The sequence below is a fragment of the Mus caroli genome, unplaced genomic scaffold (assembly GCF_978045245.1).
Source record: "Mus caroli unplaced genomic scaffold, Mus_caroli_1 scaffold_15, whole genome shotgun sequence".
In the NCBI taxonomy this organism is placed as follows: Eukaryota; Metazoa; Chordata; class Mammalia; order Rodentia; family Muridae; genus Mus; species Mus caroli.
Window position 1 is genome coordinate 79,504,787 of NW_028227270.1, and position 63,352 is coordinate 79,568,138.

General features: G+C 43.6%; 1 protein-coding gene across 2 annotated transcripts; it reads right to left on the minus strand.

Annotated features, from left to right (window-relative positions):
- Window positions 1–21,359: 21,359 nt before the first annotated feature.
- Tmem170b (transmembrane protein 170B) lies at window positions 21,360–54,306 on the minus strand. Of its 2 annotated transcripts, XR_015045437.1 has the most exons (4): window positions 53,866–54,306; window positions 31,764–31,934; window positions 27,730–28,262; window positions 21,360–26,601 (listed from the first exon to the last, which is right to left on the minus strand). XR_015045437.1 is itself a non-coding variant. In XM_021180635.3 (3 exons), exons 1-3 carry the CDS (start codon window positions 53,960–53,962, stop codon window positions 28,132–28,134), a joined length of 399 nt encoding a protein of 132 aa, XP_021036294.1. In that variant the 5' UTR covers window positions 53,963–54,306; the 3' UTR covers window positions 21,360–28,131. The 2 variants fall into 2 exon arrangements, 1 of the variants encoding a protein (XP_021036294.1); XM_021180635.3 differs by having other exon boundaries at window positions 21,360–28,262.
- Between the last annotated feature and the right edge of the window lie 9,046 nt (window positions 54,307–63,352).

Below are 63,352 nucleotides of genomic sequence, written 5' to 3' on the forward strand. Positions count from 1 at the left end.
CCCGAGGAAGTTATTCACGAGCCTGCTGCTGTTTGATAAACAGCGAAGCAAAGCCTTCTTGAACAGCTAAACTAACAATGCGCGAAATTCCAGAAACTCTGCAAACAATGACTGGACATTCCTTGTCTCTTATTTGCTTATTTGTGCATTAAAACCTTTCAGAGACAACAGAAACCAGGACGCTGACTTGGGAGTGGTGTATGTAGCGTGATGCGCTAGCCGCGCCCTGCACCAACAGCCTCCCCTCCTTCAGGTATCAGCCGCATCCCAGGAACCCTCGCTGCTACCGGTACCTTCTCACCTCAAACTAAAGTCTACCCGCAGTAGTACGAATCCTGATCAAAGTAACAGGTCAAAAGCACAGACTTCCACGGCTCACATTACTGAGAGATGTAACTGGGTCATGTTAGGAGGGGATCTAGAAATTTCTCACGTAGCTGCCTGGCTTGGATGAGATATTCAAATGTCTGAGGGCACATACTTCCTTTTAGAGACGTTATTAAAATTATGAAATGTATACGTACACACATAAAGCATACATAATTATGTAGGCATCTAATTACAAAATAAATAATATTAATATTATTACATACATAAATATCTTTAGATTATTAACCTACAAATACTGGCATGATGGATATGTGCGTATATATACACATTGGTATGGACATATATATGAATATATATGTCCTACATTTGTCCATGACTGATAATATCAATTCTTCATGACAAGAAATAAAAACCCTCTCTTGTTCCTGTTCTCCCTGCTTCATTAAAATTACACTTGAAGCTCCTATGGCGATGCTCCCTCTTCTGTCACAAACCACCCTCTGTACCCTTCCTTCCTGCTCTGGTTTTTTCCAGTTGCATTCATAACTTTCAGTGCCCATGCAATATATCTGCTCTTTGTTATTGATTTTTTTTTGTCCCTTCCTCCCCTTTCTCCTTTGTGAAGTAAGTTTATAACATAGGATAGCTGATTTTGTAAACATCAAAATGAATGGATTAAGAAACAAATCAGGCCGTTAGTGAGGTATGCCTTTGGCTGTGTGTGCGCATGTACAGGTGCAACAGTGCTTCTAGAAATGATTGGCCTGAGGTCGCTCTGGATGTCAGTGACACTGTCCCATGGGCTGGGGTTCAGACAGAATAAAATTATATTTCCACAGAACAAACAAAGGAACTTGAACCATCTGCAACAAAACAGAGCCATGAACCTCTGTCTAAGTCAGAGCCCTCCATGCTCAGAGATTTCTGAAAGTACCCATCTCCACAGTGCCGGCTGAAAGAGGCCCGCTGCAAAGAGCCCTTCGGAGGCCCTGGCGACTTCTGAAGCTCCTGTGTTTGTCTCTGTCCATCCTTTTGGGGCAGGAGTTCCCATACTCTAACCTCCTGATAAAGCTCACCACATACTGGTATGAAAAAGACTTCAATCCTGGTGGGATGGAGGAGAAAGAGATGAGGGTCCCAAGGCACCCAGAGAGTCCTTTCATGCACAATTACATGGGCTTCTATCAGGACCCCTGTGCTTCTGTGGTTACCTACAGAAAAGCACATGTTCAGATGACCCCACCCCCACCCCATCCCCAATAAACACAACTCATCTTGCGGTTCCCTTCCAAATCTGAGGTGAACAAAGGGTCCTTGGATAGCTGGAGCTGCTTTGGAGATAACTTTCATCTTGAAATCTAATATAAGGCAGAAGCAGCTGACTATGACAAAGTGTCTAACATTGAAACCTATTGGTTTGTGACCAGTGCTGATCTTGAACACCCCAGTGGTGATGTTCTGGGCTGGATGGAGTCTGTAGTTGAAGATTTTTATTTGGAAAGCTAAGGAGCCAGCCCAAAGACCGTCCAAACAGACATAATGGCTTAATTATTACTTTAATCAGAAGGTCAAAGCTTCTAAAGGGCAGCTTCCTTCCCTTAAGGTTTTTCCACACCCCCTGGCTTTATCCACAGCTGACCCAATCTTCCCACAGTTCAGCGGGCTCCGGGTTACAAAAGGGAAAATGGCCAGCTGGATCTCCAACAAGCTTGGTGCCCTGTAAACAAGATGTACCCAGATGAAGTGAGGCGCACAGAAGAGCCTGCGCAGGGGCGGGGGTGTGGGTGGGGGGCGAGGGGGAGGAACTGAACCTAGATTCTGAAACGGTTGACTCACAGGTTAACTACCCATTAAAGTGGAATCTAAAACAAGAAATAACCTTTCCCTGGCATGGTCTGTATTAGCTGCTTATTGTGCACAGGAAGAGATACTGCACAAGATAAAGCCCGCTCCCGGCTAACCGGTGGGCTGGACTTGCTTGATTGGGTCTTAGCAAGCTTGCCAAAAACCCTCCGAAGGACTTAGGGAGAACACCTGCTTTGGAAGAAGATGCTTAAGTGTAATATGAATGTCCCAGGCCACCTCTTAGAAACACACAGCCTCTCCAGCATTCCCTCCTGCGGTCTTTCTCTTGAAAAGGTCAGAGTAGCTTATTCCAGCACAATTCCTGACTCCCACCCTGTCCCAGCAACACAGCAATACACCATTAAATTAAAAGCAGTTCTTTGGAGAGGAAAAAAATATATATTCCAGGTTTAAATGCCTTCTTAATAATGGGTTCTTTTCAGTGATCTTAGAGATGAAAAAAGTAAAGAAAAAAAAAGCAAACAAATAAACATTGTAGGGAAGAAAGCCCACTGTGCTAAGCCAGTTTTGTGGTTTACAAATTGCTCTAATTAGACTACCCCTAAGAACCTGGGCACTGGTGGCTGCCAGCCTCTTGGCCCGATAGCAGTTTCCCAAAATGGATTTTTTGAGATGCAATTTCACCAGGCTGAACTCTGCTTGTTTTCCTGGGAGGTTGGGGTTTACTTTAGAGCTGGTTTCTGGGAGTCTGTCCCTGTCTACCCCAGCTCTGCTAGCTTCTGGGTGCTATTTTCAACTTCTACCCAACATAACCCCCTTTGTTGTCACCATGGCCTCCCGCTGACATGGCGTCCTTCCTCCTTTATGTTCCAGAGTTTCTTTCTGTATATTTATCTCTTAGGGATGGGGCGCCTAAGAAAGGCTAATCAGCTGTAGAGTTCGTGTTTGCAGCAACCCCAGACTGCTTGTTTCTATTAGACATTTGCCCCAGAAAAGAAAAGGAAAGAAGAGGAAAGAAAAGAAAGGAAACATACAAACAACAACAACAACAAAACCCCATACAGCAAAGCAGCCCATATCAGGTCCCCAAGGCAAGCGAGGAGGGAACTCATAACAGATATATTTTTTCCTTTGTTTTAGAACAAATGGTGCTCATGAGTGTCCAAGCTAGAGCTGAGGGCAAGGAGGGTACCAGGACAAATCAAGTAGTGTTATAGTCCTTTTTCTTCCTTTCCCAGAGTTCCCAGGGCTTCCCTGTACCCCACCCTGGGCCAGCCAGGTCAAGGGCAGGAGCTGACTCCTGACTGGAAAGGTTGCCAATAGCTTCTGTTTTGTTCAGATATGGGTTTCCCTGGTTGGGCTGGGCCAGTGTAATTCCACGTGTAACTTCCCTGTGGCATTCTTTGTCTTCTATCACTGCTTCCAAGACCCTAAAATCAGGTGGTGACTGGCATTGTAAAATATACATACCATGGAAGGTTCTGGAAACTGACAAATGGTTCATGTTAGCCTCAAAGGCAGAACAGGACTCAAAACTACGATATTCTTCCAAGTATCCTTTTGCAGTCATGTGAGAGAAACTGTCAAAGTATGGCAAGCCCTGCTAGAGAGCATACAGTGAACAGAGGTGTGGAATGCTGCTTTCTGACTGTGGTGACAGGGATCAAGTGGAACATCCAAAGTGCACATGCCAAGCCACCTGTCCTCCCTTGTCACCATCTCCCGAATCCCCCTCCTGACTTGGACCCATCCTGGGACTCTTGTTCCCCTCAGGAGGTTCAGTGTCTCACCACAGATAAAAACCTCCATGGCTTCCTCAATGAAATCACCTGCCTCACCTGTATGGGTCAACTCTTATCATGGACGAATGTTCCAGAGTACAGTCCCTCACTACCCCATCCCTGACTACACCTTGTTGAGAGCTTTGCTATGTATACACAGATGCCCCTCCAATTCCCCACACTGTAAATTCCCCCTCCACACTCCACAGATCATTTGGCTAGTCCCTGCTTCGATACTAGAGGGCAACTGCCTGATTGAGGGAGGAGGAGGAGAGGGCGTGGTAAATAGGATGATATCAAAAAAAGAAGATGAGCACAGAATGCCACCGACATTTAGGAAACAGGAAGCTTCTAGAAGGGGGAACAGGACTATACTCCAGAGAACGGATTTTGGAGAGCATGAAAAAAGGCTTGGAAAGCAGTTTCTGGTTCAGCAGGAAAGACATTGCTATACACAGGACATTTGGGAGACTTGCTATACATGGGATGCCTGGACCCTTGCAGGACTCTTAAGCCCTGGAGGCTTCCTAGCCTTGAGTGTCCAGGGTTCAGTGAGCTCAACAGGACCCCCCAAGACAGGCAAGGTTTATATGTCCACTATAAACATTGGGCCATCAGTTTGTTCCCTGCAAGGGACAGCCATTTACTTCCTCACCTCTCCTTTGTGACCTAACAGACCTGCTTCTATCTGGCTCTTAATACTTTAGTGAACCCACCCTACATTGTATTAGGCAAAGTTCTCTAGTGGAGCAGAACTAGATAGGCAGGTAAGTAGATAGATGAGATAGATAGATGATAGATAGATAGATAGATAGATAGATAGATAGATAGATAGATGAATGGATGATAAGTATAGATAATAGATAGATAGATAATAAATATAGATGATGGATGGATAGACAGACAGACAGATGGATAGACAGATGATACAATGTAGATGACATAGGTAATAAAGGTGCTTGTTAGGTTGGTTTACATCATAAGGGCTAGATAATCCAACAATGGCTATCTGCATGTAGGAGAAGCAAAGGACCCAATAGTTTTGGAGTCCAAGAAGCTGGATGTTTTAATAGTTCCAGTCTAGCACCGAGAACCTGGAAATTCCTTGTCTCAGGTATGGAGCTCACCTTGAAAGGCTGAAGAACTTGGAGTATAATGTGAATGAGCTGTGGCTGCAGCAGGGGTAGATACGCATGCTCAAAAAGAAGTGAAGTCAGGTGTGTGCACACTGATCTTACCTTGAACTTCTTTTCTAGCAACTCCCAACCCTAGAAGATGTCACCTCTATTGAGGACAGGTCTTTCCATCCCAGTCCCGGTTTAACAAGTCAGTCCTCTCTAGAAATGGCCCCACAGACACACAGGAGCAAATAATGTCCTGAGTATCTCTCAGTGCAGTCAACTTGACAGCCAGGACCAAGCATTCATACCTTCTAGCCAAGAGTCTCCTAGGGGTTGTCTTAGTTAGGGTTTACTGCTGTGAACAGACACCATGACCAAGGCAACTCTTATGAAGGACAACATTTAATTCTGGCTGGCTTACAGGTTCAGAGTCTCAGTCCATTATCATCAAGGCAGGAGCATGGGAGCATCTAGGCAGGCAGGGTGCAGGAGGAGCTGAGAGTTCTCCATCTTCATCTGAAGGCTGCTAATGAAAGACTGGCTTCCAGACAGCTAGGGTGAGTGTCGTAAGTCCTACACCACAGTGACACACCTACTCCAATAAAGGCCATACCTCCTAATAGTGCCACTCCCTGAGCCAAGTATATACAGGCCATCACAGGGGTCACTAGCCTGAGCATGGCTGGAGCCAGTCCGATGAAAGGGACAGTGAGTTGGATGTGATAGCAGCCAGAAGCTTAACAACCAAAGAGCTAGTGATTCTTTATTATAACTGTGCCTTTAAAATCAAAATGGGAGGAAATGAATGGCAGATAGATGAAACCATTACTTCACAGTACGTTTGTATTTATAACTTCGTTACATTCAGATTCCACTCGATCTCTCCTGTGTGTGTCTGTTTTTCATTCATCCACGCTTTGCCCACCCGCGTTGAGAGACCGGTTCCACGCAGACACAGGGACCCAGAGGGTCTGCGGCAAACCTTTATTTGCTGATCATTCCTCAGACATGCTTGCAGAGGAATAGGAAAGTGGAATCAGCTATCGAGGTCATTCGTGAACTGGCTTCACCTCTGCTCCTTCCTAAGAAAAGAGCCAGTAGCAGCCACGCCAAGAATGAGAGCCAGGAAAGGTCCCTGGAAAATGGGACCTTCATTTCGGAAAATGAAGAGAGCAAAGCCACAAGAACTACGTTTTGACAATATGAACCCGCAGGTCATGGAACCTTTTAGTTCTTGGGATTTTAGGACGCAGGGGAGAAGAGATAGAACTGAGAAGTCTACAAAAACAAACAAACAAACAAACAATGAATGTAGAGAGAGTGCAAACCAGAGCCAAGCCTTGTCCACCCCATAATGTTACTGGGAATTGACTTGATGTGGGAGACAGCAGAGAATTTTGAAAACAAACTTATTATCAATGAACTTAGCAGAACACAGTATGCAGACAATTCAGAAAGTATCGTGGCAAAGCAAACCACCCAAGTCCAACAGAGCCAGGCTAGAGAGGAAGACAAAGAGGCACAAAAGGGAACAGGAACAGAGGCCTGGGGAAATAGACAGGGAGAGAAGGGAGAAGAGAGAAAGAAAGGGGAGGAAGACATCATGGGAATCCAGAATTTGCACGCACACACACTCTACCAAGTGGGGACATGGTTACACAAGAACAAAGCCCGAGTCTCACTCAGGCAGAAAGACAAGGTGCTGTCACCCTGACCCCACAAAGTAAAGCACAGGCTGGAGTGGTTCGACCTCTGGCTTGTCCCCACCTCCTGCCTCTGTGAGGAGAGAGCATTCTTTTGATAATTTTTCCTTTTCAAGGAGATAATACTCTCACCAAAAGGTCAGCCAGCTAAAAATATTCTTGCTCGGATTTTCCGTGCGCTTTTCTGCATGATTTCTCTGCTTTCAGTCTCGCCTCGGAGGAATGGCGGAAAGATTTTCCCACCTGCAGGGAATCATTTTCCAGGCACTGGTGCCAATGTTTGTCTTCTTAGTCTTCTTTCTTCCTTCATTCCACCCACTGCGGACTCACCAGTCAGTGTCAAAAGGACCAAAAGAATAAGTTTACTGCAAAAGAGAAAACAGAGTCAAAACAATTCTTTGGGGAGAGGGGGAAGGAGCCTTAGAGTCAGGGTTTTTTCCAGGTAGTCCTGGCTGTCCTGGAACTCTCCCTGTAGACTAGGCTGGTCTAGAACTCATAGAGATCTGCCTGCTTCTGCCTCCCAAGTTTTGGGATTAAAGGTGTATACCTACCATCGCCTGGCTATTCCTCTGACATTTTAAGGTCTAAAGCCAAGGTTCCTTTTTTTTTTTTGGCAATTCCCTTTAGGATAGCAAAGCTATTGACTAATGCACTCACTTTACATGTGCAGAATTAAAACCCTCTATCTTTGGAATGGGGTTCCCAGTTGCAGTGAATTAACCAATCGCCTGGAGGAAGGTGTAACAGTTCTCTATTCACCATAGCACACGCAAAGATGGCTGCCCCAAGATGCTACTTGGAATTCCTATTTATGGAATTACTTATTTGGGCTAAGACATAGGTTGCTCTTCACTGGAATCTTCCAGAACATCCTGTCCTCTGATTCTTTATCTATTCTTGATCACATAGTATGCCTTAGTCAGATTGCCGTTACTGTAACAAATTCCCGAGATAGATCACCTGCATAACAGGAAAGGTTTGTTAAGGCTCCAGTGGTCTGTTGGCTCTGCTGCTTTGGGCAGGAGCATGCCACAGAGGGGGGCTGCTCCCCTTGTGGCTGTCAAAAAAGCAATGAAAACAAGAGGCCTGGGGCTCAAATCCTCTGCAAGGTTAAACCCAGTGACCTAACTTTCACTACCTAGCAGGCTCCATCTCAAAAAGGTTCCTGCACCCCCAATAGTACCACAGACAGGTGGCCAAGCATTCAACAACATGTAGGCCTTGGAGGCACACCCCAGATACAAACTATATCACAGCCCAGAATTTAAATGCTCAGGGTAACTTAGTGTGATGGCTATTCCTGGTTGTTAACTTGACTACATCTGGAATGAACTACAATCAAGAAATGGAGGGCGCACAGGCTTCTAACCTGGATCTTGACATGGAGACCTTGAGGCATAGTGGCCATGAAAAGCTTAGGCCCTGGCAAGGCAGAACTTGCCTTTAATCCCAGGAGACTGAGGCAAGGAGATCTAGAGTTCAAGGTCAGCCTGGGACAAAACAAGTCCCAGATCCAGGCATGATAGGCCACACCCTCTGTTGGAGGCCTATATAAAGACATTGGAAGAAGGATTCACTCATCTTTGCCTGCTTGCACTTACTTGCCAGCACATCTGTTAGAACCTACTTCTACAGAAGACCAGCTGAAACAACTAGCCTCATGGGACTGAGCAACTACTAGATTCTTGGACTTCCCATTCACAGCTACCCATTGTTGGGTTAGTAGGTCTGCAGACTGTAGGTCATTACAATAAATTCCCTTAACATATAGAGATATTCCATAAATTCAGTGACTCTAGAGAGCTCTGACTTATACACTTGGCATCTATATTCTTGTGACAATTGCCCTACCTAACTTGGCTTGGAAATCACTTTTTGGTTAAGCAGGAAAGACTTCTACACAAAGGAGGTCTAGGCCTACTGGGCTATTAAGCCCTGCAGGCTCATTGTTTCCGTAGCCCAGCCCTGGGTAACCCCTTATGAGCAACACTCTCTGAGATGGAATAGCAAGATGTCAAATTCCTTTCATATCTGAGCAAATTTATGACCTGCTGTTCTTTCCCACTTGGAGCAAATTTCTCTCCCGACTTCCTTCTCTTCCTCCTGCCTCCTCTTCCCTCCTTTTCCTCCCTCTTTCTCTTCCTGCTTCTCTCCTTCCCTTCTTTTCTCTTGGCATTAATTTTAAAAAGTGTCTTTGTTTGCATGCCTGTCTCTCCATGACACACTCTTCTCTGTGTCACTCTTTATTCTTTTCAGGTCTTGACCAGTTTTAACAGCTCTGTGAGAAAAAGGCAAAGAATGCATCGTTATAGAGTTATAGATAAAGGTATTCTGACATCTGCTAGAGTGAGAAAGATCTTTGTAGTTGGAATGTTCCAAAGGAGAACAGAGACTGGACTCAACTCCAAATGTAGCAAGGGAGGTGGAAGATTCACACAGCTGAGGAGAAGAGTGAGGGATCAGTGAGTGGAAAATTACTCAAAGGAGACATCAGGGCAGGGTAATCTTGTGGATCTGCCTTAACAGGATCCTCTGCTAAGCCTGGGCTAGAAAGGCCAAGGTTATGAATACTGAGAAGTTTCTCTTTGCAACAGACAGACACCATTATACCAATACACAGCTGGGCACAATGCAGAGAACAGCTGATCATGGGGTGTCCAAGCCCAAGGGACACACACAATTATACCACTACTTTTACACTTAAGATTCAGGAGACATAGTAGGAGAGGAAGTGGGAATATTGTAAGGGCCAAAGGACCAGGAAATCTGGTTTGAGATTGTGTCAAGATGTTGAGAGAGAGAGAGAGAGCGAGAGAGAGAGAGAGAGAGAGAGAGAGAGAGAGAGAGAGAGAGAGAGAGAGGTTGAGAGAGAAAGCACCTTTGACCACAGACTATTCATAATTACCCCAAATCTCTTCTCAACTAGGTCTTGAGTTTGGGGCCAGTGTTCTGTGTGTCACATAAATTTAGCCAGAATTTGGCTCCATCACTCAGTTGAGAATTTTCCACCGTCTTAGTTAGGGTTTTACTGCTGTGAACAGACACCATGATTAAGGCAACTCTTATAAGGACAGCATTTAATTGAGGCTGGCTTATCTGATTTGAAATGCTCTCATTTGTCCCTGTATGTCAAAGTTTAGAAAAGAAAAGAATTTAAATAGAAATGAAGAAAGAGAAAGGAAGGGGAGGTGAAGGACAGGAAGAGAAGGGATGCCAGGGAGAGAGGGAACTATATCACTGAGGGTTTGTCCTTCTTCATGGAATGGTCAGCATGGGAATCCCCAAGTCTTGAAAGGGAGCCTTCCCGTTCTGTTAGTGGGAAGGTAATTCGGGGCAGTCACTATGGAAGATAGTATAGTGGATCTCAAGAAACTCGACATAGAACTGTCCTATGATCCAACCATCCCACTGCAGAAAAGATACTTTACAGAAATAAGAATGGTATCACGTGCCTTCAACCCTGTGTTTACTCCAGCATCATTTATGACAGCTAACATATGGAGACAACCTGAGCATCTACTGATGGCAGGATGTATAAAGTAAGTGTGGTGTACAGATGATACTATAGGGGGAGAAGAGGAAGAAGAAGAAGAAGAAGAAGAAGAAGAAGAAGAAGAAGAAGAAGAAGAAGAAGAAGAAGAAGAAGAAGAAGAGGAGGAGGAGGAGGAGGAGGAGGAGGAGGAGGAGATGATGAGGCAGAGAACGAAGCTGTTTGCAGCAATATGTTTCACGTGAAGTGAAACAAAGCAAGCATAGAAATGTAACCTCATGATCTATTGATGTGTGTCTATAGAAAGAACACTGAGAAGCAGAGAGCAGAAGAGTGTATAGGGCCAGGGTGTGTGCAGCAGTATAGCAGTATTAGAAAGATGTTGGTCAAAGGACCAGGAATGTGATTATACAGGAGAGTAAGGACAAGGGCTCTCCTGAGTAACACACATGACAGTTGGCAGAAAGGTACCGAGTGCCAGAGAAAGCGTAGATGTTAAATACTCTCACCATGAGTAAATATTGAATACCACTTATGTTACTTGGCATGACTTTACCATTGCATGATGCAAACGTATGTCAAAGCACCATGCAGTATACCAGAAATAATGCACATTGCTTTTCCTTGCCACTTATCTAGGGGAATGATAGATGGTGAATGGATACATGGGTGGATAGGTTTTCTATGTATGTACGCATGTATGTATGTATGTATATGTGTGTGTGTGTATCACTGAACACACCATAGTTTCCTTGAGAATAAGGTTACCCTTGTATGTAACTCCAATATAGTTATAAATCAGGAAATTTAACACCGATGTGACATTATAATCTATACTTGTACGGGATGATGGCTCAGTCAAGTAAAGTGCTCGCCTTGCAAGCACAGGGACCTGAATTTAGTCCCCAAATGCCTCACCTCAACCCCCAAAGAGTGTGGTGACATGCATTTGAGGTTCTGGCACCAACCTTGTGTGCAATGTGTACTTGTGTGCACATGTGTGAATGTCACAGAAGGAAGAAAGCAAAGCAAAGCAAACAAAAACCAAAGCCCATTTTAAACACAGTGGTGGGAACCATTAAGCAGAGACGGCTCAGCTACAGGCCTCAGATGCTATCTGATAACACTCGGAGCTTTTTGGTTGATGGACACTAAGGTTTTGCTAACACATTCCTTGTTTGTTTGTTTGTTTGTTTGTTTTCTTTTGTCTTGTTTCGCTGTCAGCCAGAGAATGTTAGGTCAGTCACCAGGGTGGTAGGCAAGGAAAGACTATTTAGAAGACCGAGGTTAGGCCAAGATAATGTAACTGGGCTCTGGACCCGCAACATTCCAACCTCTCCACCAGATCTGCTGAAGCTCTCATCAGTTAATCAGCCCTGTAGCAGGGCCATTGGGAGGGGCAGCGTCTCCCTGGGAACAGTGAGTTTTCAGTGTGCAGGTGTGAGGATGAACAGCACACACGTGAAGGGCAGAGAACAAACTCGGATGCATCCTTACCTCCACCTTGTGGTTGATGCAAGGTCTGCATAAGGCAGGCTAACTGACCCATGAGCTCCTAGACATTCTCCCGCCTCCACCTCCCATCTCACTGTAGGGGCACTGAGACTAAAGACATGTGCTACCACACCAGGGCGTAGACGGGTTTTCAGGCTGAAAGTCTTCATCACACTTGCTTGGCAAGAGCTTTATCCACTGAGCCATCTTCCCCAGCCCCTCCTTGAATTCAGTGTTGTCTCCCTTTGTTCTGCAGTGCTGGAAAAGACGTCCTGTGGGACGGCTGTGTGTCACTTTTCCCATCACTGTGACCAAATCCCTGATGAAAATGCCTAAGGGGAGGGAAGACTTATTTTGGCTTAAAGCATTCATTCCACAGTCACTTGGCCCCATGAGCTCTGGCTGAGCATCCGGGTATAGAAGGATATACGGAGGCTTTTCCTCGATTTTAGACACCAGGAAGAAGAGAGGACAATAGGAAGGAGCCAGGGAGAATATGACTCAAAGACCTGTCTCACTACTCCAGTGGCCTACTTCTTTCAGACAAACCTCACCCCAGAATGGCTTCACAGGCTCCCAGAATAGCGACAGCATATAGAGACCAAGTGTCACACTCCACACAACAGCGGTCCTCTTCCTTCAGGAGGCTCCTTATTTTTCTTTTGAGACTTTACTCCAAGACTTTACTTCTTTCTTCCTTCTCCCCTGGCCTCTTTCCTCCTGACCGAGGCATTTGCCCAGGCCCAGCCTTATCTACGAGAGGCTTTGATGCTAGGATCATCCAGGGACTGTGGCTTGTGGGAAACGTGGTGGACACACCCCAAGGAGTGATGGATCACATGAAGAACCTGCCTTTCACCCAGAAAGACTTCCGTTTCTAGACACAGTGAAGATGGAATCAATAGACCAGGGACAGAAATATCCCCTTGACCTGTACAAACTGCTTGCTCTGTGTCTCACAGCTAAATTCTCATTTTATGAGAGTTTACTTCTAAGCGTTTGCAACAGTTTTGGCCCCACATAGTTTCCATAGGATGGCCATTGGCAAGAACCCCCACCAGGCTGCCTGCTCTAACTACCTACCTTGGAAGAGGAGAAAAATAGAAACTACAAAAGCAAATTTTGTTTTGGAGTCGCAGGCTTGCATTGACAGACTGGGGTCAATTGGTTTCACCTCCTGTGATCTGCTGCTTTGCAGGGAGGTCACTGGGCAGATTAAGTTTCAGGACAACATCTTCTTGAGATAGCCCAGGTGGCTGTCTGCCCACAGCAACTAAACCTGATACTAATAAAGGAAAAAAAAAAAGATAGGTGAGGGTCTCATACCAACACAAACAACACAGGCTAACTTAATTATCATGCAAAACATACCTTGTTCTCCAAAGGGTTACTAAAAGATAGTATATTCCTAACCAAATATGGCTGCCTCAATGACATTTACTGTAGAATCAATTAATGAATGTTTTATAGTCACATAGCAAAAAGAAAACAAACAAAAAACCCAAAACCATCACCAGTCAACTCATTTACTCAATATACCTGGCCTGGGTACCAGATGGGGGTGTGAAGACATCAGGTAGGGAGGTTTTAACAAAGTGGGGAAATCTTTGCTACAGGTCCCAGACGTTGGCTGATGTCCTGCCCTGCTTAGCAGTTAGGTCAGCGGAAGCTAGTGGGCTGGAGAGCTGACATATTCCATAGGTTTAAAGGTTCCTCCTGATAGTTAAAGCCTGTCAGGTCAGAAACAGAGGTGGGTGATAAAAATGCCTATTACGGGGACTGAAGACAGCCAGTGATGCTTTTGGCTCTTGATCTGCAACATTCCAATCCTCCACTGTCACAGAAACTTCAATATGGTATCTAGTCTTTATCATAGGCATGGCGTTGGGGGAGGAGGCAGTGTTGGGCGGTGCTGCAGTCTAAGATAGAAAGAAAAACCATTTGCTCAGTGCCACACCATTCTCTGTTGTAGGTGATCAGTGCAGGGTGGGCTCAGAAAGGCTGGGTAACAAGTAGAGCAGGCAGCTGTGTGGCTGGGAAACTAGTGCAGAATACCCCCCTCCCTCACCACACACGCACACGCACACACGCATACACAAGTTCTCGGCTACAGAACATTTACAGGTGAGTTTTGCTCCACCGTTAGTTTCTTTTCCTTTTTACTATTTTATTTACTTTACGTGTGCATTTGCCTGAGTATACACATGTGGACCACATGTGTGGAGCACCTGTGGAGAAGAGGCATCGGATTCCCTGAAACTGGAGTTACCCATGGCTGTGAGTTATCCTGTGGGTGCAGGGAGACCAAACCCAGGTCCTCTGCAAGAGCAGCCAGTGCTCTTACCTGCTGAGCCATCTCCCCAGCCCCAAGTTCCATGGTTTCTTTTTCAGGCTTGTTCAGCCTTCCAGGAAATTGTTGGTGTAGCTTTGGAAATCATCTGATGTCCAAAGTTTTCCAGTCTCAAGGAAATTATGGTTTCCAAGGCTCAAAGAAATAATGTTACATTCCCAGCATCTAGTAATTGGCTAAGGTGGGATCAGATGGGGATTCTGAGAGGGAAACCTTTGATCTTTCCTACTATCAAGAAAGGAGATGCTGAAAAGATGATAGGGCAGACCGCAGACTCTGCTGTGGTTTGGATGTCCGTCCAGTGTTTGGGTATTGGAAGCTTAGTCTTCAAACCCATGGTAATGATATTTGTAGTGAGGACTTTGGGAAGTAACGAGGGGTGGCTGAGGTCACCAGAATGGGACCTTTCGGTATCACTGGCTTTAAGGAAGGAGAGAGGGCTGGGTTGGTCCCTTGCCTTGTCTTACCATGTGATCCCCTCCACCTTGCCACGATGCAACAAGTCCATCACTAGATGCCACCCAGCGCCATGCTTTGGGACTTCCCAGGGCCCAGAACTGCCAGCTAAATAAACCTACTCATTCTAAATGATTTGCTCTCTGGTATTCTGTCACAGCATGAACTAAGACAGCAATCCATCTCTCTTACCTTATAATTTTAGATGGAGATGTATTTTTTTTTCATAGAAAGTAGATTGGACAAAGCATTATTGTTCTGCCTGCAGTGTAAAGTCCAAACCCATTGTTCTGGTACTCTTGGCAGAACCATCCTGGTAAAAGCAAGGCTATTCTAAAGAGAGAGATTTGTGCCCCTCCCTGGGGTTATCAGACTACCAAACAATGGTCTCCAAGGAATTGGAATTTCCCCAGGAATCTCTTGCTGGGAAAAGGAGAAGACTGAAGCCCTAAAGCTGGTGCCAGCCAAAGGAGGGACTTGTTTCCCAGGAAGAGACTTCACATTATTCTGACCTGTCTGATGACCTTACTGGATAGACCGGAAGCCTAGACAATGATGGATCAGTGATGACTGGGGCTACGTCTAAATCCAAATCTCATGTCAGTACTCCAAATTCAGGGTGTCACTGTACTTATCTTCCCCACGTGGCCACCAGGAGTAAATCTCCTCTCTCTGCTTGTCACTAGTATTTGTTTCATTGTCTGTTGGTGACAAATGGCCAAGCCTAGCTCTTAGGGGACCAGGGTGAAAGATCTGGCCCTAAGAACTCTGGTGACATTGACTCTTGTAATGCCTATTCATTTTTGAGGCCCGCCTAGCACCATCTCCCTGTGAGTTTCAATCACTTTTATCTCATACCAAAAATGCAGGCCTCACATTTGGGTTCTTCTGCTCCATCCCCCCGGATGCTCATCTCTGTTATTTTCTTGGCTAAAGACCCCACATCTACTTTTAGAAAACTCATACTTCCAAGTCCAGTCACCAGGAAAGCCACCCATGCTCATGTCGCCCCCAGGAGCTCCTCTAGTTCCCAAATGCTATGATGCTCTTTAGCTTGTACCTCTCGTTTGACATGCACCAGATGCAACTCTGGATGTCTGAGTGTCCCTACATTTACAGGCTATTGAGTTAGGACATGGATAACCAGGGCTAGCCAACAGGCTTGTTTCTGGAAACACAAGTTAGGGAATCCCAGGCATAGATATGCCAGGCATGACATCCTAGGACTGGGATGGTGCTAGTGTTCAGGAGCCTTGCAGAGAGCAATAAAAGAGGTCGGCCAACACTGGAAGACAAGAAAGGGGCAATACTGAGTGAGGGGTCTGGGTGAAAATGGATGGTCAAAGCCCTGGTTTAGGTTAGAGGGCTGGAGTTTATTTTTGAGATGGGGAGACCATGTTGAACTTTTAAAATATGCTCACAACACTTTCAAAAAACCAGAGGGCGAGTTGGGGAGATGTTTGATGTTTTCCTGAATATTCATGGAAATTAAACAAAACTGGAAAGGGTCTTAAGCTCTTTCTACCATCTTAAATATACATATTTAAGTTGTGAATCTCTAAGATAGGGGTATAGAGGCCAACCGTATCCATTTTGGGCTGATACTTCTGTGCAAAAGCCTCTCATTCCATGCCCTTTGGAACATGTTTAATGAATGCTATTTACATTTAGTCTGATCCACGTTTAATTGTTTGTTAAAAAAAATAGGGAAAGATTGGAGAATTTTAGAGATATATGTTTATTTTGCCAAATTTTACTGTGTTAAAAGCTAGTATTTTGGGGCAATTTTTGAACAAAAGAATGAGGCCAGTCCAGATTAGGAGTAGCCAAAATCACCAAAGACTTCTTTGAGGTATATATGCATTACAAAGTTGGAATCCCACCAAGTGGTGTTTTTCAAATTGCTTTCATTTTTTTTTTCAAATTTCATTATCTTCCAGAAATTAAAACACTGAATAGATATTGAAGAATAAACCAATTCTTACTTATTTTCTTCCACATTGTTCAGATTTTCAATTATAAGAAAAGCCCTGCTTCCACACTGGGGCTAACCTCAAGGGTTCTTTGGTTCATTTTGGGGACAGTTCTTTTGGAAAGCCCACATCTAGTTTCTTCTTACTTTAATTCTCTTCTACACTGCAAAGTGAGAAGAGCCTTGTGTCATCACAGAAATGGTGACTGAAGTCAGGTAGACATATTTGAAGCGGGGAGGGGGGACATTTTAACATAGAATGTGATCCATGCAAGATAATACCATTCAACATGAAAGAGAAATTCTCTAAGGGTTGCCTGTCAATCTATTATCTCTGCCCCCATCCCCTCCTACAATAGGAGAGATGACATCATGTTGAGCTAGTCTTTATTTGGGGACATCATTGTAAGCTAAATTCCAGCCTAACCTTTTAATGGCTTCTCCATGACAGACTCTGACACCACAAATGGATCCCGTTGTCACAACTGATATGTTGTCGTTTGATCCTGACAGGAGCTGCTCAGCTCGCTGCTCCCTTTTTCCACCAGAGCCATGGAGCCAGCTGCTGACACTCTTCAGGCCCTGTCCCGCAGACATCTCTCAAACACAGGATCCCACTACTGTGACAGTCAAAGGATCCTTTAGTTCTTTAGTCTATGCTGAACTCAAAATAACTACAAAGACTAGTTCTGACTTAGTGATTTTATTTTTCTGATCCAGCTAGCCAGTGCTACACATTGACAGTGAAGAAGAATTAAGAGTCTGGAGCCCATACAGGTTTTATTTATGAAGGAAAACAGTCTGGTTAGTTAAGGCCTTGAATAAATACAGGGATACTTTTACGAGTCCACGGACACTGGTGTGTAACCATGATGAAGGGACTGGGTAACTGCCCCACCCCTAGCACGATCAAACAGAATTCCACCCGAGTCTCAGGTAGGCCTTTCTGCTTTCTTTACAAAGGGTTAAGATGAAGCTTTAAGGCATGTAGAAGAGCTGGACTCAGGCTGTCCAGGAAATAATCCATGCCCAAAGAACCCACTGGCCCCCGAGGCTTACCAGAGTCCAGACAAGGGCTGCTGTAGTCACTGTAGGGTGGCCCTCAGAACAGACTTTGTTTAACCAGCTGCCCAAGTTCCATGAAAGACCTTTGTTTAACAAGTAAATGTATTCTGGACAGAAAAGCAGGAACAAAACACACATTGGGGTTTATCCCCATGGAAGAATGCTTTCCTGGTGTGCACAAAGCCCTGGGTTGCAACCCAAACAGGACCAAAAAATTCCCTAAATAAACAACAATAATACTTTCCGAGTAATATCAGACTGGGAAGATAAAATGAAGCATGTTGAAGAGATTTGACATTGAAGGTTGGGAAACAGCAGAATTACTGCTCTGCCAATAATAGCAGCTTTTATATTTCTCTAGGCACACATGAGAACAAACACACACACACACACACAACGGGGGTGGGGTGGGGGAGAGAGAGGTTATGATTTAAATTTGAATTTCTCTTGCCTTCTCATTGACCTTGAAAAACCAAGTAGCTCAAATTACACATGCTTGAACTGAATCTGTAGAGACTAACGTTTCAAACATAGTACTGGTGTTGAGGGTAGAGTTAGGGTTAAGGCTGGAGCTTAGGTTAGTGTTGAGTTCACAATGACAGCTCAGTCCCAGTCCAGGGATGTAAGAGAACGCACCTGTTCAGATGGTGTTACACAAAGCACGGCAGCTCAACCTCTGAGAAGAGAAGGAGAGTTCATTTACTTTGGGGAAGTAGACAAGACATTAGGTTTAAAATGGAGGCTCATGTCCACAGAGGTCAGCCCAGAAAGGCGACTAGGTCTCTCCTTTGGGATAAATCTCACCCATTTCTGTAGGGTGCCCTACTACCTTCTTTGTATCACTGTTTGGAATCACCCAATGGCACTAATCCCAACATAAAGAGACAAGGAAGGAACAGCAGGCTTATGAAAACTCTCAGGTCCTCTTCTCAAGGTGTCCTGACCACAGCTGGAAGCGCCTTCCGTGTTTGTCTGCACAGTCCCTACAGAGGTCAGAGCACACTGTGTAATGTGCTGTGTGCTTTTCAAGTCAAAAAAGCTCTGGACATAAAAGCACCTGCCCTTCGGGGGTCCGAGCTATAGTTATTTCTGTACAACAATACACAAAGCCAACAGCAACAGGATCTGAGGTGGCTGGTGACCTGGTGGCACAGCTGACAGGCACGTCATGCCTGTCCTTCAGAGGACCTCACTAAAGTCACTGCTGTGGCTTCCTCAGCGTGGACATATTTGGTCTAGGGAATGCAAGGAATTTGCTGGCTGAGCAAGTTCATCCATTCTGCTTTGTAAGGCTCCTCTCCATAACTGTTTCTAAAAAAAGAAAGAAAAAAAAATCCCCCAGCGGGCTCTGTCGCCAAAGTAGCACCCTGGTCAAAGGGGACAGTTTAAGTTTGAAAGAAATTTCTCAAAATGCACCGTACCTACTCCCCAACACTGAATCTGGTTCTTGCTTTATTACCACTCCCTAAAATTACTGTCTGTCTGTCCTGAAGACAAATAAATGGCTGACAGAGGAAGCATATTATAGGTTGAATATAGAAATTATTCTGGGTTTACTGATGTTTAAACTGAGAGTCACAGAAACTGATCATGGCCATGTTAAAGCAACGGATGGCAGACCAGGACTTGATAGGCAACTGTCATGGTGCTGTAAGGTTGTGGAATATTTGTAGTAGACTTCTTCCCGCAGACACTATGTAACTGACAGTTGCTACATACTATACTCAATTTGATAAAGTATCATTAGGCAATAAGTATTTGAATTAAAAAATACATAAATCAAGGCCAGGCTAGTGACATAGTTTAAAAAAACAACACATTATTACAACTAATGTGAAATTTTCTATTTGGAAATAACCCTCAACAGTGTATCTTAAACATTCTTAAGAAGTAAAAATTGATCAATAATGGCATGCAGAAACCATGCTTTTTCTCATGTTTAATTTACTCACGAGTTAAAAAAAAAATTAGCCGTGTCTTAAGGGAATAAGCCCAAAAGCACAAACTAAATTAATCTGGATGCCTAAGTAGAAAAAGGTGGAACGCCTCTGCCATCTAGCGGCAGAATGTAGCCTGGCTATTAAGCCACCCAACCCAATTCCCTCTATAAATTTTCCTCAGGACTACGAGCCCAAGACTGACTCTGGTAACAAAAAAATAACAAAACTTCAGTGCACGTAGACAGTCCTAAGAGGTAGAGATGTTTCTCAAGTGTTTCTGGAGGTAGATCCAATTTCTCTCTGAGAGATCCACCATGGGGTTTGTTGATCTCCTTCATTGTCCCTAAAAACACAGACCTTGTTCATCCCTAACTTAGGTGTGCATACCCATTCAGTGACAGTGAGTCTGAGCTGGTCTCTCCTGCCTGAGCAGGCCTTGTCCTCCACAAGGCGGCTTGGAAGAGGACTCAAGTGTCTTTTTTTCTGGGTTTTCTATGTCTCTGATCTTGTCTGAAATTTAGGGTCTTCTCGCAATGCTCAGCTGATATAAAATATTGAAGGATACTTACCCGTTTCAAAAACATTTCAAAATATTACTCTGAGCCCAAGAAAGATAATACAAAGTAATAAACATTGTGTGCATTTGTGCAAGATGTACCTCCGGTCTCAAGTTCCTGTTTGGTTGGATTGGGTTCACAGTCTGTGTGGAAAGGTATTCTTTTTTTGGGGGTGAGGGGGGAATTCAAGACAGGGTTTCTCTGTGTAGCCCTGGCTGTCCTGGAACTCACTTTGTAGACCAGGCTGGCCTCGAACTCAGAAATCCGCCTGCCTCTGCCTCCCGAGTGCTGGGATTAAAGGCGTGTGCCACCACGCCCAGCTGGAAAGTTATTCTTATGGTAGAATGAGAACATCTTCTGTTCCAAAAGAAAAGGAAAGTACATTCAGTTTAGTAAATGTAAGAATTAGATAAACACCAGGACACGTGAAAATTGTCTGCATCCTTAACATACAGTTAGGCTACTTTTTGTCCCAGCGACATTCAGAGGGAATGGCTCTCTGCTCCCTCCTCAAGAGGATGGTTAGCCTGGCATCTCCCTCAGCAATCTTTTAAGAACTCTGACTACATTTTGACTCTCAGGTTCCATATTCCATGTATATGTGTGTCAAGGCCAATGACAGATGCCTTCCCATCACTCTCCATTTATATCTGAACCTTCTCCACCATATGGGTACTGGAGACTGAACTCAGGTCATCAGATTCTGTGGCAAGTGCCTTCATTCACTACCCATCTCACTAAGGATACCTTATTTTTAGAGACGGTCTCTACTGGACCTGGAACTTATCAATCAGGACTGGCTAAGGAGCAAACACAGGGAGCCTTTTGTCTCTGTGACCCTACATTTGATGTTTTACATGTGTGCTGGAGCTCTGGATGCAACCAGCATTACTGACTGAGCCACCACCCCAGTCCTGTGACTTCATTTTTAGAATAGTGACTTGTAGAAATAAATGCGTATGTGACCCAGGGTTGGTTTAGGACAAGATTGGTTACCAGCAAATATAACAGTTAACTAAACTGTCTTTCAACCTGCTGCTTAACCTTTTCAACACTTTCAAAGTCCACAGGTGAAACTGGCCCAGACAAAACTGACAGAAGATCCAGAGAGGCCATGAAGTTTTATTTTCTATGGCTTTTGTGGAACCAGGGATTGGACCCAGGATCTTACAGATGCAGGCAAACTGCCTCCAGACCACTCCACTGGTGTATGATAACACAGCGAGTCCGCTGTGAACGAGGTGGGAAGAGACAGGATGGAAATAAGCCAAGAGTTCAGCACTGTATAGTTTTTAAAGACAGGTTTATTTATATATATAAGTGCATGAAATTGAATACAGAAACTTTATTAAAATACTGTATATTACAAACTTTAATCCAATAAATTCTGTGTAATGACACTGAAGTGCTGGATTCACTTTAACAGATGTCCTGTGTGTTTTCAACAGTTCACCCTGTATATTACAAAGAGGAGAGCCATGTGCAGATGGATCTCAGAAGTTGTCCTGGGACCAGACGCAGATGGTGTGAGTTGTGCATCTTTTCTTTACAGCTGTGAATTGAACTGCACTCTTATCTTCTGAGGCCAACTTTCAAGAATCAAAATAACTTGCATATGTTTATTGCTGCCCTTTGAAGAAAATGTGTGGTGAAAAATAATTTAAAATAAGGACCAGCATCTCTGAGGCTAACATGATGCTTACTGCGATTAAAATACTTAAAATTCACTGCAAAATTTGTGTCTCCAGGGAGTTATGCTATATACACAATGAGATTTGTACATGACTTGGGAAATAAAAAAATCGCTCATATAAAATTAAAAATCAATAGTATACACTATTTACAACCTGTTAGGTATTACATATAAACATAGTTGAAATAATCCTTCAGAATGAAATTGTTTTATGTAAACATGCAACACACACACTCATACAGTGTAGTTTATAGTCTTAACAGAAGGGGAAGTCATTTTCACATAACTCGGGCACCTCACCAAACACACTTTTGTCTGAGTATCACCCTCCAACGTCTAGTCTTCCTGTCTTAGCTTCACAGTACATTTAATATTTCTATTGTAAAAATAAATCCCTGATGGTAAACATATTTCTAAAGGTTACATAAAGTGTCTGCCTTTGTAACTACAATATTAAACTAACACTGTCCACACAGGAATCTCTAGTTTACCTAAAACTCAACTTTAAAATCCCACATTTGTTTGTCTACATTTTTCTACTTTCATACTTACTTGGAAAAAAAGAAAGGGAAAAAAGGAGAGGAAACTGCCCCCGTGTGGTGAAGGGCTGTAAAAGCAGCTGTGGCCTGTTATAGTCAGTGGCTAATGTCTACGGAGCCGGAACTGTAAAGAATAAGTAGCTGGACTTGTCTCAGTGGCCCACTGTAAGCTCTGGGATCTCTCTGCAGGTGGTGTGCACAAAGCCAGCTCATTGGCCAAACCCCAGTCCTCCCTAAGTCCACTTTGCAAAAGATTCTTAACTTTCAAGGCACTGAGATATCATTTAGCTTTTAAAAAAATTATACTGTGGTTTAGCTAAATGGTTCATCAGTGGGCTGGCTGATAGTTTCTTAGTATCTGCTAGAGCAGCTATACTTGTGCTACTTAAACAAAGCCATGTTATCATATAACTAAAGCTGCTCTCTCATCCTAGGACATCTTAAGGCAGGGGCTAATACTTGGGCTAGAAGCACGGGTGAGCATTCTGCCAGATCATATGGTGACAATGAGCTGAGGGGAGCGTCCTACTTGTTCATGAAACAGGTGGAGCTCATGACTAAAGGTGTGCACAGGGGAAGAGCAAGAGTGCCCCATGGAAAACACAGCTACTATCATAAGCACTATGAAAAAAACCCTAGGCAAACAAGAGTATTTTTCTTTCTAGGAAGAAAACTTTAAAAAACTATTCTATTCCAACCACTTTCCGAGATGAAACGTAAACCTTTTGATTGAAAAAGGAGGAGCCATGCACAGTGGTACACATCTGCAATCCTGGTACCTGACAAGCTGAGACAGAAGGATCACAAGTTCAAAGCTAGTCTGGGCTAGAGTGAGACTCTATCTCAAAAATATAAAACTTAAAAAAAAAGAAAGCAACAACCAAACCAAACCAAAACCTTTAAACATCAGTAGCGTTCTCAAGCCTCTGAACAAGTGAATGTCTTGAAAAGAATCCCCAGTGTACGTCTAGGAGGGCAGTGCTGTGCTCGTCGGGTGGGTCCAGATGATCAGCATCAGAGTATGGAGCTAGGCATTCCCCAAAGGGAAAGGCTGTGTCATGGAGCCTACACAGCAGGTGTGGGTGCAGGACATCATCCAAAGGAGAACAGGAGCATCACATGGACTCTCTGCCTACCCCACCCCCAGCCCTGTGCCTTGAATGCATCCTTTTCAATGAGATAACCACAGCATAAACATGGGCACTGAACAGTCTCTCTGCACTAGCACGCCAGCTTCTGTCAAGAACTGCACACATCTAAGTTAGGATGTATGACATCTGCTTTGGAAAGGAGAGAGATTGTTAGAGAAACTGCTAAATATGTTAGTTTGCAAATCCCAAAAGGCCATTATATATGTTCAATACATGTGCCACACATGTAGGTAAAGAATGTGAAAGCCGATCTAAATGAAGAAATGATTCTGCATCCCAGCTCAGCTTGCTCAGAAAGGTAAGTGCTGCCAGTGCCCTCAGAAAGATGTAGCAGTGCAGCACCCTGCTTCCTGAAAACATTTCACATAGGAAACATTAATTTCTCCCAAACAGATTCCAGCTAGATGCTAAGATAGGCAAATTCAGAAACTAAGCCACCACCCAGGATCACCTACAGAAAACAGGGATCCTCAAGGGAGGACAAGTCCCCCCTACAAAACGTGCCATGAGCTCCTGTGTTTTGTAGAGCCCACACTCACTGGACCAAGGCATGAGCAAACTTCTCTCTCCATGGTGGCTATGGTCTTAACAGGATGGAGGAACTATGCTTGCAAACACAGAGGGTTTTCATATGCTCTTGTTTTGTGTATTAGCCTCTCTAACATCCCCCACTTTGAATTTCCCTCTGTTACAAATGGCATTGCACATTCAAGAAACATTACATTTTAAAACTGAATAATGCCCTTTATATCCTGAACAGTTTCAAAGGATGAGAAATTATGGATAACTAGGAGACTACTGGATGACTGTCAAGTCTAACCACCGAGAATACAGCCCCCTGATTTTAAAAAGATTCAGTAACTACCCAGTCATACTCAAGCTATGTTACCATACTTCTCTATAATCTAAAGCCATCATCAGAAATTCCTCAGTAATGTTTCCATATTCTTTACGTCACAGCGACAGATGACCAGGAGGGGCGGGAGCTAATACGAGGGCAGTACTTTGCATATGGGACCCAGTCAAAGGATGTTCTGAGTCAAACCAAAAAGAGCAAGTAGGAAATGGCAGTGGAGGAAATGCTGGCCACACCCATTCTCTCTACATTAACCAGAGGTGACCAGAACCTGTAATATATTCCTATTTACCCATCACACCCATCATCATCAACTCCTCAAAGTCTCCTTAGAAAAGTTATCTGTTGATTTTAAGGGGCAAAGAGGAGGTAATGAAAGTAAAATTATATAAAAGTCTTTTTTCTTTCAATATATAGAAAAAAATTAGAAATGAAGGTGAATTTCATAAAACCCAATGGTTATGGCAAAATATAACTTTAGAATTCTACTGACTTACTGTCAGAAACATACTGTCTACTCATAGGAGGTATTAATCAATTCAAAGGGAGACCTAAAGCTGAGAGTGGTTAAATGATACTCAGACCAAAGTGAACCACATGATGGAGCATGGACTGCAGTCTCTCCCATTGGCTTAGAGTCTGGTTCCTGTCAGAGCAACACCTAAGACACTGAAATGTCCAACTCAGAGGATGAGATGGAAAAAGAAAAATGAGGTCCGGGGAGGGAGAAAGGATGAGTCTCAGGAAGTAGTAAGGTACTATCCAACCTTTTTAGAGTTTGAAACTGCTTGTCCAGTTCCTGGTAGAGTCTGAGGAAATCCTATTTCAGCCATCCTTGTACACAGGAGATCTATAGAACAGAATTCAGCAAACTGAGCTAAGTGGTGAGTACCAGCCTAGGCATCTCAAAGAGGCCACCCAGCCTTCCACGCTCTGAATGGAAGGCCCTGGAGGCACTGTTTTCTATAGCATCCTCAGATCTTAATTATCCTTGTTCTTCACAACACACCTAATTTCCCTTCTTTCACCCAAAAAAAAAAAAAAAAAATCCCCTGAAGGCTTAGAAAAGGAGCCATGGAATTCTGTGTTTTGAATACTAAGAAAGAATCCTGGGTAAGCCTTTACCACTGGCTGAGCTGACACACATGAGGATTTGAGTTAACCATGTCTCCCGAGAAGCTGATGGAACTGTATCGTTATCAGGCTGCACTCTTGGTCACATGAGATGGGGTGCTAAGGAAGAAAATGTGCTGCTAATCCACGGCTGAGCTTGTAAGAAAATGGAACTGACTATGTCAGTGAGGGCTTTTGTCAGATCCAAAACCTTAAATACCCTCCAGTCTATTTGAAAGATCATTTAACCAAACAAATGTATCAACTTCTCCAGAAGAACAGGAAAATGTTCATCAAACAAAGCTTTCCAATTGGACTGTATTCTTCATATATAGCTATCTATATATGTATATATAATGATATACTTATGTGTATATATATATATATTTCATTAAACACTTTGTCTCTATAAGAAACAGCTTCTTGAAAACTTTACCATATAAATAGATATATAGACAGTTTCATAAATCCACACTACTCAATTGCAGTTCAAAATACCAAGAGTGATAGTTACACAAAATCCCAATGGAAAAAACTGAAGAAACTAAAAATGCCCATCAAATTAAAAGTGCACACACGAACACAATTCTTAATGCAAATTAGCTTGACAATGAGATGACCGCAGGACAGTCTCTAAAGTGGTAACTAACCCCCTTAGACTTTCACCCTAGAGCACAAAACAAGCGCAATTCTCTTTGGTCCATTCATTCACATAGTCAATGCGTCAAGGTAATTTTTAGTTAGTTTTAGATTTGAACAATGGGCTCTGTATTACTTTAACATGATAACTTTCTCAGATCATAAGATAACCACGTTAACACAAATATTTGTTCTGTACACAAGTCAATGTCAGTGACAGTTAAGTCTCACGCTGGCACACAAAGCTCTGAGTTGCTGACAAGAGCAAAGCCAGCCAAACAGGAGAGAGAACTGGGGTTACCGGGAAAAGATGCTCACGTTTAAGTTTAGAAAACAGCAAGAATACAAGAATGCATGGGCAGAGCAGCAGGCCTGGGCACAGCAGAAGGAATCCATTTCAGACTTGTTCTCTGACATCTCTAAGGATATAGCTTTGCTTCTTGGTTGATTTGGGGGTTGTTAAATTTCCAAGCCATGTTATTAGTAAGTCTAAGTTGGCTGATGCACCGGCAAAGCAGCTCCTCCAGAAACTGATAATGCATTCTCTGTCAGAGAAAAGGGGCAGGGATAGTAAACGCCTTCAACCAAACTAAGTCAAGGAGCTCAAGGTGCTGTGCTATTCTTTAGATTACCTATAAATTCATAATTTCTACAATGGATCTTCCCTTAAGTTAGCACATTTGTAATTACAACTGGTTATCACACCACACACACACACATACACACACACACACACTCAGTTCAACCAGGGTCTGTACTTTCCCAACTTCCTGTATTTGTAATAAACAACTGTGTTTTTCTAAACCTCCCAAAAGGTTTTATAAACAAAGTACATTTCCACTGATAATGAATGTGACCTGAGACTCTATTCGACTCAGGTAATAACTTAGAATCACAAAGGTAAACCACACCGCTAACACCCCGCGTAGGTAAAGGTTCTGCATTGTCTTGATATACTCAGACTAACTGCCAACTTGAAAACAATCCACTCAGTCCCCCAGTCTTCCCAAGTGTAATTTTCTCCCTGCCACATACACAGAGGGAGACAGTTTACTGCTCTTCCTATGTAAGGTACTTATTATTTTCCTATAAATGAAGCATTCTTAATCCCAGAGCCTAATTTAGGCCACTCTCTAAGCAGTTAGTACTACAGAATCCAAGACACTCAAGACACGTACACGGTACACACAATCCCACTGCAATGAATTAGAATATTCTGTGAGATGGAGGCAAAAACCTTTAGAAGGGTTGAAGAATGCAACATGCATTTTAGACTTTTCCTTACAAAATTTATAAGAAAAATGTAAATTATATTTTTATGACACACAAGTGACAATGTGTTTGACTCATAAAGGTTTGATCCATATAAATAGAATATGATATATGAGGGAAACTATGAAAGGTGTAGGTTACTGAAAAGTATGCACCCTACAAGTCTGAGTCCATAGAACAGCTCAGCGAGTCCTCCATGGAGGAGACCAGTGGTTTTCACATAAATTAAATAACAACACAGAGACATATTAAAGCCCCAAGTCCCAGAACACTCAGCTTAACAAACCGAACACCATCCTTGGTATTGAAAGCCCACTATCCAACACTCATGGGATTAACATGACAAAGCTAAGCCTGGCTACGTTACCTGAATCCATGTCAAGTATACTCACAGCACTCACCTATGTCTACACTTGCAAACTGTCACATGATCAATGTTAACAGAAAGGAAAGTTTGGCACATAGATCAATTTCTCAAAACGTTCCTGTAACTTAACACAACACTGTTGAGAACGACGATTTCAACACCAATGTTAACCTGATTGGCAACTAAACAAGGTGCTTCTTCTTGCAGCTTCACAGAGTGTCTTGTGCACCTTGCCTGGGATGGAGGCACGTAAGGTGCAGTGCGGTAGTGCAATCGTTTGGACGCCAGAGGGCAGGCTTTCCACACGGCTCAAGGTCTTCCCTAGGTTTTTCTTGCTGGGTCCCTGCTTGTACCACTTCATTTCAGCTGGCTAACCACACATTTCCGGGGACTATGTCCACCCGTTTCCTTAGTGAAGAAGACATTCCCTCAGAACTCAGAGTGTGGCGAGGATCCTTGAAAAGGAGATGATGAGTGTCAGCACAGTCTGCCCCACGCCCCACACCAGGGCTTCCAGTGGGGCCATGTTCTTCCCAGCCACTCTGTAGATGCCGGCCACTGCTGCACCTGAGAGGGAAGCAGAGCAGAGTCATCCAGGGCCCCACCTGCCACACACGCACGGCTGCCCGCCTTTCAGTTCACCTAAACAGAAAACCTCCGCACTCTTCACCTGACTGAGGATCTCCTTCTCCACACGGCTGGTTAACCTTTACCAAACCCCACAGAACCACACAACTCAAGAACGGTGCTTTTAACGGAACGCTACAGTCCACAGTTCACGCTCTCAGCACTTTTAATGTGAGGATCTTTTCAATAAGAACTGCCACTCATGTTTACTCAGAATAAACTCTCATCCATCCCCTTAAAATGCACATATTGAAAAGGAGAGAAATAGGTACTGGTCCCAGCACTCTGCACTAACTCTAGAGAACAGGCACGGCAGGAGGAACTATCAGTGCCTCACAACCCAACTTATGGTGCTGGAATGGCCACCCTGGTCCTACCTCACACCATGCCATCACAAAAGAAGAAAAGGCTAAAAATAAAACCACAGCTGTAAACTTGGAAACCAAGTGGATGGATTCAGTATACTACGAAAGAGAGGGCCTTAAAACCACAGGGAAGGAAGGAAGTGGGAAAGGAGGAAGGGAGGTTAGAAGGGAAGGAGGAAAGGAGGGAGGGTGGGCAGGAGAAAAGAGGAGAGGAGGGGAGAAGCAATAAAGGAAAAGTAGGAGAGAAGAAAAGGCAGAGGGCCAGGTACAGCAGCACCTCAACCACCGCTCACTTGCTCGCTCTCGGGAAGCAGAGGCAGGTGGTTCTCAGTGAGTTCTCAAACAAACATGGGTCGGTGAGATGGGTTGGTGAGATGGCTCGGTGTTTCACAGCAATCACTGCTTTCTCAAGGGACCTGGGTTCAATTCCTAGCAACCACATGGTAGCTCATGGCTATCTGTTAACTCCAAGGGATCCAATGCCCTGTTTGGCCTCCATGGGCACCAGACACATAAGTGGTACACAGACATACATGCAGGTAAAATGCCTATATAAAAATATATAAAATTTAAAAACAAACAGCAAAGCCCTAGATGTCAGCAAGTAATCTCTGCACCCAGGGACAGTATTCTAGGAGCCCATGCCTGCTGTCTTTACCCTTTTTATCTTTCCTGACATGGTCAGACCAGTCTCAGCAAAAGTCATACAAATTTTACTCTATTTTCTGCAATAATTTGGATTAAAAAGGAGGGAGGGTAAATGTTCCTTAACATTCTGGTAGGGATGCTCCAAATACTGTATTTGGGTCTGGAGATTGGGCGTGGGGGGGTGGGGTGGCTTCAGAACTTCAATGATTTAAAGACACTGTTCCATTAATGTTCCTCCTTAAGTCCATTTTGACAGTTTACACTTAGCAGCATGTAACTGTTCAATAAAGGTGACATTTTAGATTCTCTATCTTTGACTACACTTCAGTTGTTTCTTCAGTTCCGGTCTGTGCCTGACTTAATGCTTAGCTTGTCCCCAGTCCACTCACCTCTTTCTTCACTGCACCAGGCCTCTGTGAATTCTTCCTAAACACAACTACCCAAGAGTCACACGATTTCCTCACACCAGAACGACCAACGTGTGACCAAGAACTACCATGCACACCAGGTGTTCAGGGGGTGTGCAAAGCACACAACTCCTACTGAGGAAGCAGTTTTCTCTCTAATGAGAGGGAGGATGGGTTCCTTAAGTGGACATGACACGTCACACCCCCTAACACCCCAGAGCTTCCCAAGTGGGTTCTAACAACACCATACTCATGCTCGGGGGGTGGGGGGAATCAGTAGATACACTCTGAAATCCATATGAAAGAACAGTCCATGAACAGATGGCTACACTAACTCTGAATTACCTAGGACACACGCACTAGACCAAAGCACCTCCATGATACACTACAAAACCACAGAGGTCGAAGAACTAAGGCCCTACTGAGAAAATAGAAACAGAAGATGAACCAATCACAAGAGACGTAGCCGTGGATGTTGAGAATACAGCAAATAAGAAGGCAGTACTCTGATAAGTAACTGACAGGTTACTCCTGTGGGTACTGGGGTAAAAACTGGCTTATTGTGTAGGAGGGGATCCCAACTAACACCTACAATAAAGGTAGACTTAGGCCAGGAATGAGTGACAGTATAAATTCTACTCATAGCTCTCAACTCCTCTTCCTTTCTCTTTATTTCCCTTCTTGATTCTACACATTTCCTTCCTTCTTTTTTTCTTTCACCCCACCTACCCAGCTAACAGAACAACTGTCTAGGTAGCTTTACTAGTGGGTGTGGCAATGAAGGCCCCGCCTTTAAGAGTTTTCTCTTGCTTCTTCTCATACTCTCCATAAAGTTATAAAACAAAATCTGACTGAAGAGCTTTCACCCGTATCTGTGGCCCAGAGATGCTCAGAAGTTTATGTCCTTAAAGCCCACCCATGAGGTTCATGTATAGCATTTATTGCTCTTTCAGAAGACACAGTTCCGTTCCCAGTACCTATGTGACCACTAACAACCAGCTGTAACTCCAGTACAGTGGCTCGCAATCCTCTTCTGGCCTCTGTACGCACTACATGCACAAAATACACAGACATACAGATAGGCAGGCAATCTTTTAAAAAAGGGGAAAATAAAAATATCTACTTGTTTTCTGTGGCCTGCAGGAAAAACTCCAGACTTCTTGACTAATCTTTCAAGATCCTTTAGCACTTACTCCAGTCTCTTCTTCGTGACTCTCTGAGAACCCCAGGAGCTAGACCTGTGCCTGGGCCGGTACTATAAAAGTAAGGCTTTCCTCATATTCTGTGGCCAGAATCAAGTGAAAGAAAGAAGTCCCTGTGGAGAGCCCCAAACAGTGCAGTGCAGCGGTAAGGGCCCACAGTGTAGAAGACAGCCAAAGGGAACGCCTGCCCTGTGTGTCTATGTCTCAAAAGCAGCAGGGACCTAAGTCAGCAGCCGTAAGCACAACCCAGTAAGAAAGCAGCTGAGGGGCTTCCAGGATGCAACTGGGTTCTGCTCGAGCAGCAGCCCAGAAACCAGAACTTAACTCTGAAGTACAGGGTGGAGCAGGGCCAAGTTCAGTGTCAGAAGAACAAAACTAGGTGACAGGCTAAGGAAATCCACAAGACAGCTCAGCAGAAAACTGTACATTTTCTGAAGCAGAGAAATTTTTGTCATAAGCGGTTGTTGTCACAGGCAGATGAGCCCACAGACTCAAAGGCTCTATCTTCAGTGCCTATCTTCTTTCCTTAATAGAGAGGAGGCATATTTAAAGCAGAGACTTCTTTTGCTATGAAGCACTTTCAGACTGAATCAGCCATGCCTCTTGCCAATGCCATTTCTCACAAATCCACGAAGAGCAAACGCACATAGTGACATGTGTCTGTCCGGTGAGTAAATCAACTCACCTTTGCCTTCTAGGCTGTAAGTGCTGAGGACCAGTCTACATGAAAGATAGTGTTTCTTTTACAATAACAACAGCACTTACCGAAGCAGTATTTGCATATAAAATTATATCTTTAAACAAAACAAGTCAACTTACTAGTGATCATCGCTCCAGTTACAGAAGCCAGAAACCCGATGCTGACAGCAATGATGGAGATCACTCTCCCCTGCCTGTGCCTCTGCAGCATCACAAACATCAGCACGCCCGCAGCACCGTGGACAAACAGAGAGGAGAAGAGAGCCCAGAGGAAGATCCAGTACCACATCTCTGAAAGGGAAAGAACAGTGTTAGTCCTGCTGCAGAAGTATAGTTCGGAAGCCTCAGCCAGCAAACAGTGAGTACCCATGGCTGCGGAGAACCCTAAACGAGAGAGCGTGCATAAAAGGCCTCACCTGCTATCTGATCCACAGGAGAAAGGGAGTCAGGGACTATTATTAAAGCTAACTAAGGCTTAATGGAAGAATAGCTCCATGATCTCAAAAGGTGAAGGCCATGCTGTCGCTTCCTCTGCACATCCCATTTAGAAAGCAATCCATCAGCTTGCCTCCTGTAACTGTAATACTTTACCCAGGACTTTCACTGTGCTTTATGCTGTCTTCAGCATGCTCCCAATGGACTGTTCACTGCTGACTTAACACACCACAGGGATGGAGCACACCCCCTTATGCCTCTCCAGCCTTCACTTCCTTTCTTCCAGGCCTCTGCTGCTTCTCACTCTCCACACACTTCCCCTAGAGACTGGTATAACTCCATCTCCCTGGCCACATCCAAGAGGCAGCAGCTGCTCTGTGTGGGGCTGAAGAGCCCCTTTCTCTGGGAGACTTTGATTGCAATGCACTCCCTCTTCTCCATCTCTGGGTAACTGAAGTTAAACCTGTTTCCTTCACCACACAGTGCAGGCCACAGAAGAGAAAGAAAGAAAGAGATCCACCAATGACAAGAGGCCACCAAGACTGGGTTTCAGCAACTTCCGAGGTCTACCATATTACTTCCTTATACAGGAGACAACATCCCAGTTTCTCCCTGCTAAGCACCTGCTTCAAGTGAACCAGTTCAGGAAAGTTTGCTTCTAACTGAAAAGCCAACCAGCATGGTTAGCGCCCTTGAGAGGGTCCTCTTTGGTATGCAAACACTCTATGAGGAAGGGTCTCCTCTGCCGTTTGTGCTACTTGGACTTTCTGTCAAGTCCTTATGAGAGGACACTTTTTTAAAGCAAGGGCTATTTTCCCAAACATCATGGTGGAAATTACCACGAGAAACAGCATGGTAGTTCCTCAAGAAACCTAAGAACAGAGCCACCACATGACCCAATGCCATTTCTTGGTGTGTATCTGAGTGGTTAGGGTTAGGACCCTCAACTGACGTGCTGCTCAGATCACATTGGTCTGTGGCCTTGTCTGTGAGAGATTATCTGGATTGATAATTGCTTTGAGTGGGCACAGTCATTCCTAGACTATATAAGAAATCTAACTGGGGACTAGAGAGATGGCCCAGCTATCTCAAGTTCTCTTCCTAGCACCCAGCATGGTAGCTCAAGACTGTCTGTAATACAAGTTCAGGGGATCCATGTCCCTTTCTGGCATCCATGGGCACCTGGTGCACATACATACATGTAGGCAACAGTAAGAAAGCCAGCTATCAGTTACCATGCCAGAGTGAATGGGGGAAATCTTACAAGGCCCCTAACACCAGATGGAGAGCTATAGGCAGGCAACTGATGACTGCTGAGAGAGGGAAAAACCATTCTTCAGAGATTAACCTCATAATTGGTGTACAACACCAAGTGGTCAGCTCGAAAAACATACACACAAACAAAACTAGACTCAGCAGGTTCTGTTTATATGTATATACATGTACATAATGAAAAAGAGAAAAACGTCTTGGTAATTAGGAAAGAAGGGGGGAATGAAGGGAGAGAGAGAGGGGAGGGGAGGGGAGGGGAGGGGAGGAAGGAATGGAAGGATTAAGGAAGGAAGAAAGGAAGCAAGCAAGCTAGCTAGTATGTATTCTGCTTATGTCCTAGGAACTTCTCTGAGGCCAGAATAAAGAGCGGTGGACTAACGCTTAAGCAGAGGAAATGTCAAGACAGCAAGGCACCAGGTCTGTGATGTGGTTATTTCTGATTACTCTGATGCAGGCCTACATAAAGAAAAGCAACAGGAAGGGCAGAAAGAAAAGGATGTGCGGCTTAAAGAGGAAGAGGATGATAGGAAGCATAAGGCAGCCATAAAGACATTTGAACTTAAAAAAAAAAAAGGCTGTGATTTTTAGAGAGAAAAACATCACAAAAGGCAATTTTTGTGCCCTGCACTGGGAGAAAAGATACTCTACAGCAAGGCCTCCCCCAGCTAAGCATACACCATGTGACAGGATAAAGTCTAAGAGGTAAACAAACACTTAGCCACGGTTTCCCACAGCTTCTGTATAGAGAAGCTTCTGCAACTATGGTTCAAGGGAGGGAGCAGCGTCTACTCCACACTGGCAGCTCAACTTGGCAGTGCCATCCACATGCCCTGCATCCTGAGGCATGAAAGATGCATGATTAAGAAAGTCATTGGTTCTTTCTCCAGAATTTCAGAGAGCGGCTCTATTCGTCAGGGTTCTCTAGAGAAGCAAAACGGACAGAATGCATCTATAAATACATTAAAAGGGGATTTATCATGTCTGGCTAATCCAACAATAGCTGTCTCCCAAGAGAAAAGCTAAGAGTCCTGTAGTTATTCAGCCTATGAGGATGGATCTGAGCAGGCCCAAGCTGGGACACTTGAGGGAGGTCCTAGAGAGCTGCCCACATTCAGCTCAAGGCTGAAGAAGTATGTTCCAATACCAGCAAAGGAATGCCCAAATGGCAGGATAGATGAATTTGCCAGCAAGAGTGAAAGCAAGCGTGCAAAAACCAAAAGCTCCTTTCTTCAGTGTCATTAGGGGCAAGCCACCAGAAGGTGTGGGCCAGATTTAAAGTGAGTCTTCCAACCTCAAATGATACAGATTAGAGTGGATCTTCCATATCAAATGATCCAATCAAGGAAAATCCTTCATAGGTTTGCCCAGCTGCTTGGTTTTAATACTCCAGATGCAGTCAAGTTGACAACCAATATCAGTTATCTCAGTTCCTGAGGCCCGGCAACATGTGGTAGGGACAGAGCCTCTGAGAGGTCATTGTGTGAACTTGTGGAACTTGTGTGAAGCCTGTGTTGTAGCAGAGAACCCAAGATGTTGGGAGATGCCAAAGCCATGAGAAATATCTGCCAAGGAGATCTGCCTAAAGCAAGGGGACCAGTCCAAAAGAGAGATGCATGTTGCAGGCAGCAAAAAGTTGGAGGAGCAGAGTCACTAAGCCCTTTGAAACTGAAACTCTTAATACTGGATGTGGAGAGACAGGATTTGGTGTTTTCCCCACTGGGTTTCAGCCTTGCTTTGGTCCATGATTTCCTCACTATGCCCCCATTCCTCCCTTTTGGAATGTGAACGTATATTCTGTGGCATTATATGCTGAAGGTATATAATTTGCTTTTAAGTCTCACAGTTGTGTCACAGTTAAGAAATTTTCTTAAAAATATCTCAAGTGTCTTAGAAGAGACTGAACTTCTGAACAGTGCTGTAGCTGTTAAAAGACTATATGGACTTTAAAAGTTGGACTAAATGCACTTTTGTATCATGAGGCAGCCATGAGCCTCTGAAAGCCAGAGGTAGAATATGGTGGTTTGAAGGAGAACTGTCCCTCCTTGGCTCATGTATTTGCATACTTGATCCCCAGTTGATGGTGTTATTTGGGAAAGATATGGAACTTTTAGGAAGTGGAGCTTTGTGGAATGAAGTACATCACTCTCAGGCTTTGAGAGTATGCAGACTCACTTCCCTTCCTGCGCTGTTCTCTACCTCTGTTTCCTGTGGGTAGGACAAATGTGATCAGCCAGCCTCCTCCTGCTGCCACCATGCCCTGCTTCCTCTACAATGATGGACTCTAGTCCCCTGGAACTATATGCCAAAATAAACCTATCACCGTTTAACGTGATTTTCGTCAGAACATTTTATCACAGTAATATAAAACTGATGAATACAGTACCCAAAAGGATGAAGAGTACACTAGTTGTTCCAAGAGATACTGGCATAGCCAAGCTCATGCCTGCATATCCACCACAACTCAAGAGGCAGAAGCAACCCAAGTGTGTATCAACCCATGAATGAATGTCACATACACAGATCTTGGGAAATGGTTTCATTTTAAAAAGAGAAAAAATTCTGTCACATGATTCACCTTGGATGAACCTTGTGTACTTCTGTGGAGTGAGCCCATCAGTCACTGAAGGGCATGTGTTACATGATCTTTATGAGTACTGGGGTCACTTAGTAACAACCAAATCACAAGCGGAGGACATAGATTACCCTCTGGTGGGACATAGTGATGGGAACAGGAGATAGAAATCAGCTATGCAGTTTGGAGCAGAGTCCTCGAAAGTGAACAATTCCATTCTGCTCCTCTGCCAGAAGCAGGCACTGTCCTTGGTTCTCCAGCTACAAATGCCAGTGTCATGGCTTCTTATCTCCTCCTACGTGAACATGCCTGTCTGCAGGCTGTGCTTGGGTGGGTGGCCCAAACTCCAGTCCAAACATTCATCTCCTCTGGTGAACAGCTTTGGAGCCAGGAGGCCACATTTCCATGGTAAAAATTAGTTATATCTAGTCCCAAATTCTGGCCTATCTCCTAAATGATTTTAGGTCCCCATTTTTGAAGGAGGAATGTTACAGGAGCCTTAAAGGCCACTGAGTATGGACCCCTTCTATAATGGGGTCTATGCTGGCCCTAGGTAGTCACATGGCGTCCTGATCTGTTCTGAAGGTTAGATTACATGTTGTCTCCTCTTTTGAGAGTTAATCCAGCTGGACTTGTCAATTACCCAAGCCTCTGACCAAGGCCTCGGAAGATTAATGTAAAAGGGGGAGGGGAGTAATTATCACCTTAACAGTGTAATATACTTATTTTTCCCAGAAGTCTCCTGCTGTCAGAACAGTCACTTGTCAAGCCACCATCAGCAGCTCAGCCTTCCTAAGTTCTGAATCACCTGCTCATGTAGCCTGCAAGTTCTCATTCAGGAGAGAAGAAACGAGAACTCTCTTTGGCATTCCTGGCCAGAGAATCAAAGACAAATTCTGCTTCTGGACAAAGACAAGAATGAAACTGTTCAGGACCTAGTAACTTATCCTTCTGCCTTTTCATCTCTTTCTTCCCTTTAGATGCCAGCCATGCCTGGAGAGCTTCCTCTGACATTTTGCATGTCCTTCCTTTTTCCTCTGAAGACACACCCTGTTCCTTGTCCTGTGTGCCAAGTGGCTGTTTGCTGGCCTCAATACCTAACTCAAAAGGCGAGTTTTCCCCTCCTGGAACTCTCATCCTCCTTACTCCCGCAGCTGCTCAGGGGGCCAGCCTGCCTTCGCCACTGCTTTGTGTGTGTTGGGTTTGTTGTTGTTGTTTTGTTTTGTTTTTAAAGAAAACTCCAATAAAATTATCCTTGAGCTACCTTCTGAATTCATTCTTAAATTCTTCTTATCTATGAGACTACAAGCCCAAAGAGACTCATTTCTTAAGTAACATGTGGCCTCTCAGGTGGAGCTCCCCAAAACCTCTAGTAGGAAGGAAAGTCCAGATGTTGAATTGGCATCTGAAGTGAGGCAGTCCGTGGGACTGAGCCCTTGACTTGTGGGACCAGGTGTTACTCCAGGTGAAATGTCAGAATTGAACGGAATGGCAGGACACCTAGTTGATGCCTTGGAGAACTGCTTGTCCCAGAGTCCTCCCTGTGAGAGTAAATAATCAATGTGTCTCATTATATGTTTATTTTTATAACCACTATTTTAAGAGATAAATTAGTTAAAATGTGTAAAACATAGATATAAATTTCTAGCATTTATTTTTATGTCAAGACAATAAATGACAAAAAATTAAAAACAAAAACTATCTTGAAAATGAAGAAAGGTACAAAAGAGCAACATTGTGGTCAGGGGCTGCTCTCCACTGTGTATCAGTCAGTAAGGCACTGTGTGAGCTCTATGGTCACACACACCTAACACTGACCCTGCTGGAGCTTCCCCCTCTCCTCTCACACACACACACACACACACACACACACACACACACACACACACACACACAGATACGGGGGGGGGGTGGAAAGAAGGGGTGTACAAACGAGAACAAGCACATCTACGGTTCTGGAGGAAGCTGAGTACAGACCGAATGGGTGTCAGTAACTCAGCTGTGTCTTAGAAATTAAGCTAATGTCTTAGAAAGACATCCATCAGGCCAACTGGATAAAAGGCTTAGCAGCTCTCTCCTACATATTATTTCCTACCACTGCTGTGGAGTTATAATTATCTCAGAATGAAAGGTTTAATCATTAGGAAGAGAAGGACAGAAATACACAAAACAAAATTGAGAGCATGGGCTCTCCTGCTACACACAGAACAGAATCAGAAAACGTGATCGTTTCATGGAAGAGACAGCTGACATATTTCACAATGTGTGCTAAATAAAATACCACACATGCTTTCCAACAATTAAAGACTCTGATAATTAAGGGAAAAGGTGCTTTCATATCATAGTCTAACAGCTTCAACCATAATTGCATTAAGAATTGAAAAGTTTATCTAGCTCAGCAGATATCTGTATATTAAAGGATATACAAAGTGAGCCCAACAAAGTAAAATGTAGGGAAGGGGTGAGTGTCACCAGCAAGTGCTTTCCACATCCTACTCTGGACCAGCACAATCTCATTGTGGCCACCAACAATGCAGTGCCAGATGTCAACAAAAGCCTGTGTGCCCAGCAAACTCAGGAAAGCTGAACCCATTTCTTACCCCCAAGGTCCTCTTCCATGTCCCTGTAATACACGAGGGAGTAATTCTTGACTATAGTTAACACGTGGACACAGTGTTATCTAACATAAAAGTGGGGCTATTTACTCACTGAATATATTACCTCTATACAGTAAATGTACTTAATAAGGAAAAGGGGAGTTCAAGTTCAATGTTTCATAAAGATCCAAGATATCAAAAGACAATACACTAATATACAACCTCATGAGGTCCCAAGGTCCAGGCCAGCATCATCTGTCAAGTTAACTCTGATCAAACTACCCCAAAGTTAGGTTTATAAGCATGGTTCCATTTTATTCTCTTAATTATGCTATATTATTCACCTTAGAAAACACTGACCTCTGCTGATAATATTATTAGGTTGAATTCAGAGTTGCTACTACTGTTTTTAATTTCCTGACATTTCAACATGGCCTTCAGGGTAGAGAGGGTCTTCTTAAATCTTGGTCACTCTGGGCAAGCAAGTCTAAGGACCCACTCCCCAGTGGCAATCACAGAAAACCTTTGGCTCAAGTAAAGAGAACTATAGGACCTGAGTAATAGGCACCCATATCCCTAAGGAAGAATGATACCAAGAGGGTACTCTCAGAGCCTTTTTCTCCTTTGTTGCATCCACCAAACAATGGATCTCTAGAATGTATTCATCTGGAAAGGCCATCTAAGTATTTGTACTAAAACCATCATATCAGTTAACAAAAGTCTGCTCCAATATGACATGCAGTATGATGGGACTGAAAGCAGAGCATCTCATTTGATTATAGCACATATTTTGGGCAAATGCAAGCCCAACATACCATGATGTCCTCTTGTGGTCTTGGGCCTATCCTGCATGGTTCCAGGGACTGACTTGACGAGAATCAGGAAGGAAGGAAGGAAGGAAGGAAGGAAGGAAGGGAGGGAGGGAGGGAGGGAGGGAGGGAGGGAGGGAGGGAGGAAGGAAGGAAGGAAGGAAGGAAGGAAGGAAGGAAGGAAGGAAGGAAGGAAGGGAGGGAGGGAGGGACGAACGAACGGACATAGAGATTGGGTAGACTTAGTCTCTCTGATAGAGAAGCCACAGTACTCTAGAAGCTTAGCACATGTATTATATACAGTTGAACAGGGAGGCAGGGCTATTACATACAGATAAACAAGGGGCAGGTTGACAGAGACAGTAAGAACAGTCTTCAGGAGGAGGGGCGGGAAAGCTAGGATGAATTTTTTCCTGCATATAGGATCAACATTCACACTTGGACCAGAGAAAGGCTTTGCTGACCCTCTGAGCCTCACCTGAGGAAAAGCCTGTCCATTTCCAATGGGCCTGAGTGAGGCTTTGGTCCTTGACATGGGCAGCTGATGGCAACAGCACACCCCCACTCATGACTTCACCCACTCAGCTTCCTCTGCTCCCTATAGTCTTACACTTTGCTTTACATAAGATCCAACCAGGCCTCATGTTTTGGGTCTTATAATAACTTCCACAACAGAGAGATCATTAAGAACAGGGAGCATGCTGAACCAATCACAGCAGCATGGCACTCTACAAAGTCCACAAATCCGTCCATGGTAGGGTCAGGCTAAAACTATGCATTGCCAAATAGGGAGCAAAGCCTGACTAGAATGTTCACCAACAATTTCCAAATATCCAACAACTGGCTGACAGGCAGTATTCACAATACTAAAATTCCCAATTCACCTTCCTGAGCTTAACCAAATCTGAACTTGCTGATGTGTGAGCACTGACCTGGACCACTATGCTGTATCAGAGGCAGCTGACAGCAATGTCCACTATTTCAGAGAGGGAAAGTGTAGTTATCCAGCACTGGCAGAACTGGGTGGGGGCAACTGTTTAGCCTGCACAGCTAATGTGAACATGTAGACCCATCCCACCCTTACTTCTATTTGTTCATCTCCCATCTAGCTCCTATAACTAGGCAATAAAGGAAAAAGGCCGAATCAGATGACACTGCGGGTGCTAAACAAACTATAAAACAAACAGCTAAAAATTACAACACATGAAGTAAACACTTTGAAGTGCCTCTTGCAAATAATCACAATAACTCACTGCAAGAGACATGTCTTCTCCCAGAACACAACACAGCCTTCCTAGTCATTTGCCACATGCACGGCTACCGTCCCCTTACACTAACTTCATCTGGGTCACTGCAGTGTGTTTGCTTACTTTCTGGTGAGACTGAGAGAATGAGAATGTACTCTAGTTTCCAAACAGTACTAGAATAGCTCCCTCCCATCTGTAACAACCATCAGCCCTAGTTACCAAGTCACTCACTATCTTCTATGCTTTTGTTCTTAATCTGAACAAACATAGTTTATGATAAATTAATCTCTTGAGACAGCTAGAAATCACTGAGTAAAAGCATCAGAGAGAGGCAGACACTGGATGATCTGCTTGTTAGAAACCAACCAAGGACCTGGTATCAGATACATAAGATGGATGATGGGTAACAGCATTTTAAAGTGCTCACTATTGAACACAGTCTAAAATACTTCTGAACATTTGTACTGAAAATATGCTTTTTAAAAATTGGGCTTTATCATATTTTTTAACTCATCAAGGAGATAGAATGCTCTATTAAGCTAATGGTTGCTCCTGAGAATTACCTAAAAAGCAACTTATTCCCTAGAGGTAAGACTTAATCAATTATATTTCTATCAAATCCTTCCAGTAGTCATAATGTGTAGCACAGAAGCAAACAGTGGGCTACCATTACATAAAAAATTGTTTATTTAAATATTCTAGTACAAGAATAAGACACACATTGAACATTTAGTCCTTAAAAAGATAACATTTAGTTCAGAGTTGGGCAGTGGTGGTGCAAGTCTTTAATCCCAGCACTCGAAAGGCAGAGGCAGGAGGATCTTTGCGAGTTCAAAGCCAGCCTGGTCTACATAGCAAGTCAGAACAACCAGGCTGTTACATGGAGAATCCCTGTGTCAAAAACCAACAAAGAAACAAACAATGGAGGAGAACAAGAGGACTGGAGAGATGGCTGAGCTGGTTAAGAGTGCTTGCCATGCAAGCATGAGGACTTGTGTTCAGGTGCCAGCACACGACAAGCTGGGTGTGTGGCCCAGGCCTACAACCCGAGCTCAGAGAAGGGTAGAGGCAGGAAGATGCCCAGGCCTTACTTACTGACTTCCAGGATAGCTGAGAAAATACAAGCCCCCAGTTCAGGAAGAAACTCTGCCCTCAGAGACACAGTGATAGAGGAAGGCACCTGATGTCATCTTATGGTTCTTATACATGGGCAGGTATGCATTCCCTCAACACACACACATGTGGACACGGACACACACACACACACACACACACACACACACACACCTTTGAAATAAAGTTACCAGCAAACAGGTAAAAACCCACTATTCAACATATTCTATCCCCCAAGCTGAAAAACACACATAAAAGACTATGTTTGGGAACTGTTCATAATTTTCTACTGTATATAACTAGTCCATGTAATATTTTTAAATAATGTGTTAAAATAAGGTGACTGCAGAGTTGTTGGTTTTTTATTTTTTCATTCCAGAGAACTGAAACATACAGAAATTGCTCCCACTACACTGCTAACAGCAGAAACTTCTGATCTTGTATTGATTGTTATGGGATCCATTACATTCATAATCTGGTAAGGCCCCCTAGATTTGGGCCAATAAATGCATATAGCCTAGGAGTCATGTCTGCTCTGCATTGTTTCTGAACAATCTCTGGCTAAAAATGATTGTACAGTTAAACAAGGTTTTTAAATATATAAAAAGCAATATTTCATAACAAATTCTACATGAATACCAGCTAGTATGCTCAGACCATCCATGGATGCTCTCATACTACTATGGTAGACAGAATAGCTGTGACACAGATAAGAAGGGCCACCAAGGGGGCTGGTGAGATGGCTCAGTGGGTAAGAGCACCCGATTGCTCTTCCGAAGGTCCGGAGTTCAAATCCCAGCAACCACATGGTGGCTCACAACCATCTGGAACGAGATCTGACTCCCTCTTCTGGAGTGTCTGAAGACATCTACACTGTACTTACATATAATAAATAAATAAATTTAAAAAAAAAAAAAAAAAAAAAAAAAAAAAAAAAAAAGAAGGGCCACCAAGCCAAATAATTCACTACTTACAGAATGTTAAGTGCTGGATTCGGGCCTGGGACAAACTTGGCTGAGGTGCATATTTTACGTACAAAGCAGGCCTGGCCTCCAGGTTCTCCCAGCATCCTTCAGTTCCTGCCTGTTACACTGCACAGCTGGCACACCACACCTCTGCCCTGATTTCCCCACGCCAGGAGCTAGGCTTCCTCTCCCTGAGAAGCCCTTCCCTGTATAACCCAGACATTCTGCTCTCCCATCTCCTTCTCTCCCCCTCCCTACAGTCTCTCTCTCCCTGCCTATGCATGCTCTTTTTTCTCTTCCTTCTCCCGCAGCAATTTCCCAGGCCTACTTCCTTGGGATCAGTGAACCTGGTCAAGAGCTGTCCCCCCAATAAACCTGCCTCTATATACTTTAATTCGGCCTGAATTGACTCATTTTGTTGATGGAGAATAACTTATGGATAAGAATATTTGATTTAGAGTAGCAGTTTTCAACACGTGGGTCAAGATCCCTTGGGGTGGGGGTCAAACAACCCTCTCACAGGGGTTGCCTAAGAGTATTGGAAAACACAGATATTTATATTATGATTCATAACAGTAGCAAGTACAGTTATGAAGTGGCAACAAAACCAAATGTTATGGTTGGGAGTCACTACAACATTAGGGGACTGTGTTAATGGTTAAAGGAAACATTAGGAAGATTGAGAATCACAGCTTTAGAGGACAGTAGCATTCCGCTGTTGTCATTCAGGGCTGGGGACTAAATCTAGGGTCTTGTGCCTTGTACATGCCAATCACACACTGGGTACTGGGATTTTTCTAATGTTTCCCAGGTGATTTTCACATACAGTAGAGCATCATCTCTAAGACACGATATTCAAATCACACAACTGTATGTGATTAAAAAACTCTGATCTGACCAAAGCCAAAAGCTGTTGGGAGATATGGTAAGTTGGAGCCAAAGCAGGTAGGGATTCTAGATACACTTTAGGGTGAAGGTGGAAGGTTTGGGGCAGCCAACCAAAGAAGTCTTTCATTTTTAAACTCTGGACATTTTCATATATGCATACACTATATTATTATGATAAAATGCACTCCCATTACCCTCTGTCATCTCCCCCTTCTTCTGACTGCCCTTCTTCCCAACCATTCCCTACTACTGTCATACGCCTCTCCCTCCCTTCCTCCTTCCCCACTGTGTGTGTGTGTGCACGTGTGTGTGTGTGTGTGTGTGTGTTTGTGTGTATATAGCCACAGCTCCTACTGTGCTCATGATTGCAATGGCCCTGCCATAGCTTGGACTTACTTCAGATTTTAAATACAAAAGTTATATAACCAAATTTAACTTTTAAAAACATTTCTCTGATAGATACAGGAAACTGAGACTGGAGCAGATGAGCAATTGTGATACTGTCAGGAGTCCTGGACTTGGATACTAACCTTAAATGGAAAGAACTTGAGACATATTTAGGAGGACCACTGGTCTAGCCTGGATAAGGGGACAATAGAGATGTCCTATCTGGCCATCCAGGTTTCTAGAAAGGATCCGTAGATAGATAAGAGTAGATGGTTTACACCCATGAAAAAGCATGTTTGGTCTATCTACAACACTAGCCAAATGCTAGTGAGAGATGAGAACTAAAGAAAGGAAACACAGGAAAATGTCAAATCCATCAAGTTGGTAGGACCTATACCTTGAGTTTATATGTTAAACTTTCACCTAAATGTGGCATCTGTTTTGTCATACTTAAAAATCTGTTTACTCAAACAGTAAATGTGAATCAGAATTTAGGATATAGAAAACTACAAAATCATCACTCCTCCTTAACAGATATAGTATAGAAAATCAAAACTTCTCCTCAGTTCATGAGGAAGGTATTAGGCAATAAAGTCAAAAGACACCCTACCCCCATGGGTGGGCACCACATAAGTGAGTAAGAAAAAGCAATCGGTGTGCTGTCCTCAGTAAAACGACATTGCGAGAGACACACATTGTCTCCTCGGTGTGCTCTAGGAAGACTGGGTGGTAAGCAGATTAGAAAAGCTACCTGTGGATGTGGTAGGCCAGACAGGAGGAGCTAAGAGCCTGCCTCTAGGGATCCTTTTACATAGAGCAAACACCTTCAGCCACTGGGGAGGCCTGCAAACCTTGTTACCCTCCAGAGACAAAGAGAAATATACTGTCAGTTCAGTATAGGGAAAGACAGAAGAAGACTGTCCACAAACCAAGGGTTCTTCCCCAAGCAGGGGTCCATTCCTACTGAAGGCATGGAAACTCCTACCCAGGACCAAGTGCAGACAAAAGTCAAGCTTGGCCAGCAGAGCTCCCAAAGGCAGGGAATCTGCACAGTAAGCCTAGCACTGTCACTAGCAAAAGCTCAGCAGCAGGTATGCACATGAGGGGACCCTACTGCATGCAGGCACACAGAGATGACTGAAGGCTGACAATGGAGCACTAACTAGAGGCAGGCCTTTCAACACCCAGGTCCCATCTCAAGCACTACACAATAGCAGCAACCTCCAGAGAGTGTGAAGCGTTTGGTACAGCAAGGGTAACCACAGCAACAGCTAAACTCAAGTCCAGCCCAACCAAGCCTGGATCACTGCTGGTCTTTTCCAGGAGTGAAGATTTTCTATCTCATTCCATCTTGCATCCAACAATAAAAACTGAGATACACTAAAACCAGGGAAACCCACCAATAAGAATACAGCAAATCAACATAACTCTGACCCAGATGGCACAGTCAGCAAATCCACCAGGCAGGGATGCTAAGACCTAGGTGGAAACTCTCAGTGTTAAAAGGAAACACTATGAGAAGTTGAACAAACACATTAGACTAAAACAAAAACAAAACAAAACAACAGTCATTTCAGAACTGGAAGAATGTCCAAGGGCTAGGAAGCAGTCATCAAACAGCTCTTATCCTACAAGTGAGCACACTAAAGGGCTAAAGAAGGGCTGCCTGAAAAGAAGAGAATCCAAAGATTAATGAGACATTTACATACAAAGGAAAAATTGTTTTCTGGAATCCTCATAAGAATTTCTGGAGCTAGAGAGATGGCTCAGTGGTTAAGAACATTGACCACTCTTCCAGAGGAGTCAGGTTCAATTCCCAGCACCATGTGGCAGCTCAGAATTGTCTGTAATTCTAAGATCTGACACCCTCATATAGACAAACGTGCAGGAAAAACACCAATGCACATAAAATAAAAATCAATAAATTTAAAAATGTTTTCTGAACTTTTCTTAACTCTTTAAAATTTCTGTCAGTTTTCCCTTAATATCTATTATTATTATTAATCTTGTTTTCTTTTATCAGACAACGTCTCTCTACATAGCACTGGTTAGCTTGGAATTCACTATGTAGATGAAGCTGGCCTTGAACTCACAGAGATTGGCTTGACTCTGCTGCGATTAAAGGCATGGTGGTGCATGCCTAGATCAAAATTGACACTAGTTAAGTGCTACAGGTAAAGAAAGCGAGTTTTGGGTGGTACAAGCTTGCCTGAAGTAAGACAGCTGTGGTGGAGAGATGGTTAAGTGGTTAGAGCACTTGTTGCTCTTGCTGAGAACCCAGGTTTGCTCCCCAGCACCCACATGATGGCTCACAACCATCTGTAACTCCAGTTCCTGGGTATCCAATGCCCTCTTCTGACCTCCCCTAGACAGTGGGCTCACGTGTGGTACACATACACACATGCAGGCAAAACTCATACATTTTAAAACAAACAAATCTAAAGAGAAACAAACAAACAAACAAACACAGAGTGAGACAGCTGAACAAGACAGCAGCAACCAAATTTTTCCTGACACAAATTCTTTTGTTTCTTTTGATTCTACCTACAGACATAAACCTAGAAGAGCCACATAAGCTTAGTGTCAGGGACACTTCAGTAACTTACATCTTATGTATTTACAAACACTTTAAATATTTAATTCTTCTATATACTTTGGATTTAATAAAACTACTTAAATTTTTATTACATTAATAGGGATCATTCTTTACGGCTAATGATTATATAAACAAAATATTTCAATATAAATTATGATAGAGCCAATCACCCTTTGCCTTTGGAAGTGAGCTGTTCATATAGAGATCCTGTCTGCTGTCACCCTGGATATGCCATATAAACATCTATCACACACTACAGCATCATTAAACCTCATCCCGAGACTTCTTAGTTTTTAAGCACACATTCTCATTTGCTGAGCATGCAATGGCAGAATTACCTGAGAGCTGGTTTAAAGTCCTTGAAGACCCATACTTTATACATAGGACTGGGACCTCCCCAGTACAACCAGCCCCAGTGGTTCCCATAGACAGCAGGTTTACAACTACATCAGCCTGAAGTTGTGCACAGCAGAGGGATAAGAGAATCTAAGGATAGAAACCTCATTTTCTATTACTGCTTAAAAACAAAACAAAACAACCAACCTTTGCTTGGCACACACATCCAAGGGCATCACTCCTGTTAGCAAAGTAAGCCTGGAACATTCTACAAGCAGCCGCTCTCTGCTCACTTCCTACCAGCATACAAGGTCATTCCCCACTCTTCAGTTATTTCACAGTCCCCCTCCCTCCAAAGTCAACAAGCCATAAAGAAGCTCTTCTGAAAGTGTCCAGTCCTCCATGATCATTTTATCTGATTAGCAGTATGTACCAATGGCCAGCCTGGGGATCTCAGCTCTTGAAGGGACTTCTCACAGCTACTCTATGGGACTCTACATGTCAAGCAACCTTCTCTCTTGTCAGCTTCTCTTTCTCTAAGATGGCATGCCCGTGCCCTCTGTGCTGACACCATTGCTCCCTCTGAAGGCTTCTTTCCCTTTCCTCACACCTATTTAAGTGTTTAAGCTGGCGACCAAGCAGGCCCAACTGTGCCAGGCAAACCTGCTTTTGTTTTCCAGTTCCATACTAGACAGGAGCTGGCCCATGTGACAATGGAATACAACCTGACTCTACAATAACACTTCTAGATTGGGGTCAAATGGACTATGTAGCTTCTGTTTTGGTCTAAGTCCTCCCACCTTTTGTGGGGAAAACAACAGTGACCAGTTCCATGGAAGCCCTCCTGCCACCTACTGTATCAATATGCTTGTGAAAGCTGTGTCTCTGGTCCCAGGGCAATCTGCAGAGATCACAGGCCCAGCTGACAGGTGGACTAGAGCATCCAACCCAGTATTACTCCTGAGCAGCTGACCTGTGATATGCCCCTTATTCTGAGCTATGAAATTTGAGAGTAACTGTTAAGTCAGCATTGGCAAATAGCTCAAATTTGTAAGCTAATCCTCTCTGCTTAGAGGCCTGCAAGGGTGGTCACCACATTCTAGTCACCTCTGTGTTTACCACAGCTCTGCGTCCAGGTAGTTACTCAACATTTGCTGGACAGCGATGATGCCTCAAGTCCTGATCTGCATGCTCTGTAAGCAGGGGCAAAATCTCTCCATGACTGTGCCCTTAGTTTAAAGATGGAGTTAATGGAGCCTCCTACATGGAATCTTGTGAGAATCAACTAACACCACATGAAATCTTCTTAGAGCCATGTCCTGCTCACTGAAAATGCTTAGGGAAATGTTATGTCCTACAAATAAAGCTTTTAGCATGGACACGTGCCCATCCTTAAAACTAAAATGCTAAACACAAATTGTTTTATATAAAGATAATATAAGCTATGGTGAATTATGAAAAAAATGAGAAAAAATCCAATGTATTCTCAAGTACACAGCACACACCTCAAAGGAAGGCAAGGACAGAGCATGATAATAAGGTGATCATCGTGTCTGCACAGTTCCCCCACCCCGACCCCCCGAAGGTACACTCCACCTTCTTTAAGTCCCGTAGGAAGTCAATATGTGCCCCTAGGTTACATTCTACAGTTTATATTATAGCATAGGCATTTAGACTTGGGTTAAATTTGGCTTCTTCTACTTCCATCAAGTTTAGAGAAAAGCTTCCTTAAGCTTAGTCTACTTAGTTCAAGTCACCAAATGAAATTGATAATTTAATGGTATTTCTTCCATGTGTTGATAGCACTACTATGTAGTCTACAATTAAATGTTATTGCTTAAATACTAGGTCATTAAAATATGCAATTAGCCTATCACACCTTATATAATCCTACACAATATAATAAATTATTTAGACACTAACTCCAGTGAGACATATGTGAAATGTTCTCTTCATTTCAGGCATACAGAGATGTGGAGTAGCCATGTTTAGGATTTTTCCTCTGGGTCAGTGCTCAACTCTTTGGGCTTGCCTCTCACATCTGATCACTTTTATTCTGGCTTCCTTCCATGGATCCGATGTCCCTTCCTTTTCCGTTTCCAGACACACAACACCTCTGACCTGTCTCCATGATTATCTCACTGTCTTAGTTACTAAAGAAAGCATAAATAAAAGAAATTATATTGTGTAGTTAATTATTAAAGAGTCAAAAGGAATAGCCTGCATAATCTTAAAATGAATCCTCAATACTCCAGAACCGGGGCTTATGTACACTTCCAAAATAATGGAGTGAGAGCCAATGACAGTAAGCCTGAGTTTTCAAAGCTTACAAAGTGTTCCGCTAGACACACAGTGGGCCTTCTAGAATGATGTATGATACAAATTTCAACTCTGTCTGCAATCTATGCTATAACACAAGAATAAGAAATGCCAATCGCATGTTTCACTAATAGTCAATTGTGGGATATGGCACAAATACCAAAAAAGCAGAGTGTATGATTAATGCTGCAGGTGCTGGATGAGTGACATCAGTGGATTTCTGAGACTGTTCTCTACATACGGCCACCTTCGTAAGGTACAGTAATCTAGTGGTGAACACAGCCACACCAAGGGAGGCACAGCTATCTGAAAACAAAGATGAGGAAGGCACCAACTGAACCACCAGCCAGTGGTCAGTGAACCATCCCTCCCTTTTTGGCTGCCTGCAAAAACAGTTTATATCAACTATAAAGCTCCAAACATAAACTATGATAATATGTACATGAATATTCTAAAAGTAAAAACACACAGAGAAATCGAGACTCCAAATTAGAAGTGGATGGACTTATAAATTTACAGCTTTGCAATGTTGTAAGCCTATGCCTATACAACCACTCAGTTCTGCACTGTGTGCTTGATCAACAAGATGACTTTTGGTCAACCAGGGCTACAGTAGCTCATTTAAGACAGGTCAGGCTAAGTGTTGGTTTTGGTAAATAGATGTATAAGTACCTTTTCTGTTCATAATTTAAAAAAATTTACAATGAGTTTATCAGACTATAATCATCATAATTTGAGGAACAACTGTACATACATACGTATACATATGTAAGATGAATGGTATATATCTTTAATCATATATTGGACCCCAGACTCTCAACACTTATTACCAATAAAGAAAAGGAGGGGTGGACTTGCCCCACATTTTCTGCTGTCAAAGAGAAAGTGGACAAACTTAAGACAATACTCACTTTCCTTCCAGGGCCTAATATCCCTTTCCCAAGACAAACCCTGTTATATTTGGCCAGCAGTTTAAGGATCTGCCTTTTCTGAAGGAAAAATTCTTCTCTAAATCCTTAGTAACCAAATTTGGATCAGAATACAAATTGGGAGCCAAATCAGTTAAGAAAAACAAAATAAAACAAAAAGATACAGCTAATTATTAGTAATTTTTTAAAAATCAACTTACAAAGCTGAGAAGTTAGACATAGTATGGACTCCCACTTCAGAGTGAGGGGTGGGAAATTAGAATGCAGTCATAGAAAAAGTTATTTGTGAATGAAGAAAGGAGACCATTCATCTCTCTAATAGGCTAAAAAAGCCTATAACCTATTCAGGGCTAAACAAATGAAGGATCCTAAAACTTACACCCCAGTGAAAGGGGTAGACACACAGCAACTGTGGACGGCGGTCTTCTAGTGGCAGACACAGGATCTGAGAATGGCTGTTCTCAGACTCCTTGAAAGTGTCTCTAAAACAGAGCGCTATGAAACAGCTGATCATGTCTGAGAGGATTCCTAAGACAGGAAATACAGTGAACATGGGTCGGTAGCTTTTACAGAACGATAGCCACTCAAAAGATTAGAAAGCATTGTTTTCTCAACAGTATCTCACATTTTCTAGCATCTTTTATTTACTGGACCAATTAGCCAACCATCATTCAAGATTTCAGTTTCTGTGGCTTTGGCTACCTGCTTCATCAACCACTTAGGAAATAGTAAATGAAAAATTCTAGGAACAAACAACTCATACATTTTAACTTGCTGGCCATTCAGACATCTTATGCTGTTCGGCTCTGTCTCACTCAAAGCAAGAATCATTTCTGTCAAGGGTATACGGATTCATCTCCCTTATCAGATAGACTATTAGCTATCAGATAGGCTGCTTTAGCAGTGTGATACTTGTGTTCAAATAGCCCATTTACTTACTTAATAACACCAGAGTGCAACAGTTGTGATACAGGGAATTTTATTACACTGCAGAGTTAAAAACATTTTGGCTTTATTGTGATATTGTTAAGCATCTTACTGCATCTAATAGAAACTATACCCTACCATAGGTGTGTGTGTTCAGGACTAGATGCTATCTGTAGTTTCAGGCAGTCCTGGGGTTAGGGGGAGAGGGGAGAGGGAGAGAGAGAGATGGAGGGATATATTGGAATGCATGGGGCCCAGCTACTGGGGGTACCTTTACATATCCTCAGGCTGGGACAGATATGTGCCAGGCTAATCTTAAGTATCATAAGACTTACTGCCTCTCAGACCTGTCTGCCTTAAGTAGCTATGTGGGGCACAAAGGATGGGCATGGAACTGAGGGTGGGGACAGGGACAGGCTCTGGCCCTGCCTCTGATCAACAGCGCTCACCACAGGCTGCTAAGAGTGACAGAGATTTCAGAGACTCTAGTGCCTGCTCTAGGCTACTGCTTTCAGTTCTCCTGTTTACATTTATTCCTATCAAAGGAGAGCACACATAAGGCTGTTTTCCAAAGGTAGACCCCCTGCTTCTTAGGTAAAATCCTAAGAAAAGAGCAATATCACACTTGCTCGTGTGTACAAAGAACAGAAGCAAGAGTTTATTTCCCTTTGATTTGGTATTTAACCCAATTTCCTAATACCTAGACTTCTGTAATTCCTTCAGCTATAATCCAAGATAGCCTGCCTTGTTTTATACTATGCTTCTTTTTAGTATCTGTTTTACTTGCAAGTTTGCTATGATGCCAAATGTCTTCTGAATTAACAGAAAATGTAAAGATTTTTTTCATGTTAGCTACCAAACATAACCATGCTCTCTGCTTCAATGTCTGTAAAGTGAATATAAACAATCTCTCAAAAACTGTTGAAAATATCAAATAAAGAAAATGGAAACCAGAATTCAGCACAGAATACAAATGCATTCAGTATGCACTTGCCTGTCTTCCAAGTCTGGGAGATGATTGTCTACAAAAGTTGCTTAAACGCCACATTGTACTTTAAGGGCACGTTTACTCCAGTGAACTACAACACAGCATCAGGTTTAAATCCTGCATTAGGTATTATTTCACAACCTCACTTTAATAAACATGGATTCAGCACTTATTATGTGCCAGATTTTGCTAGGACTCGAGAATTCAGCAAGACAAAGACCTTACTCTCAAAACACATTCAAGCTAGAAGAGATAAAAATTATAATGTGATTAAAAACAGAAGTAGGTACAAACAGCAGAAGTAGCAGGATGAAGCAAGAAATTCACCCAGTCTGATGGAGCAGAGGACAAAGCTGAATGAAGAGCTATACAGTGGTAAAGGGAAGGCACTCGGAGGCAGACTGGCTCTGAAGGCCCACTTGCTCACTATCTGGCTTAGGGCAGTTTAATTTGTCTGAATTGCTTTGTGTATATGCTTTGCAGAGTTAGAGTAATACAGAGGAGACACTCAGTAAATGGTGAGCTTATTGTCTCATCTTGGGAGCTGAATTTGCTTGCTTATTTTGGACAGGCTAAGCAGTACGTGGGACAGCAGACAGCATCTCTTGACTATCAAGCTACATATGAGACAGCTTCAGTGAGCCAAGCTGGTCATTAATACAGGCAATATATATCGCTAAGTTTTTAATCATTGTACTTTAATAAACAATTAATGCTTTATAAATATGAATCTGTGGGCAAATACGAACAAGGTCATAAGTAAAATAAAGGAGTCTATCTTGAGATGATCTTTATGTAAATTTAACTTTTCAGAACTATAAAAATGCAACCAAGAAGATGCCTCTGCTGGCTCCAGGGTCTCCTTTACTTGTGTGGTTTTCATAAGTAAGGAATTAAGCAACCTGAAAATTATCTGGGAGGTACGTAATGCCGTTATATTTTTCTCCTTGAACATGTGAACCCTGTATCATGCCAGATTTTGCCTATAAATGTATGTATACTACATACTATTAATTTGCTATCACACAGATTTTGAAATAGTAATGTTCAATTGGAGTTAAGAACTGAGTTTTTGTTTGGGGTTTTGGTTGTGGTTTCACAAAAGCAGCTACTCTGGAGTCAAACTGTTGACCCTACTGCTTTCCAGTCAATATTACTCTTTAGACGCTATTTTTAAAACTCGGAACTCAAGAGTATAAGCACTTCCACACTGAGAAAACCAGAAGTTTCTTCACAAGCAAACCTGCATATGAAATCATATTATGTGTACTAATGCTTACTCCGACAACCTGATGCTATAATATAGCTAAACCCCATTCCCAATCACCTTGATAAATGAAGGGAAATACACAGAATTCTCCAATTTCACAAATACAGCAACTTGAAGCCAGAAGGAGACAGCCAGACAAAAGGAAATAGCAGAGAAAACAACTGTTTCGACTGCTCTAGACCTTGGTCCAGCCCCTGACCCCGCTATAATCTACTTAGTCATCTCTCTCTCTCTCTCTCTGCAAATAAAGGAATGAACGGTCGGTCCACCGTGATCACGGTGAGCAGGCAATAGAAGTACTGCAATTGGTCTGACATCTGTCAGCAAGAAAAAGGGCTAAACCAGGAAAGAAAGAATAAAAAAGATCGAAACTGCAAGAAGCGGTGTGTGTGTGCGCGCGCACGGGGAAAGGCGGGGGTGGGGGGGTTAATGACAGAAACACGAACTGTGATCCAGTCGGGGCACTGGCGCGAATCGCGCGTGCTCCAGCGGCCCGCACCGGGCCGGGTTCGCGGACGCACCGAACACCCGTGGAGTGGGTCCCCCACCGCTCCCTCCGCCCGGCGCATTACCCGTGAGGTTCCTCAGCACCGTGCCATGGGCCCAGAGGCTCAGGACCTGCTGCACCGACAGGTTGATCATCGAGTGGTCGGCGCCCTCCGCCCTCATCGTCCCCGCGGGGCGGCAGCGGGGCGCTCCGGGGGGCGCCGCTCGGCGGGTGTCGCAGGCAGCGTCCTCCCCGCCGGGGAGACATCGAGGAGCGCTGGCGGGCGAGGCCTGGGGCCGCGGGAGGGACCGCCGCTCCCGCTCAGGGCCCGCGTCGCGCCGCGGGGGCCCGCCACGCCACGAGGCCCGGGTCACGCCGTGAGGCCCGCGCGGAGCGGCAGCCGGCAGGGGCAGGCCGCGAGACGAGGCTCATCGCGGGGACGCGCGTCGAGGCAGCGGCGCCGGGCCGCGGCACCTGCCGCCCGCCTGCCGCTCGGCCTTTGGGTCGCCGACACTCGAGGAGCCGCCCCCTCCGCCCGCGACCGCCCCGGGGCGCGCGCATGCGCGTGTCCGCTCCTCGGCCCCGCCTCCCCCGGGTGAGCGGCTGCGCACGCGCACTGCCTCCCCCCGCTCCTCGCGCGCGCGCGCGCCGCCCTCGGCACCCCGGAGCTCAGGCGGCCGTCGGCTCCCAGCGTCCGCCCGCAGTGGGGCGGAGGGAGCGGCGCCTACGTCACTGGCGCCACCGCTGAGTCTCGCCGCTCATTGGCTGCTCCGAGGGAACAGACTCCAAGCCCCTCGCCCCCTCCTGACTGCGCGCCCCCGGAGACCTGGAGCCAGTGAGCTGGGCGGGGATGAGAGAGCTGTGTATAGATCCCGGGAGCTGCCAGGAATTTTGGAGCCTGCGCTTCGCTGCTCCAGATCCTTCCCTCTCCGTGAGGGCGTCTGCAAGCAACTTTTTGCAAAGGTGTAAATGCTCATGTTTTCATTTTCAGGGTTGTCTGAGAGTGCGTCAAGTGACCTGGATACGTCTCTCCCTTTGCTAAATCTACTAAAACAGAAATAGATCCTCTTTGTCATTTCAGCCAGCCTTCTGGCCGGCCGGCAGTAAAACGAACTCCCCTAGCTGCAGGATCTGAGACCACTTACTGACGCAGTGCCCCGTAGGTGTCGGAATGAATCCTCCTGGCCCAGGCAGGCTCAAGCGCTTCTTCCAGATAGGACTCTTTTTATCTAAAATTGTGAATCTCCCCATCACTTTAACTCAGCCTCTTCTCCCTGTCCTTCAAATCCAAGGTCAGCCTCAGAAGCATCTTAACTCCAGTTATGCTGGTTACAGTCTTCCTTGAAGTTTGAAACCTTTTAATTTGAAAAAATTTTTAAAAAATCGTGTTTGCATAAAAAACGTTAGTGCTCCTCACCCCACCCCCCTCACCCAATTCCATCTTTTCCCAAATACTTTGCTGCTAAAGTTTACAGAAGGAAGTGAAGAAAGAATAGCTAAACCAACCAAGTGTTTTTGCCCAGACACTGAAGATTCGAATTGCCTAAATATTGTTGCTTTTGGTGAGCACCTTAAAAATGACAATAATGTATATGCAGGTTTATATTTATGCATGTTTTTGTTCTGCTCCCAGAAAAAAGTTCGGGCGTCATTAAGAGGAACCGTACTAAAACCTACTATTGTGTAGGGTTTAATGGCTGAATCAAGTGTCAATTTAGGAGTATAGACTATCAGACATAAATGAGTTTAACATCCTAATTCATTTTAGATAAAGAAGGGGCTTTCTTTCTTTCTTTCTTTCTTTCTTTCTTTCTTTCTTCTTCTCCTTCTCCTTCTTCCTTCTTCCTTCTTCCTTCTTCTTCTTCTTCTTCTTCTTCTTCTTCTTCTTCTTCTTCTTCTTCTTCTTCTTCTTTTCTTCTTCTTCTTCTTCTTCTTCTTCTTCTTCTTCTTCTTCTTCTTCTTCTTCTTCTTCTTCTTCTTCCTCTTTTTGAATTCTTCCTGGCAGCCATAGTATATGTCCCATCTCTCTAGTCTGAATTAAAGTTCAGAATGGGAAGTTACCTCATGGTGCTGTGAAGGGATTTAACATTATTAGGTAACATGAGCACATTCACTGACTGATATAGCCAAGTCTCCGAAGGACATATTAAACTCTCCTGTCGTCGGCTTGCAAAATGAACCAGAAAACCTGTTAACTAGCCAAAGAAGAGATGTTTGTAACAACCGCAAAAAATCACTCATGCTAATGGAGGGCTGTGGTTGCACCAACTACACAGAGGTCCCTTTTGTATCAGCAACACCCATCCTACTACTAGGCTGCCAGGAAAAACTGCTGCCCTAGGCAGAAGCAGTTGCAGGATCAGCTAGAGTCCATCAAGGGCTGTATAGCAAACAGTACAGGGCAAGCTGTTTGAAGCTGCCTTCCTAAGGCATCCGTGGAATGTTCCAGATACTTGGTGCTGGTAGAGCGAGCGGCTGCTTGGCTGGCAGTCCTTTTGCTCAAGGCTGACAGAGATACAAGGGAGAGTCGATACCTGCCAAATGGTCAAACTAACCCATCCCCAACATCTTTACTAGTAGATGAATATTGGAAAGAGAGCCCATAATTTAAGAAATTACCATTAACAGTAATGGTGTTCATAATGTGTTTTAGCAGTATGTTGACAGCAGTTAACAGCTGCCTATGGACGGATAGGCCCTCCTCCTCCTCTGCCTCACGAACATGAGCTCAAGAGTCTTTACCCAGCAAATGTTTATTGCTTATGTAACCTCAGGAAGATTATGTAAGGCCTCTAACTCTGTTGTTGTGAGGTTTTGTAACTTTGTTGTGAGTCCCCTTACATCCGTCCAAGGAGAAGCGTTCCCGTCTAAAGGAAAATCCTGTACGACCACGTTTGAGGTTGGCTCTATGATTGCTTCCGGTACTATCACTGCAACCGATAAAGCACTTCGGTTGAGAATCTATTGTCCATTCACTCCAAACAATCTAAGATTCAAACATCCCCACTTCCTCATAACTGATCCCTGCTTTCCCGATCATAGCTCAGCAGATTGAATATTTTGTCACTCGTAAAGCCTAAGCGTCTGGGTTCTAGCCCTAATTTGACTGCATCAGCTAATGTGAACATTTAATCACAATGGGTTATTAATCACTATGCTTCAGTTTCACTACTTGTACATCTTAATATTTCCTTATCTATTTCATTTTATATAGATATTCATGTATTTCATATGCCACTCACTGTAGAGAACATATTACACTATACTTACATTTCATTGCAATATTTCTTGAGTTATTCTGAGGATCCGAGCACTTAACAGGTAGGTGTTTACGCATTCAGAATGGAATCTGGATCTATAGATAACATGAGGTGCTAGGGGTTTTTTGTTGTTGTTGTTTTTATTGCTGTCACATTTAAATATGGCTACTTTTTTAAACCAGATGAAAATTGCTGCCCTGTAAATATTTCTTCTAAAGAACGAGCAAAAGGAACTTGTGAAGGATTCTCCTGAAAGGAAAGCATCTACTTATGTTTTCCTACTTTGAAAATTATAACCGTAGTCCTGTGGCTCAAAACTCTTCTAAGAAGGGCCCTCCCTCCACTGCACCCCAGCTACTCACTGCTCCTCAGCCAACCTCACTTACAGGCCTTTATGAATCATTCCCAATTTCTCACCAGGTGAAGTAACATCAACTCTAGCTGTGAAGAATGAGAAAAAAATCGACATATTTAAACTTCATTTTTATTTTTTGTAGTGTCCTTCCCTGACCTGTGAAAAGCTTGGGTCTGACCTCGAAGATGTACAATAGACCTGAATAACATGAACCGCAGCATAGACCGTGCTGTGTACTGACTGCATCTCTCTGGATTGATGGACCTCCCAAATTATTATGAGGTCTTGACAGTGGAGCCCTCGTGGATGGGATTGATGACTCTATTAGAAAAGATGAGAGAGAAGCTTTCTCATCCTTGTAATGCATCAGCAAGATGCTTCTCTGCAAAGGAAAAGTCCCACAATAAACACGGAGTCTGGTGGCACCCTTATGTGCAACTCCCAGCCTCCAGAACGATGGGAAATACATTAAACAACCCCACTTGTAGCATTTGTTTCAGCCAATCACACCCCGCTAAGGCAGAGGCCGCTGCCCACCTAGCAGAGCAGAGGAGCCAAGAGGCATAGCGGTGGTGTCATGGAAAAGCTCTAAGGGTCAGTGTGAAGGCTCTGAAATCACAACCGGCAGACTGCTCTGAGCTTGCACCAGCCTGACAAAACCTCATTGACTGTTTGCTTTGAAAACAAAAGGTTGGGAGTTGGAGAGATTATTGGTCAGGCAGGTAAAGCACTCACTACTCTTGTGCAGAAATGGAGTGCTGTCTCCCAGCACCCACATCAGATGGCTTGAAACTGCCAGGAACTGCAGAGGGAGGATCCTGTGGCCTCTGAGGGCACTTGCCTACAGACCTGCATATAGTTAAATAATAAGGTCTTCAAACAACAAGTTAGTATTCCTTCCACAAATAGAATACAGAAGAAAATCAGTACCAAGAAGTGAGGCTATTAGAGTGCAAACTTGACCATGTAGTTCTTGGGCATTTGGAGCAGGCGTTGGGGAGGGATGTTAAAGTGTTTGGAAATATGAACTAGAAAAGCCCTCCAGTGTTGTGGGCAATGCTTAATGGTTCTTCTGGTGGGCGTTCAGAAGAATGTCAGCAGATGTGGACAAGAAGGAAGTGTGGGTGGGATGGGATGGGGCGTGGGGAGGGGAGGTCATAGGTGAGGGAGGACTCTGTCAAGAATCAGGCTAGATAGCGTTACTGTTATATCCTGGCAGAGAATTACACTCTGCCCGTGCCCTGAGAACTTGAGTGTGGCTAAATTCAAAAGTGATGGACTCATTTGTTTGGCAGAGGGAAATTCAAGACAGGAGAGAATTCAGGCTATGGCATGGTGGCTGTTAACTGCTCTCATCCAGATCTGAGTGAGAGAGAGACAAATGGAACAAAAAGATATGAAAACTGTGTGGTTGGCCAGGGAAGGTAGCCTGGCAGGAAAGATTCAAGGTGATGGGAAAATTACTGAGACCCCTAACAAAAGAAAGCCCTCTGGCAGTAAGGCCAACATGGGAAAACTCAAATTCATATGAAAGGAATGAGCTGAGGCTGATAACCCACTGAGGGGACTCCTTGCTCAAAACAACCACCTAGAAAAAATGTTTCACCAGGCTCCACACACAGAGGAAATGAAACTGTGGTTCAAGAAGGGGCTGGGCTACATCTAGGGCTGACAACTGAGCATGGTAGCTTTGACCTCTTCGTACAGTTTTTCAGACAAGAAACATGTGAAAGTAAGGGCAACCCAGAGGCTTGTACCAAGAAAACTGTACTAGAAAGCTGTACCAAGAGGCTTGTAGTAGAAAGCTGAAAGCCGAAAGCAGTGTGTGGCAAGGTCAGATGCCATACAAGAAGTCTACAAGAGGACACTGCATGAAGCTGTGAAAGAGAAAAGTAACGGTTAATGGGGACCTGGTATGGATGTTGCGGGTATCTACCAAGGAGAGTTACAATCATGGAAGTGAAGCCAGCCTCAGAGACAGGCTAGTACAGTACAAGCCAGAAAGCTGCAAAGTCAGGGCTGGCATCGTTATCGGAGCCCAAATAATGCTACTAAGAGCCCTAGATACAGGACATCTGCATCTTCATAGAAGACAACAGGCAAGTCTGAGTGTGTGTGCACACTCATGCACACACACACACAGAGCATCTTTTACTACTATGTGGGTTCTTTTTCCACCCTTCTCCATCATTTTAACCCCCTAACACTAGATAAGAAAGAAAATAGAATAGAGGGGAATATATACATTATATATATATATACATATATATATATATATACATACATATATATATACTTAGTAAATATATTGAACATATTATATATGCATATATACTCATAATCTATATATCTATACTCAATAACACATAATTGTATCTATCTATTTTCCATAAATGCTGAGGTGATAAAAACTATGAAAAGACAAACATCTGGCATTTGTCCTTGTGAAAGCAAGAAATTGAAGCTGCCTTATGTCCACAGCCTTACAATCTAATCTCAGGTTTGAGACATGAATAAATCAACTAGAAAGAAAAGTCTATTCCCTCCCCAAGTATCTCTGTCTTTCCTAATTATGAGAGGAATGGAAGACAATGGGATTTTAAAATCCCACTAGCCAATACGTGTTGAGAAATTCACTGAGCTAGGCAGTGGGTGATTGTCACCTCTTAGTTTGCCAAGGACTCTATGACCAACGGCTTGCACAACAAAATGTCACTTCCTCCTTGCAACCAGAGAACGTTTCAAATACTCAAGAGTCTGACTGTCAAGGGAACCTCCCATTTTATGATCCACTTCCTTATAGTTGTCTCATATTTCTAAGTTTAAATGAAGTACAAAGTTAAACATATGTTTGTTTGTTTGTTTTTGCTGAAATAGGGTTTCTCTGTGTAGCCTGGATGTCCCAGAACTTGCTCTGTAGACCAGGCTGGCCTCAAACTCAGAGATTTGTCTGCCTCTGCCTCTTGAGTGCTGGGATTAAACCCCTGTGCCATCACTGCCCGGCTTACAGTGTAATATTCTATTGTCAACTATGGCACTCAAATTGCAGTAGGGGGTAAATAAGGTCTTTCTTTAATTTACTCTGGAGTAAAGATAAGGCATGGTCAAAAAAGTGGTCTTAGTCCACTTTAGTCTCACGGCTTAAAGGATAGATTCCATGTCAAATGTTCTTTAGAAATTAAAAAGAGAAAGAAGATTTCAAAGTGACTTTTGAAAAACCGATGGGAATGTTCTAAGCAGACATTTTACTACTGAGTCACAGTCTGCTGTTGTTACTTTTTAAAAGTCTCCCTTCTCCCAGGAACTCCTGCGACAGTTACTTTAAAGAGGAACAGTTTTTATAGCCTCTGCCCCTTTCTCATTTTCCCTTCTTTCTGGACACTATGTGAGGAGTTTGCTTATTCCTTTCTACCCTTGGCAAAAAACCTTGCAACACCTGCGTGCCAGTGTCTAAATTATGAGAAATGAAAGGTAAATTCATAAAATTAGATCAGTCATTTACTTTGAACTCGTTGTGTAGAACGCAATTAAAATTTCACCCCTGATCTTTTGTTTTTTCCTGAGTGTTTCAGACAAAGTAGTTAGAGCTGTTCACACGTCTGGAAGGGAACAATGTTCTGAATGTACTGTGTAGTTTCACAAAGTTATGTTGAAAGAAATCTTGTCTGGATTTAAGTCATTGAGAATTTAAGTCAACATTGATTTCTCACTTAAAATCAGAGTCTCTTCTTTCATATGCAGATACCTAAAATTGACTTTAAGAAAATTGGCCTTTGTGTGAACGCTGTGTTCAGTGGGGCTAATGTCTGTAATTTGAGGGTGAGTCTACTGTTCTGAAATTTTGAAGTGTGGTATCACACCAAATAAGTGGCCTACCTAGAGAATGCTTTTTTTTTTATCTGAAATGGTGCATGTCTTCATAGGTAAGGCATTTGTCATCTGTATTTAAACGTGCAGTGATTATTTAGTGATTATAACAGACCCTGAGCTAGACACTTTTCAGTGTGATACTTTTCACTCTTTCATTGAGAAAGCATTACCTCCAGTTTAAGAATGAGGTCCTGGGACTGCCACGACAAAATGCCACAAACCTGCGGCTCTAAAGGACTTTTTTTTTCTCTTGTAGTCCGAAAGGGAAGAGCCCCGTTCCTTCGAAAACTCTAGGGCAGGATGATAGCCACACCTTCCCTTCATTTCTGTTATTCCCAGCACCCCTAGGGGCTCCCTGGTTTGCTGCTCCACAACCCCTGACTCTGCTCCCATCATTACAGGCATAGGTATCTTCCTTATGTCTTTTGCCACTTCTTACAAAGACACCAGCATCACACTGCATTATAGCTCCACCCTGTTATAGTATGAACTCATATTGATCCCTTAGAGCTGCAGTACCCTCAGTCCAAAATAAGATCACATGCCAAGCTGGTGGGAAAGGCATGGATGGGGAAAGATAATCAGCCTTATAGTGGGTAAGCCTCTGCAAATTAAGTTGTCCGAGTGTAACATAGCTAGGAAGAGTAGGGGTCAGAGCCTTTGCGCGTAGTGACTTCATCATTCTGCGCACGTTTACAAGTCCATCACCTACCATCTTTCCTCTCCTTGATTTTCAATCCCAGGTCATAATGGAAACTCTTCTAAATGTGATCTTCTTCCCAATTCAACTTCTTTGGCTCCCTATCTGTTTTGTTCCCTTAATTCTTTGTCAATCCTGAGTGTCACCTCCCAATCTTCTCTCTATCAACACTAGCTCAGCTCACCTGTCCAAGGCCAGACTATAGCGCATCTCAACCACATTTCTCCATCCCTCTCTTCACAGCCCATCTCCAGAGTCTCCATTTTCTTGCATCCAGTTGAACTTTCCTTGCTGTTGACTTTTTTTTTTGTATATAGCATGTATTTCTCACCAGCACTTGCCCCTAAGCCCCGATCCCGTGCATGCAGACTTTGTAGACAAGAAGTTCCACTGTCTTCTCTCGCTATTCATGTTTGAAACCAGATCTCTCTTGAATGGTCTCCCATCCTTTCTCACATCTGCGCTGTTTTGAGAAAGCCTTCACTGGGTGAAGGATGAAGCTTGTCTGGCTTCAGCCTCCACTCACCCATATTACCTCACCCTAATTCCTACCATGTCACTCCATGGTTCAGCAGTTCTTTCTGTCTAATATTCACATTCAAATGCTTTTGACTTGTCTGTCTGCTGTACTCACCGGAACACTTTCCCAAAGCTTATGGCACATGTTGGAGTCTAGAAGGATAGATTGCCCCTCTGCAGAAGGAAGTATGTTCTCACCCCTATGCTTTGCCTTGGATCTTATTTCCAGTGCTTTAACCTCTCAGATATTCTCCTTCAAGACCCACATCAAACCTCACCCCCCTCGAAAGATTTCTCTCCAACCATTTCGGCTTCCAGTCACCTCACATGAGCTTAAAGGGTAATAGAAGAGTTGTCAGAGATACAGCGTGGGTCCTCTAGCTTGGTGTCCTCGGCAACCGGCTTCTCTGTTTATGTTACCTTCACCTCTATTGCCTAGCTCCGAACTTACAACAACATTCACACCACTCTGGGCAGTCTTGTTTTACATAGTGCTTCTTTATACTGCTTCCTCACCTCATGCCTTCCTTCTCTCCTGCAATGCTGTAGCACTGACAACTAAGGTTGGCTGTTTGTTGAGTTATTTTTGCTTAGTTTAACTCACAAAGCTTCTCAACAGTGTGAGAATGAGGTTGCATGTGGACTATAGAGAAAACAAGTTTCTGAAAACTGAATGTGTGCTAGCCTAAAGACCTGCAGCTAAAGGGATCATGGACCGAAACCAACAAATCCATAAAACAAATGAAACCTTTCCTCTGTATCAGCTATTTTGAGGGATAATTTGTTACAGTAATAGAAAGCGCATTAGCACAGTGGGTATTACTGAGAAATTGCTAGTTAGCTTTATGAGTGTATTATCTCTTTGCCC

Excerpts from the sequence above, each read along its gene's own strand:
- Tmem170b (XM_021180635.3), bottom strand. The coding sequence starts at position 53,962 with ATGAGGGCGGAGGGCGCCGACCACTCGATGATCAACCTGTCGGTGCAG. Across the intron at positions 31,935-53,865 it reads GGTGCTGAGGAACCTCACGG|AGATGTGGTACTGGATCTTC; the intron begins GTAATGCGCCGG and ends TTTCCCTTTCAG. Across the intron at positions 28,263-31,763 it reads AACTGGAGCGATGATCACTA|GTGCAGCAGTGGCCGGCATC; the intron begins GTAAGTTGACTT and ends CTTCCCTCTCAG.